The sequence below is a fragment of the Osmia lignaria genome, unplaced genomic scaffold (assembly GCF_051020975.1).
Source record: "Osmia lignaria lignaria isolate PbOS001 unplaced genomic scaffold, iyOsmLign1 scaffold0045, whole genome shotgun sequence".
Taxonomy (NCBI): Eukaryota; Metazoa; Arthropoda; class Insecta; order Hymenoptera; family Megachilidae; genus Osmia; species Osmia lignaria.
In genome coordinates this window covers 48,279-115,000 of record NW_027478186.1, presented here as the reverse complement: position 1 = coordinate 115,000, position 66,722 = coordinate 48,279, and the positions used below count along the sequence as shown (strand labels likewise).

The window sequence follows — 66,722 nt, the reverse complement described above, 5'->3', positions numbered from 1 at the left end:
ACTTTCATTATCTATTTTTTTTTTAGAAAATATTTTTATAAAATGAATAATTTTAGAATTTTTTTCTCTTATTTTTATTGGATATTTAAATTTTAATAATGTAAATAAAATTCCCAGATTAATTTATTTTTTTATCTCTAGAATCTCTAGATTATTAATTTTTATAAATTTTATTTATTCAATAAATTATTTAATTATTCAATTAAAAACTAATACTAATTTAATCTTAATATTTAGATTATTCTTAAAATTAGGAATTTTTCCTTTTAATGTATGAATAATTTATACATTTCCTTTTCTCTCTTGAAACGAAATTTTTTTTTTCTCCACATTTGCAAAAATTATTCCTATTAATTTAATTAGATTTTCTATTTACTTTAATTCTTATTTATTAATATTTTTAACTATAAATAGAATTATTGCTTCTATTTTCATTATAGAAGAAACAAATTTAAAAAAAATTCTAATTTTTTCCTCAATAAATCATTCCTCTTACTTAATTTTTATTTCATTTCTTAATTCTCAAACATTTATTTTTTATTTTATTATTTATTTATTAAATACATTTCTATTACTTTATTTACTTGAAAAAATAAATTTTAAAAATAAAATTTTCACTTTAAATTTAAATAGAATAAAAAATTTTAATTATCTTTTTATTATTATTATTTTTTCTTATAGTATATTACCTCCATTTAGTTCTTTTATAGCAAAATGATTTTTTTTTTATGAAAATATTTTAATTCAAAAATCTATTTTCTTTTTAATTATTTTAGCAATTTCTAGAGTTATTATAACATGAAGTTATTTAAATATTATTAACTATCAACTTACTTTATCGAAATTAACTAAAAAATCTTGATTAAAATTCCCAAAATTCTATTTCAAGAATAATTTTAATTTAATTTTAACCTTTTCTTTAATTTTTTTTTTTAATTTTTATCTATTAATTTTTTAGTATTAGAAAATTTATTTCATTATTAAATTTACAATTTAATCCTTTTATCAGGCATAATACTTATAAAGATTTTAAGTTAACAATAAACTATCAACCTTCAAAGTTGAAAATATAATATTTTTAAATCTTAATTAAATGGTTTTATTCTACTAATCATAAAGATATTGGAATTCTTTATATAATATTTGCTTTATGATCTGGAATAATTGGTTCAGCAATAAGAATTATTATTCGAATAGAATTAAGTATTCCTGGATCATGAATTTCTAATGACCAAATCTATAATTCTTTAGTTACAGCTCATGCTTTTTTAATAATTTTTTTTCTTGTAATACCATTTTTAATTGGGGGATTTGGAAATTGATTAATTCCTTTAATATTAGGAATTCCAGATATAGCTTTTCCCCGAATAAATAATATTAGATTTTGACTTTTACCCCCATCTTTAATAATTTTACTTTTAAGAAATTTTTTAAATCCAAGACCAGGAACAGGATGAACTGTATATCCTCCTTTATCTTCAAATTTATACCATTCTTCACCCTCAGTAGATTTAGCAATTTTTTCTTTACATATTTCAGGATTATCTTCTATTATAGGATCACTAAATTTTATTGTTACAATTATTATAATAAAAAATATTTCCTTAAAACATATACAATTACCTTTATTTCCTTGATCTGTTTTTATTACAACTATTCTTTTACTTTTTTCCTTACCAGTATTAGCTGGTGCTATTACTATATTATTATTTGACCGAAATTTTAATACATCTTTTTTTGATCCAACTGGAGGAGGAGACCCAATTCTTTATCAACATTTATTTTGATTCTTCGGTCACCCAGAAGTCTATATTCTAATCCTTCCAGGATTTGGGTTAATTTCCCAAATTATTTCTAATGAAAGAGGAAAAAAAGAAACTTTTGGAAATATTGGAATAATTTATGCTATATTAAGAATTGGACTTTTAGGTTTTATTGTATGAGCTCATCATATATTTACCGTCGGATTAGATGTAGATACTCGAGCTTATTTTACCTCAGCTACTATAATTATTGCAATTCCAACAGGAATTAAAGTTTTTAGATGACTAGCAACATATCACGGCTCTAAATTAAAAATAAATATATCTATTATATGAACTCTAGGATTTATTTTTCTTTTTACCATAGGAGGATTAACAGGAATTATATTATCTAATTCTTCTATTGATATTATCCTACATGATACATACTATGTTGTAGGACATTTTCATTATGTTTTATCTATAGGAGCTATTTTTTCTATTATAGCCGCTATTATTCACTGATTCCCTATAATCATTGGACTTTCAATAAACCAATCTTGATTAAAAATTCAATTTTTCTTAATATTTATTGGAGTAAATATAACTTTTTTTCCTCAACATTTTTTAGGAATAATAGGAATACCACGTCGATATTCAGATTATCCAGATTCTTATATATGTTGAAATTTATTTTCCTCTATAGGATCTTTAATTACTTTAAACAGAATTATTGTAATAATTTATATTATTTTTGAAAGATTATATTCAAAACGAATAATTTTATTTAAATTTAATCAAACAGCTTTAGAATGAATTATACATAATCCCCCTTTAAATCATTCTTATAGGGAAATTCCATTAATTTTAAAAATTTAATTTAATATGGCAGATTAGTGCAATGGATTTAAGATCCATATATAAAATTATTTAATTTTTATTAAAAATTTCTTCATGATATATATATTCATTTCAAGATTCAAATTCCCCTTATTCAGATAATCTTATATCATTTCATAATTTTACTATAATATTTATAATCATAATTATTTCAACTACACTTTTTATATTAATAGATATTTTTAATAATAAATTTATTAATCGATTTCTTTTAAAACATCATACTATTGAAATTATTTGAACTATTATTCCAGCTATTATTCTTTTATTTATTTGTTTTCCATCTTTAAAAATTTTATATTTTACAGATGAATTATGAAACCCAATTTTTTTTACAGTAAAAAGTATTGGACACCAATGATACTGAAGATATGAATATCCTGAATTTAATAATTTTGAATTTGATTCTTATATAAATAAAAACTTTGAATATAATTCTTTCCGATTATTGGATGTAGATAATCGTATAATTATTCCCTTTAAAATTTCAATTCGAATATTAACTACTTCTACAGATGTTATTCATTCTTGAACTATTCCTTCTATAGGAGTAAAAAGAGATGCAACCCCAGGTCGAATTAATCAAATAAATATTCTTGCTTTACGACCTGGACTTTTTTTTGGCCAATGTTCAGAAATTTGTGGTATAAATCATAGATTTATACCTATTGTTTTAGAATCTACATCTTATAACAATTTTATAAATTGAATTAAAAATTCTACTTAAAGAAATTAGTTAAATATAAATAATAACATTAATTTGTCAAATTAAAATTAATTTCCTTCAAAATTATTTCTTAAATTTTATCATTAAGTGTCTGAAACAAAATAAGAATTGATCTTTTAAATCAAATATAGTATTTATTATACTCTTAATGAAAATTTTATTCCACAAATAAGACCTAGATATTGAATATTAATTTCTATCTTTGAATTATTAATTTTTTTCATATTAATCTTTAAAATTTATTTTTTTCCAATTAATTTAAAAATTTATTTTCCTAAAAAATCCTTTAAAACCCATAAATTATTTAATTGAAAATGATAATAAATCTTTTTGAAATTTTTGACCCAACTACAAGAATACATTTTTCTTTAAATTGAATTAATTCTATATTAATTTTTATTATTCTACCTTTAAATTTTTGAATTATTCCATCCCGATTTGAAATATTATTTATTTCAATTTCTAAAATTATTTTTTCTGAATTTAAAAGCTTAACAAAAAAAAAGTATAAAATAAATATTTTAATTTTTTTTAGATTAATAACTTTTATTGCATTAAGAAATTTTATAGGATTATTCCCTTATATTTTTACTTCAACAAGTCATATATCATTTAATTTAATTATTGCTTTATCTTCTTGAATAAGATTTTTTATTTATAGATGATGAAATAAACCATTAAATATATTAATTCATTTAGTTCCTTTAAATACACCCCCTGCTTTAATAAATTTTATAGTAATAATTGAACTAATTAGAAATATTATTCGACCTTTTACTTTAGCAATTCGATTAACTGCAAATATAATTGCAGGACATCTACTATTAACTCTTTTAGGCACATTCATTTCTAAATTCTTAATTTTATTACCTATCACAATTTTAATTCAAAATTTATTAATAATTTTAGAAATTGCAGTTTCTATAATTCAAGCATATGTATTTTCTATTCTTTCTTTATTATATTTTTTAGAATCTAAAAATTAATGTCAATTTATTATAATCATCCTTTTCATTTAGTTACTAACAGACCTTGACCTATTATAAACGCTTTTAATTTAATAAATTTATTATTAAGATTAGTAATATGATTCTTTTACTTAAATTTTTTTTTAATTTTTATTAATTTTCTTATCTTAATCTCTTCTATATTTTTTTGATGACGAGATATTATTCGAGAAAGAACTTTTCAAGGATTTCATACATTTTTAGTTTTAAAACTAATAAAATTTAGAATAATCTTATTTATTATTTCAGAATTTTTTTTTTTTATTTCATTATTTTGAACTTATTTTCATTCTATAAGTTCCCCAGGAATAGAAATTGGTTTACTTTGACCCCCTAAAAATATTATCATATTCAATCCATTTAGAATCCCTTTATTAAATTCATTAATTTTAATTTCTTCAGGAATTTCCCTAACTTGAAGTCACAATAGATTATTAAATAAAAATTATATAGAAAGAAAAATTTCTCTAATAATTACTATTATTTTAGGAATATATTTTTCTTTTCTCCAATTTATTGAATATATAGAAGCTCCATTCTGTTTTAATGATAGAATTTTTGGATCTATTTTCTTTATAGCAACAGGATTTCACGGATTACATGTAATTATTGGAATTATTTTCTTATTTATTACACTAATCCGATTAATTAATCTACATTTTTCTGCAACTCATCATTTTAATTTTGAAGCAGCATCTTGATATTGACATTTTGTAGATGTAATTTGATTATTTTTATATATTTCAATTTATTGATGAATATTTTAAATATAATAATAATTAATATATATATAGTATAAACTTAATTACATTTAATTTCCAATTAAAAAATTTATAAAATTAATATATATAATTTTTAATATTATATTTTTATTTTATTTTATAATAATTATTACTTCTATACTTATATTAATTAATTTTTATTTAAGAATATATAAACCATTAAATCGAGAAAAAATTACCCCATTTGAATGTGGATTTAACTCCCAATCAAACTCCCGTCTCCCATTTTCTACACAATTTTTCCTAATTACTTTACTATTCTTAATTTTTGATATTGAAATTATCTTAATTTTACCATCTATCTTTTTAATAAAATTTAAATCTATTTTTTTAATATTAATTATTTTAATTTTTATTTTTTTAATAATTATTAGTCTACTTATTGAATGAAGTTATAGATTATTAAATTGAATTTTTTAATATATGGACTAAAAAAGTCTAATATTAAGCCGAAATTAATTGTAAAAATTACTTCATATATTTATATATATAATATATACATATTAATATTAATTGAAGCTAAAATAGAAGCAATTTATTGTTAATAAATTTATTGAATTAAAATTCCAATTAAAGAAATAAATTTAAATAGAACTTCTAATTCTAAATTTAATATTTTATATATTATTATTTCTAAATAATTTTTATATAGTTTAATAAAACTTTATATTTTCAGTATAATATTAATAAATATAAAATTTATTTATAAAAATTATATTTATAAAAATTTTATTTAAAAATATTAAAATTACCTTAATATCTTCAATATTATGCTCTTCTTAAGCTATTTAAATTTTAAATTAAAAAAATAAAAATTAATATTATTAATAAATTAGTTAATAATATATTCATAAAATTATATTCATTTAACTTATATTTAAATAAATAAAATTTCAATTTTATAAATTTAATCTTAAATTCAAATAAATTTTTTTCATGAATATTTTCATACAATATAACTATATTTAAAGGTAAATCATAATACAAATAAATTTTTTCGATATAAAATATTGTTCTTATAAAATTTCCTATTATTAAATTTTTATAAGAATTAAAATAAAAAAACTGCCCAATCAAAATTCCACATAAAATTAATTTTATAACCATAATTTTTAAATTTATTGTTAATACAATTAAATAATTTAAATTAAAAATTTTAAAATATAAATATCCAATAAAAAAAATAGTTATTAATAAAATAAATATACAAAAATTTACCAAAATACCTTCTTTCTTAATTAAATTTACATAATAATTTTTTTTAGAAAATAAAATAAATATAATTAATCGAATAGAATAAGATACAGTAAAAATTGTAGAAAAAATTAAAAATATTATTCTAATTATATTTATTTTTCTTAAAAAAATTAATTCCATAATTATATCTTTAGAAAAATATCCTGATATAAAAGGAAATCCTATTAAACATATTAAAGAAAAAATTAAAACTATAGTTTTAAAAGGATAAATATAAATTATACCACCATAACATCGGATATCTTGATTTCTATTAAAATTATGAATAAATCTACCCACACATAAAAATATTAAAGATTTAAATAAAGCATGAATTACTAAATGAAAAAAAGCTATTTCCCAAAATCCTAATCTTAAAATTCTTATTATTAATCTTAATTGACTTAAAGTCGATAAAGCAATAATTTTTTTAAAATCAAATTCATAATTTGCAATTAAACCCGCTATAAATATAGTTAACCTAGAAATTAATAAAATATATTTATTAAAACATCCTAAAAACAAAAATTTATTATATCGAATTAATAAATAAACCCCAGCTGTTACTAAAGTTGAAGAATGAACTAAAGATGAGACAGGAGTAGGAGCTATTATTGCAGCAGGTAATCATAAAGTAAATGGAATTTGAGCTCTTTTTGTAAAAGCTACTAATACTAATAAAATTAATATTAATAAATTAAATTTATAAATTATTAAATTTCACCTCCCATATATTATTCCCATAGTAATTATTAATAAAATTCCCACATCCCCTACACGATTTCTAAAAATTGTTAATATTCCAGCATTATAAGCTTTATCATTTTGATAATAAATAATTAAACAATAAGAAATTAATCCTAAACCATCTCATCCTAATAAAATTGTTAAAAATCTAGGTCTCAAAATTATAAAATATATTGATACTACAAATAAAATTACTAAAATAATAAATCGATTTATAAATTTATCCCCTTCTATATAATAAATTCTATAAATTAATACAACTATAGAAATAAGTGAAACTAATATTAAAAATATTATTCTATAAAAATCTAAATAAATAAAAAAAGAAAATTTTATTCTATTATATCTATAAATTATTCATTCTAAAATAATTAAATTCCTATTAAAAAAAATAATTATTATAAATAAAAAAAAAAATCCCGTAAATACAAATAATATATATACAAATATAATTAAAATAATTTAAAGTACTTAATTTACATCTTTGAACCCACATTTCAAAATTTTTTTTTAAACTATTTAAATTAAATAAAAATTCTTAAATTTAAAATAACTATATTTAAAGGAATTCAATGAAATAATAAAATTAAATAATTAATTAATTTTCCTCTTCTTAATCTTTTATAAAAAAAATTCTTTCCATGAACAATAAATCTAAAAAAATATAAAGAATACATAAATCTAACTAAACAATAAAAAAATAATTTAATTATTAATAATCTTATTCAATTAACTAATCTTATCAATAAAAAAATTTCCCCAACTAAATTTAAAGAAAAAGGAGCAGCTATATTTGAAGAACATATTAAAAATCATATCAATGATATAGAAGGCATAAAAATTAAAACACCCTTATTAATAATTATCAATCGTCTATGAGTCTCCAAATAACATAAATTTAATAAATAAAATAATCCAGAAGAACACAACCCATGAGCAATTATTATTAAATATGAACCTAAAAATCTTAATTTTCTTATAGTAAATATAGAAGCTATTAATAAATTTATATGAACAACAGAAGATATTGCTACTAAAATTTTTATATCAATTTGTCGAAAACAACTAAATCTTAAAATAATCCTTCCCAATAATCCAATTTCAATAAAATACTTATTCATTTCTAAAAAATTTTGAAAAAAAATCATTATTAATCGTAATAATCCATAAGACCCTAACTTTAATAAAATTGCAGCTAAAATTATTGATCCAAATACAGGAGCTTCTACATGAGCTTTTAATAATCAACCATGAATTATATATATTGGTATTTTTACTAAAAATCCTATAATTAAATATAAAAATAAAATTTTATTTAACTTAAATTTTATTCTTTCTAATAATAAAAATCTTAAAGACCCTATTAAATTAAATAAATAAAATAATACTAATAATAAAGGTAATGAAAAAAATAAAGTATAAAATATCAAATAATATCTTGCATAAATTCGTAAAAATCCTATTCCTCATTTCATAATAAAAAAAAAAATAATTAATAAACTTACTTCAAAAAAAAAATAAAATATTAATATATTTATTCTAAAAAAATTTATTACTAAAACAATTAATATTAATATTAATAAATTTAAACATAAAATCAAATTTTTTTCCTGATTAATTCTCATAAATACTAATCCAAAAATCCATAAAGATATCATAATAATTCCATAAGAATAAAAATTTAATCCAAAATTTAATCTTAAATTAATTCATTCCATAAAAAATCTATTCATTCTTAATATCAAAAAACTCAATAAAAATATTATATTTCTAATAAAATATAACTTTTTATAAATATTAAAATTAATAATTAAAAATCCAACTATAAAAATTATACTTTCTATTATTAACATTTTAAATTTATTATTATAAAACCTTGATTTCCAATAATTCTCAATATTGACACTACAATTGATAATCCTAAAACAGCTTCACAAACAGAAAAAATTAAATAATATATAAATATTCACCTTAAATATTCCAACTCATTTAATATTAAAATTATTAAATTCAATACTACGAAAAATTCCATTCTAATTAAAAATATTAAAAAATACTTATTAATTATTAATATTATTATAAAAATTAAAACTATTAAAATTAAAAAATATCTTTTTAAAATAAATTAGACTTTATAGTTTAAAAAAAACATTAATTTTGTAAATTAATATTGAAAATTTTTTCTAAAGTCTAATTTCAAAATAATTTTATAAATATCTTTAATTCCCAAAATTAAAATTTTTATTTAAACTATATTTTGTTAATGTTAATATCAAAAATTTTATTTATATTCATAAATCTATTTATTATCACAAATATTTTATTACTTTCTTCACTACATCCAATTACTATTTTATTCTCTTTTATTATTTTCACCTTATCCTCATCTACTTTAATATTTTTAAATATAAATAATTCAATATACTCTTTTATAATTTCAATTTCTTTAATCGGAGGAATAATAATTATATTTAATTATTTTGTAAGATTAATTAACAATGAAAATTCAAAAATAAAATTTTTTGAACTAATCACTTCTATTAATTTTTTTTTTATTTCTTTTATTATAATTATTCATTTTATTAATTGAATACCAATTTTTATATTTACAGAAAACATAATTTTAAATAATAATTTATTTAAAATTCAAAATATTTATTTTTATCCAATAAATTATTTAACTATTTTTATAATCTTATTCTTATTAATTTGCTTAACTCTTTCATTCAAAATATCTACAATTAAAATAATCCCTCTTCGTAAAATTAAAATTTAATGAAAAATAAATATTTAAAAATTTTTAAATCTAATAAATTTCTTAATATCATTTATTCTTCATTCAATATTCATCCTACCCCAGTAAACATTAATTATTTATGAAACTTTGGATCAATTTTAGGAATTCTTTTATTAATTCAAATTATTTCAGGTTTCATTTTATCTATGCATTATTGTCCAAATATTAATTATGCTTTTGATAGAATTATTCACATTATAAAAAATGTTAATTCTGGATGAATATTTCGTTATATTCATTTAAATGGGGCATCATTTTATTTTCTTTGTATATATATACATATTAGACGAAATATTTTTTATCAATGTTATTCATCTCAACATGTATGAAATATTGGAATTATTATTTTATTAACTTCAATAGGAACTGCTTTTATAGGATATGTTTTACCATGAGGACAAATATCTTTTTGAGGAGCAACAGTAATTACAAATCTTCTTTCTGCAATCCCTTATATTGGACAAACAATTGTAGAATGAATCTGAGGAGGATTTTCTATTAATAATGCTACATTAAATCGATTCTTTTCATTACATTTTATTTTACCATTATTAATTCTAATAATAGTTATTATACATCTTTATTTCCTTCATATAACTGGATCTAATAATCCAATAGGAACAAATAGAAATATTTATAAAATTCCTTTCCACTCATATTTCTCATCCAAAGATATTCTTGGATTTTTTATAATTTTTATATCATTTAGATTTATTATTCTACAAAATCCTAATATATTAAATGATCCTGATAATTGATCTATTGCAAACCCTATAAATACCCCACAACATATTAAACCTGAATGATATTTCCTATTTGCTTATTCAATTTTACGAGCTATTCCCAATAAATTAGGGGGAGTATTAGCTTTACTTTTTTCTATTTTAATTCTTTTTATTCTCCCATTTATAATAAATCATAAATTTAAAACTAATAAATTTTACCCATTAAATAATTTCTTATTTTGATTTTTTATTAATAATTTCATCATTTTAACTTGATTAGGAAGACAACCTATTGATTATCCTTACACTTTAATTAATCTAATTTTTACAAATATATACTTTATATTTTTTTTTTCAAATATATATTTTATAAAATTTTGAGATAAAATCATCTATAATTATTAATTAATGAGTCTGAATAGACATATATTTTGAAAATATATTAAAGAAAAATAACTTTCTATTAATTTAAATATATAAATTTATTAATATTTTTAAAATAAAATTAATATATATATAAATTAAAATAAAAGATAAAAATTTTTTTCAACATATATATATTAATTCATCATATCGAATTCGAGGTATAATTCTTCGAATTCAAATAAAAAAAAAATTATGATATAAAATTATTAATAAAGTAAAAATTGAATAATTAAAATTAAAAAAAATAATTGATATAATCAATCTTATAAATAAAATTATTATATATTCAGCTATAAAAATTAAAGAAAATCTCCCCCTATAATATTCAACATTAAATCCTGAAACTAATTCAGACTCCCCCTCAATTAAATCAAAAGGAGCCCGATTCAATTCAATTATTATTCTAATAATTAATATAAAATATAAAGGAAAAAAAAAAAAAATAAATTTTACATTAAATTGAAATTTAATAAATGTTTCTAAAGAAAATCTCTCAATAAATATTATAATAACAAAAAATATAAAAAATAATCTCACTTCAAAAGAAATAGATTGAGAAATAGATCGTAAACACCCTAATATTGCATAAATTGAATTAGATGATCATCCTATTATTATAGTTGGATAAACTCTTAAACTTAATATTAAAAATAAAAATACCAATCCAAATTTAAAATTTATTCAATTTCTAAAATAAGGCATTAATAATCAATAAAATACCGAAATTAATAATATAATTATTGGACCTAATATATATATATATAAATTAATTTTATCCAAATATATATATTCTTTAGAAAACAATTTAATTGCATCAGAAAAAGGTTGTAATAAACCTTTAATTCCTACTTTATTTGGACCTTTACGAATTTGAATATAACCTAAAATTTTTCGTTCCAATAATGTTAAAAATGCTACCCCAATTAATACTATCACTACAGTAATTAATAAATAAATAAAATTTAAATAAATTATTATCTATAATTATATATATATTATTTAAATTCTAAATTTAATGCACTACTCTGCCAAGATAATTTAACTTATTAATAATTAATTAAAAATTATTTTTAAAACTTAGTCCTTTCGTACAAAAATCTTAAATCTTTTTAAAGATAGAAACCAATCTGACTCACGTCGATCTGAACTCAAATCATGTAAAATTTTAATAGTCGAACAGACTAAATTTATAAACACCTGCATTTATAATTAATTTTAATTCAACATCGAGGTCGCAAACACCTTTTTCAATTTGATCTTTCCAAAAATATTACGCTGTTATCCCTAAGGTAATTTATTTTTATATTATTAATTATATTTCAATTTAAAATTCTATCAATCAATATTTTAAAATTTTAAAGTTAAATAAATTTAAAAATCCTCCCAACTAAATATATTAATACAATTTATAAAATTTATAATATATAAAATTCTATAGGGTCTTATCGTCCCTTAAATAAAATTAAGCATTTTGACTCAAAATTTAAATTTATTTTATATTATTGAGACAGTTTATATTTCATTAATTCATTCATCCCAGCCTTCAATTAAAAGACAATTGATTATGCTACCTTTGTACAGTCAAAATACTGCAGCTATTTAATTCCTCATTGAGCAGAACTGACTTTATATTAAATTCAAAAAGACATGTTTTTGTTAAACAGGTGAATATAATTATTTTGCCTAGTTACTTAAATATATATTTATATATATACTATTCATAAAATAATTTATACAAATTAAATTACTAATTTAATCATTATATTATAACTAATATTATTAAAATTATTTTTTTTTTAAAATCAATATATATAATTAATTTTACTATAATTAAAAATTTATTAATAAATTATTAAATACTCATTAAATTCTTTTAAATTTTAAAATTAATCTTTTTAATTTTAATTTAAATTATTATATAAATTTAATTTATAGATTATCCCATAAATTATTTATATTTTCTAAAATAAACTTTTTTATTTAAATTTACTTTAAAAAATATATAAATTAAATTTAATTCAAAAATAACTAGATATCATTAAAATTGAATAACATCTAATCTCTAAATATATATTTATAATTTTTATTCAACAAAAAAAATTTTATATATTTAACTCTTTTAATTTCGAGATATTTAATTTATTAAAAATTTTTAAATTAACCCTGATACAAAAGGTACAAAATTTTACTTTAATTTATAAAATTTTAAAATTTCATTTACATTACTTATATATATAAATATATTTATTATTTCTTAAAATATTACTTTAACATAAAATTTTTATAAAAACTTTTTATAATATACTAATTAAAACAATAAAAAAATTTTATTTAATTAATTAATTAAAATTTTAATAATTAAATTAATCTTTTCAGTGTAATTGAAAAATTTTATTTAAACTAAAATTTTATCTAAGAACATTTTCCAATATTCTTACTTTGTTACGACTTATTTCAAATTTTATTGAAATTGACGGGCAATTTGTACATTATATAAAAAAAAAATTCAAATTAATATAACAATTAATTTTACTTTTAAATCCTTTTTATTAAAAATATTAAAACTTCTAACTCAAAAATTATTTATTAATGTAACTCATATTATCTAATAAATACTTTATTTTGATTTGAATTTTTTTTAAATATAATAAAATTTTAATTATAATATTTATACAAAATTTTTAAACAACAATACAAAAATAATTTATAATATTTTATTAGTACTTCCTATCGTGGATCATCAAATTAATATACAAGTTCCCCTAAAATTTTATATAACTGCCATATCTTATAATTTTAATGCTTTACATTTAATAATTAATTATTTTTTAAAATTAATATAATAGGGTATCTAATCCTAGTCTTACTTTTTAATCTTTGTAATTTCCATTAAATAATTATTAATTATTATAAAATTATTATATTTCACCATTATAAATTTAATTTTATTAATTATTAATTATAAAATTACTATATTTAAAAAAATTAACTCTTAAATCTAGTTTAACCGCTATTGCTGGCACTAAATTAAAATTTAATAAAATTATTTTCCATTAAAAACTTTCATTTTAATTAAAAGTATTATATATTAATTAACTAATAATATTTATTATTTAAATAAATACCCTATATTAAACTTTATATATATTTAAATAATTTAATTAATTATAAATCTAAAATCAAAATTTTTTCTAATAAATTAAATTCACAAAATTAAATTTAAAATACTTTTTCTATTCATATATATATATATATATATATATATATTAAAATTAATTTATTATACAATTAATTTAATTATAAATTTTAATATATAAATTTATATATATATATATATATATATATATATATATATATATACATAAACTATTCCTAATTTAAATTAAAAATAAATAATAATAAAAATAATTTTAAATTTAAATATAAAAAATTTATATTAATTCTAAATTTATTTAATTTTATAAAATTAAAATTTATATTTTTATACAAAACTAAAACAATTTTAAAAATAAAACTTTAATATAAAAATTTAAAATACAATTTTTAATATAATTTTTATTATTTAATAATTCATATTCTCTATATAAATTATAGGACTATCATTTAGATAGTCCTAACGTTCCTTTAAATAATAAATATTAAAATTAAAAATCATAAATCTAAATATAAAATTTAAAATACAATTTTTAATATAATTTTTATTATTTAATAATTCATATTCTCTATATAAATTATAAATCATTTAGATAATCCTAACGGTTCATTTAAATAATAAATATTAAAATTAAAAATCATAAATCTAAATATAAAATTTAAAATACAATTTTTAATATAATTTTTATTATTTAATAATTCATATTCTCTATATAAATTATAGGACTATCATTTAGATAATTCTAACGTTCCCTTAAATAATAAATATTAAAATTAAAAATTATAAATCTAAATATAAAATTTAATACAATTTTTAATATAATTTTTATTATTTAATAATTCATATTCTCTATATAAATTATAGGACTATCATTTAAATAGCCCTAATGTTCCTTTAAATAATAAATATTAAAATTAAAAATTATAAATCTAAATATAAAATTTAATACAATTTTTAATATAATTTTTATTATTTAATAATTCATATTCTCTATATAAATTATAGGACTATCATTTAGATAAATCTAACATTCCTTTAAATAATAAATATTAAAATTAAAAATCATAAATCTAAATATAAAATTTAAAATACAATTTTTAATATAATTTTTATTATTTAATAATTCATATTCTCTATATAAATTATAGGACTATCATTTAGATAAATCTAACGTTCCCTTAAATAATAAATATTAAAATTAAAAATTATAAATCTAAATATAAAATTTAATACAATTTTTAATATAATTTTTATTATTTAATAATTCATATTCTCTATATAAATTATAGGACTATCATTTAAATAAATCTAACGTTCCCTTAAATAATAAATATTAAAATTAAAAATTATAAATCTAAATATAAAATTTAATACAATTTTTAATATAATTTTTATTATTTAATAATTCATATTCTCTATATAAATTATAGGACTATCATTTAGATAGTCCTAACGTTCCTTTAAATAATAAATATTAAAATTAAAAATTATAAATCTAAATATAAAATTTAATACAATTTTTAATATAATTTTTATTATTTAATAATTCATATTCTCTATATAAATTATAGGACTATCATTTAAATAAATCTAACATTCCTTTAAATAATAAATATTAAAATTAAAAATCATAAATCTAAATATAAAATTTAAAATACAATTTTTAATATAATTTTTATTATTTAATAATTCATATTCTCTATATAAATTATAAAACTATCATTTAGATAAATCTAACGTTCCTTTAAATAATAAATATTAAAATTAAAAATTATAAATCTAAATATAAAATTTAATACAATTTTTAATATAATTTTTATTATTTAATAATTCATATTCTCTATATAAATTATAGGACTATCATTTAAATAAATCTAACGTTCCCTTAAATAATAAATATTAAAATTAAAAATCATAAATCTAAATATAAAATTTAAAATACAATTTTTAATATAATTTTTATTATTTAATAATTCATATTCTCTATATAAATTATAAAACTATCATTTAGATAAATCTAACGTTCCCTTAAATAATAAATATTAAAATTAAAAATTATAAATCTAAATATAAAATTTAATACAATTTTTAATATAATTTTTATTATTTAATAATTCATATTCTCTATATAAATTATAGGACTATCATTTAAATAAATCTAACGTTCCCTTAAATAATAAATATTAAAATTAAAAATCATAAATCTAAATATAAAATTTAAAATACAATTTTTAATATAATTTTTATTATTTAATAATTCATATTCTCTATATAAATTATAGAACTATCATTTAAATAAATCTAACGTTCCCTTAAATAATAAATATTAAAATTAAAAATTATAAATCTAAATATAAAATTTAATACAATTTTTAATATAATTTTTATTATTTAATAATTCATATTCTATATATAAATTATAGGACTATCATTTAGATAGTCCTAACGTTCCTTTAAATAATAAATATTAAAATTAAAAATTATAAATCTAAATATAAAATTTAAAATACAATTTTTAATATAATTTTTATTATTTAATAATTCATATTCTCTATATAAATTATAGGACTATCATTTAAATAAATCTAACGTTCCCTTAAATAATAAATATTAAAATTAAAAATTATAAATCTAAATATAAAATTTAATACAATTTTTAATATAATTTTTATTATTTAATAATTCATATTCTCTATATAAATTATAAGACTATCATTTAGATAAATCTAACGTTCCCTTAAATAATAAATATTAAAATTAAAAATTATAAATCTAAATATAAAATTTAATACAATTTTTAATATAATTTTTATTATTTAATAATTCATATTCTCTATATAAATTATAGAACTATCATTTAGATAGTCCTAACGTTCCTTTAAATAATAAATATTAAAATTAAAAATTATAAATCTAAATATAAAATTTAATACAATTTTTAATATAATTTTTATTATTTAATAATTCATATTCTCTATATAAATTATAGGACTATCATTTAGATAGTCCTAACGTTCCTTTAAATAATAAATATTAAAATTAAAAATTATAAATCTAAATATAAAATTTAATACAATTTTTAATATAATTTTTATTATTTAATAATTCATATTCTCTATATAAATTATAGGACTATCATTTAGATAAATCTAACGTTCCTTTAAATAATAAATATTAAAATTAAAAATCATAAATCTAAATATAAAATTTAAAATACAATTTTTAATATAATTTTTATTATTTAATAATTCATATTCTCTATATATAAATTATAGGACTATCATTTAGATAGTCCTAACGTTCCTTTAAATAATAAATATTAAAATTAAAAATTATAAATCTAAATATAAAATTTAATACAATTTTTAATATAATTTTTATTATTTAATAATTCATATTCTCTATATAAATTATAGAACTATCATTTAGATAGTCCTAACGTTCCTTTAAATAATAAATATTAAAATTAAAAATTATAAATCTAAATATAAAATTTAATACAATTTTTAATATAATTTTTATTATTTAATAATTCATATTCTCTATATAAATTATAGGACTATCATTTAGATAAATCTAACGTTCCCTTAAATAATAAATATTAAAATTAAAAATTATAAATCTAAATATAAAATTTAATACAATTTTTAATATAATTTTTATTATTTAATAATTCATATTCTCTATATAAATTATAGGACTATCATTTAGATAGTCCTAACGTTCCTTTAAATAATAAATATTAAAATTAAAAATTATAAATCTAAATATAAAATTTAATACAATTTTTAATATAATTTTTATTATTTAATAATTCATATTCTCTATATAAATTATAGGACTATCATTTAGATAGTCCTAACGTTCCTTTAAATAATAAATATTAAAATTAAAAATTATAAATCTAAATATAAAATTTAATACAATTTTTAATATAATTTTTATTATTTAATAATTCATATTCTCTATATAAATTATAGGACTATCATTTAGATAAATCTAACGTTCCCTTAAATAATAAATATTAAAATTAAAAATTATAAATCTAAATATAAAATTTAATACAATTTTTAATATAATTTTTATTATTTAATAATTCATATTCTCTATATAAATTATAGACTATCATTTAAATAAATCTAACGTTCCCTTAAATAATAAATATTAAAATTAAAAATTATAAATCTAAATATAAAATTTAATACAATTTTTAATATAATTTTTATTATTTAATAATTCATATTCTCTATATAAATTATAGGACTATCATTTAGATAATCCTAACGTTCCTTTAAATAATAAATATTAAAATTAAAAATTATAAATCTAAATATAAAATTTAAAATACAATTTTTAATATAATTTTTATTATTTAATAATTCATATTCTCTATATAAATTATAGGACTATCATTTAAATAAATCTAACGTTCCCTTAAATAATAAATATTAAAATTAAAAATTATAAATCTAAATATAAAATTTAATACAATTTTTAATATAATTTTTATTATTTAATAATTCATATTCTCTATATAAATTATAAGACTATCATTTAAATAAATCTAACGTTCCCTTAAATAATAAATATTAAAATTAAAAATTATAAATCTAAATATAAAATTTAATACAATTTTTAATATAATTTTTATTATTTAATAATTCATATTCTCTATATAAATTATAGGACTATCATTTAGATAGTCCTAACGTTCCTTTAAATAATAAATATTAAAATTAAAAATTATAAATCTAAATATAAAATTTAATACAATTTTTAATATAATTTTTATTATTTAATAATTCATATTCTCTATATAAATTATAGGACTATCATTTAGATAGTCCTAACGTTCCTTTAAATAATAAATATTAAAATTAAAAATTATAAATCTAAATATAAAATTTAATACAATTTTTAATATAATTTTTATTATTTAATAATTCATATTCTCTATATAAATTATAGGACTATCATTTAGATAAATCTAACGTTCCCTTAAATAATAAATATTAAAATTAAAAATTATAAATCTAAATATAAAATTTAATACAATTTTTAATATAATTTTTATTATTTAATAATTCATATTCTCTATATAAATTATAAGACTATCATTTAAATAAATCTAACGTTCCCTTAAATAATAAATATTAAAATTAAAAATTATAAATCTAAATATAAAATTTAATACAATTTTTAATATAATTTTTATTATTTAATAATTCATATTCTCTATATAAATTATAGGACTATCATTTAGATAATCCTAACGTTCCTTTAAATAATAAATATTAAAATTAAAAATTATAAATCTAAATATAAAATTTAAAATACAATTTTTAATATAATTTTTATTATTTAATAATTCATTGGAATATCCATATAAATTTTAAAATATCAAATTTTTTACATATTTATATGGATCGCAAAAAATATGATCCAATATTTGAATGAAAATTAATCTATTTTATTTTTTACAAGGATTTTGGGATATCCATATAAATTTTAAAATATCAAATTTTTTGTACATTTATATGGATCGTAAAAAGTATGATTCAATATTTGAATGAAAATTGATCTATTTTATTTTTTACAAGGATTTTGAGATATTCCTATAAATTTTAAAATATCTCAAATTTTTTACGCATTTATATGGATCGTAAAAAGTATAATCCAATATTTGAATGAAAATTGATCTATTTTATTTTTTACAAGGATTTTGGGATATCCATATAAATTTTAAAATATTTCAAATTTTTTGCACATTTATATGGATCGTAAAAAGTACAATCCAATATTTGAATGAAAATTGATCTATTTTGTTTTTTACAAGAATTTTGGGATATTCCTATAAATTTTAAAATATCTCAAATTTTTTACGCATTTATATGGATCGTAAAAAGTATGATCCGATATTTGAATGAAAATTGATCTATTTTATTTTTTACAAGGATTTTGGGATATCCATATAAATTTTAAAATATTTCATTTTACGCATTTATATGAATCGTAAAAAGTATGATCCAATATTTGAATGAAAATTGATCTATTTTGTTTTTTACAAGAATTTTGGGATATTCCTATAAATTTTAAAATATCTCAAATTTTTTGCACATTTATATGGATCGTAAAAAGTATGATCCGATATTTGAATGAAAATTGATCTATTTTGTTTTTTACAAGAATTTTGGGGTATTCCTATAAATTTTAAAATATTTCAAATTTTTTGCGCATTTATATGGATCGTAAAAAGTATGATCCAATATTTGAATGAAAATTGATCTATTTTGTTTTTTACAAGGATTTTGGGATATCCATATAAATTTTAAAATATCTCAAATTTTTTGCACATTTATATGGATCGTGAAAAATATGATCCGATATTTGAATGAAAATTGATCTATTTTATTTTTTACAAGAATTTTGGGGTATTCCTATAAATTTTAAAATATTTCAAATTTTTTGTACATTTATATGGATCGTAAAAAGTATGATCCAATATTTGAATGAAAATTGATCTATTTTGTTTTTTACAAGGATTTTGGGATATCCATATAAATTTTAAAATATCTCAAATTTTTTGCACATTTATATGGATCGTGAAAAATATGATCCGATATTTGAATGAAAATTGATCTATTTTATTTTTTACAAGAATTTTGGGGTATTCCTATAAATTTTAAAATATTTCAAATTTTTTGCGCATTTATATGGATCGTAAAAAGTATGATCCAATATTTGAATGAAAATTGATCTATTTTGTTTTTTACAAGGATTTTGGGATATCCATATAAATTTTAAAATATCTCAAATTTTTTGCACATTTATATGGATCGTGAAAAATATGATCCGATATTTGAATGAAAATTGATCTATTTTATTTTTTACAAGAATTTTGGGGTATTCCTATAAATTTTAAAATATTTCAAATTTTTTGTACATTTATATGGATCGTAAAAAGTATGATCCAATATTTGAATGAAAATTGATCTATTTTGTTTTTTACAAGGATTTTGGGATATCCATATAAATTTTAAAATATCTCAAATTTTTTGCACATTTATATGGATCGTGAAAAATATGATCCGATATTTGAATGAAAATTGATCTATTTTATTTTTTACAAGAATTTTGGGGTATTCCTATAAATTTTAAAATATTTCAAATTTTTTGCGCATTTATATGGATCGTAAAAAGTATGATCCAATATTTGAATGAAAATTGATCTATTTTGTTTTTTACAAGGATTTTGGGATATCCATATAAATTTTAAAATATCTCAAATTTTTTGCACATTTATATGGATCGTGAAAAATATGATCCGATATTTGAATGAAAATTGATCTATTTTATTTTTTACAAGAATTTTAGGGTATTCCTATAAATTTTAAAATATTTCAAATTTTTTGCGCATTTATATGAATCGTAAAAAGTATGATCCAATATTTGAATGAAAATTGATCTATTTTGTTTTTTACAAGGATTTTGGGATATCCATATAAATTTTAAAATATCTCAAATTTTTTGCACATTTATATGGATCGTGAAAAATATGATCCGATATTTGAATGAAAATTGATCTATTTTATTTTTTACAAGAATTTTGGGGTATTCCTATAAATTTTAAAATATTTCAAATTTTTTGCGCATTTATATGGATCGTAAAAAGTATGATCCAATATTTGAATGAAAATTGATCTATTTTGTTTTTTACAAGGATTTTGGGATATCCATATAAATTTTAAAATATCTCAAATTTTTTGCACATTTATATGGATCGTGAAAAATATAATCCGATATTTGAATGAAAATTGATCTATTTTATTTTTTACAAGAATTTTGGGGTATTCCTATAAATTTTAAAATATTTCAAATTTTTTGCGCATTTATATGGATCGTAAAAAGTATGATCCAATATTTGAATGAAAATTGATCTATTTTGTTTTTTACAAGGATTTTGGGATATCCATATAAATTTTAAAATATCTCAAATTTTTTGCACATTTATATGGATCGTGAAAAATATGATCCGATATTTGAATGAAAATTGATCTATTTTATTTTTTACAAGAATTTTGGGGTATTCCTATAAATTTTAAAATATTTCAAATTTTTTGCGCATTTATATGGATCGTAAAAAGTATGATCCGATATTTGAATGAAAATTGATCTATTTTGTTTTTTACAAGAATTTTGGGATATCCATATAAATTTTAAAATATCTCAAATTTTTTGCACATTTATATGGATCATGAAAAGTATGATCCGATATTTGAATGAAAATTGATCTATTTTGTTTTTTACAAGGATTTTGGGATATCCATATAAATTTTAAAATATCTCAAATTTTTTGCGCATTTATATGGATCGTAAAAAGTATGATCCAATATTTGAATGAAAATTGATCTATTTTATTTTTTACAAGGATTTTGGGATATTCCTATAAATTTTAAAATATCTCAAATTTTTTACGCATTTATATGAATCGTAAAAAGTATGATCCAATATTTGAATGAAAATTGATCTATTTTGTTTTTTACAAGAATTTTGGGGTATTCCTATAAATTTTAAAATATCTCAAATTTTTTGCGCATTTATATGGATCGTAAAAAGTATGATCCGATATTTGAATGAAAATTGATCTATTTTGTTTTTTACAAGGATTTTGGGATATCCATATAAATTTTAAAATATCTCAAATTTTTGTACATTTATATGGATCGTGAAAAGTACGATCCGATATTTGAATGAAAATTGATCTATTTTGTTTTTTACAAGAATTTTGGGGTATTCCTATAAATTTTAAAATATTTCAAATTTTTTGTACATTTATATGGATCGTAAAAAGTATGATCCGATATTTGAATGAAAATTGATCTATTTTGTTTTTTACAAGAATTTTGGGATATCCATATAAATTTTAAAATATCTCAAATTTTTTGTACATTTATATGGATCGTGAAAAGTATGATCCGATATTTGAATGAAAATTGATCTATTTTGTTTTTTACAAGAATTTTGGGGTATTCCTATAAATTTTAAAATATTTCAAATTTTTTGTACATTTATATGGATCGTGAAAAGTATGATCCGATATTTGAATGAAAATTGATCTATTTTGTTTTTTACAAGAATTTTGGGATATCCATATAAATTTTAAAATATCTCAAATTTTTTGCGCATTTATATGGATCATGAAAAGTATGATCCGATATTTGAATGAAAATTGATCTATTTTGTTTTTTACAAAGATTTTGGGATATCCATATAAATTTTAAAATATCTCAAATTTTTTGTACATTTATATGGATCGTGAAAAGTATGATCCGATATTTGAATGAAAATTGATCTATTTTGTTTTTTACAAGAATTTTGAGGTATTCCTATAAATTTTAAATTTCAAATTTTTTGCGCATTTATATGGATCGTGAAAAGTATGATCCGATATTTGAATGAAAATTGATCTATTTTGTTTTTTACAAGAATTTTGGGGTATTCCTATAAATTTTAAAATATCTCAAATTTTTTGCGCATTTATATGGATCGTAAAAAGTATGATCCGATATTTGAATGAAAATTGATCTATTTTGTTTTTTACAAGAATTTTGAGGTATTCCTATAAATTTTAAATTTCAAATTTTTTGCGCATTTATATGGATCGTGAAAAGTATGATCCGATATTTGAATGAAAATTGATCTATTTTGTTTTTTACAAGAATTTTGGGGTATTCCTATAAATTTTAAAATATTTCAAATTTTTTGCGCATTTATATGAATCGTGAAAAGTATGATCCGATATTTGAATGAAAATTGATCTATTTTGTTTTTTACAAGGATTTTGAGATATCCCTATAAATTTTAAAATATCTCAAATTTTTTGCACATTTATATGGATCGTGAAAAGTATGATCCAATATTTGAATGAAAATTGATCTATTTTGTTTTTTACAAGAATTTTGGGGTATTCCTATAAATTTTAAAATATTTCAAATTTTTTGCGCATTTATATGGATCGTGAAAAGTATGATCCGATATTTGAATGAAAATTGATCTATTTTGTTTTTTACAAGGATTTTGGGATATCCATATAAATTTTAAAATATCTCAAATTTTTTGCGCATTTATATGGATCGTGAAAAGTATGATCCGATATTTGAATGAAAATTGATCTATTTTGTTTTTTACAAGGATTTTGGGATATCCATATAAATTTTAAAATATCTCAAATTTTTTACGCATTTATATGGATCGTGAAAAGTATGATCCGATATTTGAATGAAAATTGATCTATTTTGTTTTTTACAAGGATTTTGGGATATTCCTATAAATTTTAAAATATTTCAAATTTTTTGCGCATTTATATGGATCGTGAAAAGTATGATCCGATATTTGAATGAAAATTGATCTATTTTGTTTTTTACAAGGATTTTGGGATATCCATATAAATTTTAAAATATCTCAAATTTTTTGTACATTTATATGGATCGTAAAAAGTACAATCCGATATTTGAATGAAAATTGATGAATGAAAATTGATCTATTTTGTTTTTTACAAGAATTCTAATCTATTTTAAAATTCAATATATTTATTATATATTAAATATTTATATAAAAATAATATTATTATTTATCCCAGTATAATATTAATTAATTAATATAAATTCCTTCCCATAGACTAATATATTTATTATATATTAAATATTTATATAAAAATAATATTATTATTTATCCCAGTATAATATTAATTAATTAATATAAATTCCTTCCCATAGACTAATATATTTATTATATATTAAATATTTATATAAAAATAATATTATTATTTATCCCAGTATAATATTAATTAATTAATATAAATTCCTTCCCATAGACTAATATATTTATTATATATTAAATATTTATATAAAAATAATATTATTATTTATCCCAGTATAATATTAATTAATTAATATAAATTCCTTCCCATAGACTAATATATTTATTATATATTAAATATTTATATAAAAATAATATTATTATTTATCCCAGTATAATATTAATTAATTAATATAAATTCCTTCCCATAGACTAATATATTTATTATATATTAAATATTTATATAAAAATAATATTATTATTTATCCCAGTATAATATTAATTAATTAATATAAATTCCTTCCCATAGACTAATATATTTATTATATATTAAATATTTATATAAAAATAATATTATTATTTATCCCAGTATAATATTAATTAATTAATATAAATTCTTTCTTATAGACTAATATATTTATTATATATTAAATATTTATATAAAAATAATATTATTATTTATCCCAGTATAATATTAATTAATTAATATAAATTCCTTCCCATAGACTAATATATTTATTATATATTAAATATTTATATAAAAATAATATTATTATTTATCCCAGTATAATATTAATTAATTAATATAAATTTCTTCCTATAAATTAATATATTTATTATATATTAAATATTTATATAAAAATAATATTATTATTTATCCCAGTATAATATTAATTAATTAATATAAATTTTTTTCTATAGATTAATATATTTATTATATATTAAATATTTATATAAAAATAATATTATTATTTATCCCAGTATAATATTAATTAATTAATATAAATTTCTTCCTATAAATTAATATATTTATTATATATTAAATATTTATATAAAAATAATATTATTATTTATCCCAGTATAATATTAATTAATTAATATAAATTTTTTTCTATAGATTAATATATTTATTATATATTAAATATTTATATAAAAATAATATTATTATTTATTTCAGTATAATATTAATTAATTAATATAAATTTATATTTATATATTAATATATTTATTATATATATATATATATATATATATATATATATATATATATATATATATATATATATATATATATATATATATATATATTAATAAATAATTTATATATATAAATAATTTATATATATATATATATATATATATATATATATATATATATATATATATATATATATATATATATATATATATATATATATATATATATATATATATATATATATATATATATATATATATATATATATATATATATATATATATATATATATATATATATATATATATATATATATATATATATATATAAATTATTTATATATATAAATTATTTATTAATATATACATATATATATATATATATATATATATATATATATATATATATATATATATATATATATATATATATATATATATATATATATATATATATATATATATATATATATATATATATATATATATATATATATATATATATATATATATATATATATATATATATATATATATATATATATATATATATATATATATATAAATTATTTATATATATAAATTATTTATTAATATATATATATATATATATATATATATATATATATATATATATATATATATATATATATATATATATATATATATATATATATATATATATATATATATATATATATATATATATATATATATATATATATATATATATATATATATATATATATATATATATATATATATATATATATATATATTAATATAAATATTATTTATTAATTTATAAATTATTTATTAATTTATATTTAAATTATTAATTATATTTTTTCTTTAAAAAAATTTATAAATATATATATTTAAATTTAATTATTCTATAAAAATATATAATTATATATAAATACTTGCTTTTCTATTTATATTCTAATTAACTATTAGGCTACATTTAATATTAATAAATTTATATTAAATTAAATTTTTAAATTAATAAAATAAATTTATTTACATATTATATTAAATAAAACATTTATTAATTAATAACTAAAATTAAATAAATATTCATTATTTAAAATAAAGTTAAATAAATAATTATATAAAATTAATAAATGTATATATATATCATAAATTAAATATTAATTCATAAATAAATATATATTTATAATAAATTTATAAATTACTATTTATTAATATAATTTTTTATATTATTAAATCCTTGTATATAAATTTATAAATAATTATATATAATATAAATATATATTATATTTATATATAAATATATATTAATAATCAATTTATAAATTAATATTTTTATATATAATTTTATATTTTATAAAATCATTATATATAAATATAATATAAATAATTTATATATTATTAAATATTTATTAATATTATTTATTAATTTATAAATTATTTATTAATTTATATTTAAATTATTAATTATATTTTTTCTTTAAAAAAATTTATAAATATATATATTTAAATTTAATTATTTTATAAAAATATATAATTATATATAAATACTTGCTTCTCTATTTATATTCTAATTAACTATTAGGCTACATTTAATATTAATAAATTTATATTAAATTAAATTTTTAAATTAATAAAATAAATTTATTTACATATTATATTAAATAAAACATTTATTAATTAATAACTAAAATTAAATAAATATTCATTATTTAAAATAAAGTTAAATAAATAATTATATAAAATTAATAAATGTATATATATATCATAAATTAAATATTAATTCATAAATAAATATATATTTATAATAAATTTATAAATTACTATTTATTAATATAATTTTTTATATTATTAAATCCTTGTATATAAATTTATAAATAATTATATATAATATAAATATATATTATATTTATATATAAATATATATTAATAATCAATTTATAAATTAATATTTTTATATATAATTTTATATTTTATAAAATTATTATATATAAATATAATATAAATAATTTATATATTATTAAATATTTATTAATATTATTTATTAATTTATAAATTATTTATTAATTTATATTTAAATTATTAATTATATTTTTTCTTTAAAAAAATTTATAAATATATATATTTAAATTTAATTATTTTATAAAAATATATAATTATATATAAATACTTGCTTCTCTATTTATATTCTAATTAACTATTAGGCTACATTTAATATTAATAAATTTATATTAAATTAAATTTTTAAATTAATAAAATAAATTTATTTACATATTATATTAAATAAAACATTTATTAATTAATAACTAAAATTAAATAAATATTCATTATTTAAAATAAAGTTAAATAAATAATTATATAAAATTAATAAATGTATATATATATTATAAATTAAATATTAATTCATAAATAAATATATATTTATAATAAATTTATAAATTACTATTTATTAATATAATTTTTTATATTATTAAATCCTTGTATATAAATTTATAAATAATTATATATAATATAAATATATATTATATTTATATATAAATATATATTAATAATCAATTTATAAATTAATATTTTTATATATAATTTTATATTTTATAAAATCATTATATATAAATATAATTTAAATAATTTATATATTATTAAATATTTATTAATATTATTTATTAATTTATAAATTATTTATTAATTTATATTTAAATTATTAATTATATTTTTTCTTTAAAAAAATTTATAAATATATATATTTAAATTTAATTATTTTATAAAAATATATAATTATATATAAATACTTGCTTCTCTATTTATATTCTAATTAACTATTAGGCTACATTTAATATTAATAAATTTATATTAAATTAAATTTTTAAATTAATAAAATAAATTTATTTACATATTATATTAAATAAAACATTTATTAATTAATAACTAAAATTAAATAAATATTCATTATTTAAAATAAAGTTAAATAAATAATTATATAAAATTAATAAATGTATATATATATTATAAATTAAATATTAATTCATAAATAAATATATATTTATAATAAATTTATAAATTACTATTTATTAATATAATTTTTTATATTATTAAATCCTTGTATATAAATTTATAAATAATTATATATAATATAAATATATATTATATTTATATATAAATATATATTAATAATCAATTTATAAATTAATATTTTTATATATAATTTTATATTTTATAAAATCATTATATATAAATATAATATAAATAATTTATATATTATTAAATATTTATTAATATTATTTATTAATTTATAAATTATTTATTAATTTATATTTAAATTATTAATTATATTTTTTCTTTAAAAAAATTTATAAATATATATATTTAAATTTAATTATTTTATAAAAATATATAATTATATATAAATACTTGCTTCTCTATTTATATTCTAATTAACTATTAGGCTACATTTAATATTAATAAATATATATTAAATTAAATTTTTAAATTAATAAAATAAATTTATTTATATATTATATTAAATAAAACATTTATTAATTAATAACTAAAATTAAATAAATATTCATTATTTAAAATAAAGTTAAATAAATAATTATATAAAATTAATAAATGTATATATATATCATAAATTAAATATTAATTTATAAATAAATATATATTTATAATAAATTTATAAATTACTATTTATTAATATAATTTTTTATATTATTAAATCCTTGTATATAAATTTATAAATAATTATATATAATATAAATATATATTATATTTATATATAAATATATATTAATAATCAATTTATAAATTAATATTTTTATATATAATTTTATATTTTATAAAATCATTATATATAAATATAATATAAATAATTTATATATTATTAAATATTTATTAATATTATTTATTAATTTATAAATTATTTATTAATTTATATTTAAATTATTAATTATATTTTTTCTTTAAAAAAATTTATAAATATATATATTTAAATTTAATTATTTTATAAAAATATATAATTATATATAAATACTTGCTTCTCTATTTATATTCTAATTAACTATTAGGCTACATTTAATATTAATAAATTTATATTAAATTAAATTTTTAAATTAATAAAATAAATTTATTTACATATTATATTAAATAAAACATTTATTAATTAATAACTAAAATTAAATAAATATTCATTATTTAAAATAAAGTTAAATAAATAATTATATAAAATTAATAAATGTATATATATATCATAAATTAAATATTAATTCATAAATAAATATATATTTATAATAAATTTATAAATTACTATTTATTAATATAATTTTTTATATTATTAAATCCTTATATATAAATTTATAAATAATTATATATAATATAAATATATATTATATTTATATATAAATATATATTAATAATCAATTTATAAATTAATATTTTTATATATAATTTTATATTTTATAAAATCATTATATATAAATATAATATAAATAATTTATATATTATTAAATATTTATTAATATTATTTATTAATTTATAAATTATTTATTAATTTATATTTAAATTATTAATTATATTTTTTCTTTAAAAAAATTTATAATATATATATATTTAAATTTAATTATTTTATAAAAATATATAATTATATATAAATACTTGCTTCTCTATTTATATTCTAATTAACTATTAGGCTACATTTAATATTAATAAATTTATATTAAATTAAATTTTTAAATTAATAAAATAAATTTATTTACATATTATATTAAATAAAACATTTATTAATTAATAACTAAAATTAAATAAATATTCATTATTTAAAATAAAGTTAAATAAATAATTATATAAAATTAATAAATGTATATATATATCATAAATTAAATATTAATTCATAAATAAATATATATTTATAATAAATTTATAAATTACTATTTATTAATATAATTTTTTATATTATTAAATCCTTGTATATAAATTTATAAATAATTATATATAATATAAATATATATTATATTTATATATAAATATATATTAATAATCAATTTATAAATTAATATTTTTATATATAATTTTATATTTTATAAAATCATTATATATAAATATAATATAAATAATTTATATATTATTAAATATTTATTAATATTATTTATTAATTTATAAATTATTTATTAATTTATATTTAAATTATTAATTATATTTTTTTCTTTAAAAAAATTTATAAATATATATATATTTAAATTTAATTATTTTATAAAAATATATAATTATATATAAATACTTGCTTTTCTATTTATATTCTAATTAACTATTAGGTTACATTTAATATTAATAAATTTATATTAAATTAAATTTTTAAATTAATAAAATAAATTTATTTACATATTATATTAAATAAAACATTTATTAATTAATAACTAAAATTAAATAAATATTCATTATTTAAAATAAAGTTAAATAAATAATTATATAAAATTAATAAATGTATATATATATTATAAATTAAATATTAATTCATAAATAAATATATATTTATAATAAATTTATAAATTACTATTTATTAATATAATTTTTTATATTATTAAATCCTTGTATATAAATTTATAAATAATTATATATAATATAAATATATATTATATTTATATATAAATATATATTAATAATCAATTTATAAATTAATATTTTTATATATAATTTTATATTTTATAAAATTATTATATATAAATATAATATAAATAATTTATATATTATTAAATATTTATTAATATTATTTATTAATTTATAAATTATTTATTATATTTTTTATAATATATATATATATATATATATATATATATATATATATGAATATCCCAAAATCCTTGTAAAAAACAAAATAGATCAATTTTCATTCAAATATTGGATCATACTTTTTACGATCCATATAAATGAGTAAAATGAAATATTTTAAAATTTATATGAATTATCCCAAAATCCTTGTAAAAAACAAAATAGATCAATTTTCATTCAAATATTGGATTATATTTTTTACGATCCATATAAATGTACAAAAAATTTGAGATATTTTAAAATTTATATGGATATCCCAAAATCCTTGTAAAAAACAAAATAGATCAATTTTCATTCAAATATTGGATTGTACTTTTTACGATCCATATAAATATGCAAAAAATTTGAGATATTTTAAAATTTATATGGATATCCCAAAATCCTTGTAAAAAACAAAATAGATCAATTTTCATTCAAATATTGAATCGTACTTTTTACGATCCATATAAATGTGCAAAAAATTTGAAATTTAAAATTTATATGAATATCCCAAAATCCTTGTAAAAAATAAAATAGATCAATTTTCATTCAAATATTGAATCGTACTTTTTACGATCCATATAAATATACAAAAATTTGAGATATTTTAAAATTTATAGGAATACCTCAAAATCCTTGTTAAAAATAAAATAGATCAATTTTCATTCAAATATTGGATTATACTTTTTACGATCCATATAAATGTGCAAAAAATTTGAGATATTTTAAAATTTATAGGAATATCCCAAAATCCTTGTAAAAAACAAAATAGATCAATTTTCATTCAAATATTGAATCGTACTTTTTACGATCCATATAAATGTGCAAAAAATTTGATATTTTAAAATTTATAGGAATATCCCAAAATCCTTGTAAAAAACAAAATAGATCAATTTTCATTCAAATATTGGATTATATTTTTTACGATCCATATAAATATACAAAAAATTTGAGATATTTTAAAATTTATAGGGATATCCCAAAATCCTTGTAAAAAACAAAATAGATCAATTTTCATTCAAATATTGGATTATACTTTTTACGATCCATATAAATGTGCAAAAAATTTGAGATATTTTAAAATTTATAGGAATATCCCAAAATCCTTGTAAAAAACAAAATAGATCAATTTTCATTCAAATATTGGATTATACTTTTTACGATCCATATAAATGTGCAAAAAATTTGAAATTTAAAATTTATATGAATTATCCCAAAATCCTTGTAAAAAACAAAATAGATCAATTTTCATTCAAATATTGGATCATACTTTTTACGATCCATATAAATGTGCAAAAAATTTGAGATATTTTAAAATTTATAGGAATATCCCAAAATCCTTGTAAAAAACAAAATAGATCAATTTTCATTCAAATATTGGATTATACTTTTTACGATCCATATAAATGCGCAAAAAATTTGAGATATTTTAAAATTTATAGGAATATCCCAAAATCCTTGTAAAAAACAAAATAGATCAATTTTCATTCAAATATTAGATCGTACTTTTTACGATCCATATAAATGCGCAAAAAATTTGAGATATTTTAAAATTTATATGGATATCCCAAAATCCTTGTAAAAAATAAAATAGATCAATTTTCATTCAAATATTGGATTATATTTTTTACGATCCATATAAATGTACAAAAAATTTGAGATATTTTAAAATTTATATGGATATCCCAAAATTCTTATAAAAAACAAAATAGATCAATTTTCATTCAAATATCGAATTATACTTTTTACGATCCATATAAATGTACAAAAAATTTGAGATATTTTAAAATTTATATGGATATCCCAAAATCCTTGTAAAAAATAAAATAGATCAATTTTCATTCAAATATTGGATTGTACTTTTTACGATCCATATAAATGTGCAAAAATTTGAGATATTTTAAAATTTATATGGATATCCCAAAATCCTTGTAAAAAACAAAATAGATCAATTTTCATTCAAATATTGGATCGTACTTTTTACGATCCATATAAATGTACAAAAATTTGAGATATTTTAAAATTTATATGGATATCCCAAAATCCTTGTAAAAAATAAAATAGATCAATTTTCATTCAAATATTGGATCATACTTTTTACGATCCATATAAATATGCAAAAATTTGAGATATTTTAAAATTTATAGGAATACCTCAAAATCCTTGTAAAAAACAAAATAGATCAATTTTCATTCAAATATTGGATCATACTTTTTACGATCCATATAAATGTACAAAAAATTTGAGATATTTTAAAATTTATATGGATATCCCAAAATCCTTGTAAAAAACAAAATAGATCAATTTTCATTCAAATATTGAATTGTACTTTTTACGATCCATATAAATGCATAAAAAATTTGAGATATTTTAAAATTTATATGGATATCCCAAAATCCTTGTAAAAAACAAAATAGATCAATTTTCATTCAAATATTGGATCATACTTTTTACGATCCATATAAATGCGTAAAAAATTTGATATTTTAAAATTTATAGGAATATCCCAAAATTCTTGTAAAAAACAAAATAGATCAATTTTCATTCAAATATTGGATCGTACTTTTTACGATCCATATAAATGTACAAAAATTTGAGATATTTTAAAATTTATATGGATATCCCAAAATCCTTGTAAAAAATAAAATAGATCAATTTTCATTCAAATATTGGATCGTACTTTTTACGATCCATATAAATGTGCAAAAATTTGAGATATTTTAAAATTTATAGGAATATCCCAAAATCCTTGTAAAAAACAAAATAGATCAATTTTCATTCAAATATTGGATCATACTTTTTACGATCCATATAAATGTGCAAAAATTTGAGATATTTTAAAATTTATAGGAATATCCCAAAATCCTTGTAAAAAACAAAATAGATCAATTTTCATTCAAATATTGGATCATACTTTTTACGATCCATATAAATGTACAAAAAATTTGAGATATTTTAAAATTTATATAGATATCCCAAAATCCTTGTAAAAAACAAAATAGATCAATTTTCATTCAAATATTGGATCATACTTTTTACGATCCATATAAATGTACAAAAAATTTGAGATATTTTAAAATTTATATGGATATCCCAAAATCCTTGTAAAAAACAAAATAGATCAATTTTCATTCAAATATTGAATTGTACTTTTTACGATCCATATAAATGCATAAAAAATTTGAGATATTTTAAAATTTATATGGATATCCCAAAATCCTTGTAAAAAATAAAATAGATCAATTTTCATTCAAATATTGGATCATACTTTTTACGATCCATATAAATGCGTAAAAAATTTGATATTTTAAAATTTATAGGAATATCCCAAAATTCTTGTAAAAAACAAAATAGATCAATTTTCATTCAAATATTGGATCATACTTTTTACGATCCATATAAATGCGTAAAAAATTTGAGATATTTTAAAATTTATAGGAATATCCAAAAATTCTTGTAAAAAACAAAATAGATCAATTTTCATTCAAATATTGGATCATACTTTTTACGATCCATATAAATGTACAAAAAATTTGAGATATTTTAAAATTTATAGGAATATCCAAAAATTCTTGTAAAAAACAAAATAGATCAATTTTCATTCAAATATTGAATTGTACTTTTTACGATCCATATAAATGCGTAAAAAATTTAAAATATTTTAAAATTTATATGGATATCCCAAAATCCTTGTAAAAAATAAAATAGATCAATTTTCATTCAAATATTGGATTGTACTTTTTACGATCCATATAAATGCGTAAAAAATTTGAGATATTTTAAAATTTATATGGATATCCCAAAATCCTTGTAAAAAACAAAATAGATCAATTTTCATTCAAATATTGGATCATACTTTTTACGACCCATATAAATGTGCAAAAAATTTGAGATATTTTAAAATTTATAGGGATATCCCAAAATTCTTGTAAAAAACAAAATAGATCAATTTTCATTCAAATATTGGATCATACTTTTTACGATCCATATAAATATGCAAAAAATTTGATATTTTAAAATTTATATAGATATCCCAAAATCCTTGTAAAAAACAAAATAGATCAATTTTCATTCAAATATTGGATTGTACTTTTTACGATCCATATAAATGCGTAAAATGAAATATTTTAAAATTTATAGGAATATCCCAAAATCCTTGTAAAAACAAAATAAATCAATTTTCATTCAAATATCGGATCATACTTTTTACGATCCATATAAATGTGCAAAAAATTTGAGATATTTTAAAATTTATATGGATATCCCAAAATCCTTGTAAAAAATAAAATAGATCAATTTTCATTCAAATATTGGATCATACTTTTTACGATCCATATAAATGCACAAAAAATTTGAGATATTCTAAAATTTATATGAATATCCCAAAATTCTTGTAAAAAACAAAATAGATCAATTTTCATTCAAATATTGAATTGTACTTTTTACGATCCATATAAATACACAAAAAATTTGAGATATTTTAAAATTTATAGGAATATCCCAAAATCCTTGTAAAAAACAAAATAGATCAATTTTCATTCAAATATTGGATCATACTTTTTACGATCCATATAAATGTGCAAAAAATTATTAAAAAAATTCAATTTAATTTTAATATAAAAATTAAATATAAAAATTAAATATTGATCTGTGGAAAAGATCAATTTAATTTTAATATAAAAATTAAATATAAAAATTAAATATTGGTCTGTGGGAAGGAAATCAATTTAATTTTAATATAAAAATTAAATATAAAAATTAAATATTGATCTGTGGGAAAGATCAATTTAATTTTAATATAAAAATTAAATATAAAAATTAAATATTGATCTGTGAGAAAGATCAATTTAATTTTAATATAAAAATTAAATATAAAAATTAAATATTGGTCTGTAGGAAAGATCAATTTAATTTTAATATAAAAATTAAATATAAAAATTAAATATTGATCTGTAGGAAGGAAATCAATTTAATTTTAATATAAAAATTAAATATAAAAATTAAATATTGGTCTGTGGGAAAGATCAATTTAATTTTAATATAAAAATTAAATATTGATCTGTGGGAAGGAAATCAATTTAATTTTAATATAAAAATTAAATATAAAAATTAAATATTGGTCTGTGGGAAGGAAATCAATTTAATTTTAATATAAAAATTAAATATAAAAATTAAATATTGGTCTGTGGGAAGGAAATCAATTTAATTTTAATATAAAAATTAAATATAAAAATTAAATATTGATCTGTGGGAAAGATCAATTTAATTTTAATATAAAAATTAAATATAAAAATTAAATATTGGTCTGTGGGAAGGAAATCAATTTAATTTTAATATAAAAATTAAATATAAAAATTAAATATTGGTCTGTGGGAAGGAAATCAATTTAATTTTAATATAAAAATTAAATATAAAAATTAAATATTGGTCTGTGGAAAGGAAATCAATTTAATTTTAATATAAAAATTAAATATAAAAATTAAATATTGATCTATGGGAAGGAAATCAATTTAATTTTAATATAAAAATTAAATATAAAAATTAAATATTGATCTGTGGGAAAGATCAATTTAATTTTAATATAAAAATTAAATATAAAAATTAAATATTGGTCTGTGGGAAAGATCAATTTAATTTTAATATAAAAATTAAATATAAAAATTAAATATTGATCTGTGGGAAGGAAATCAATTTAATTTTAATATAAAAATTAAATATAAAAATTAAATATTGGTCTGTGGGAAAGATCAATTTAATTTTAATATAAAAATTAAATATTGGTCTGTGGGAAGGAAATCAATTTAATTTTAATATAAAAATTAAATATAAAAATTAAATATTGGTCTGTGGGAAGGAAATCAATTTAATTTTAATATAAAAATTAAATATAAAAATTAAATATTGGTCTGTGGGAAAGAAATCAATTTAATTTTAATATAAAAATTAAATATAAAAATTAAATATTGGTCTGTGGGAAGGAAATCAATTTAATTTTAATATAAAAATTAAATATAAAAATTAAATATTGATCTGTGGGAAGGAAATCAATTTAATTTTAATATAAAAATTAAATATAAAAATTAAATATTGGTCTGTGGGAAGAAAATCAATTTAATTTTAATATAAAAATTAAATATAAAAATTAAATATTGGTCTGTGGGAAGGAAATCAATTTAATTTTAATATAAAAATTAAATATAAAAATTAAATATTGATCTGTGGGAAAGATCAATTTAATTTTAATATAAAAATTAAATATAAAAATTAAATATTGGTCTGTGGGAAGGAAATCAATTTAATTTTAATATAAAAATTAAATATAAAAATTAAATATTGGTCTGTGGGAAGGAAATCAATTTAATTTTAATATAAAAATTAAATATAAAAATTAAATATTGGTCTGTGGGAAGAAAATCAATTTAATTTTAATATAAAAATTAAATATAAAAATTAAATATTGGTCTGTGGGAAGGAAATCAATTTAATTTTAATATAAAAATTAAATATAAAAATTAAATATTGATCTGTGGGAAAGATCAATTTAATTTTAATATAAAAATTAAATATAAAAATTAAATATTGGTCTGTGGGAAGGAAATCAATTTAATTTTAATATAAAAATTAAATATAAAAATTAAATATTGGTCTGTGGGAAGGAAATCAATTTAATTTTAATATAAAAATTAAATATAAAAATTAAATATTGGTCTGTGGAAAGGAAATCAATTTAATTTTAATATAAAAATTAAATATAAAAATTAAATATTGATCTATGGGAAGGAAATCAATTTAATTTTAATATAAAAATTAAATATAAAAATTAAATATTGATCTGTGGGAAAGATCAATTTAATTTTAATATAAAAATTAAATATAAAAATTAAATATTGGTCTGTGGGAAAGATCAATTTAATTTTAATATAAAAATTAAATATAAAAATTAAATATTGATCTGTGGGAAGGAAATCAATTTAATTTTAATATAAAAATTAAATATAAAAATTAAATATTGGTCTGTGGGAAGGAAATCAATTTAATTTTAATATAAAAATTAAATATAAAAATTAAATATTGGTCTGTGGGAAGGAAATCAATTTAATTTTAATATAAAAATTAAATATAAAAATTAAATATTGGTCTGTGGGAAGGAAATCAATTTAATTTTAATATAAAAATTAAATATAAAAATTAAATATTGATCTGTAAGAAAGATCAATTTAATTTTAATATAAAAATTAAATATAAAAATTAAATATTGGTCTGTAGAAAAGATCAATTTAATTTTAATATAAAAATTAAATATTGATCTGTGGGAAAGATCAATTTAATTTTAATATAAAAATTAAATATAAAAATTAAATATTGGTCTGTGGGAAGGAAATCAATTTAATTTTAATATAAAAATTAAATATAAAAATTAAATATTGGTCTGTGGGAAGGAAATCAATTTAATTTTAATATAAAAATTAAATATAAAAATTAAATATTGATCTGTGGGAAAGATCAATTTAATTTTAATATAAAAATTAAATATAAAAATTAAATATTGGTCTGTAGGAAAGATCAATTTAATTTTAATATAAAAATTAAATATAAAAATTAAATATTGATCTGTGAGAAGGAAATCAATTTAATTTTAATATAAAAATTAAATATAAAAATTAAATATTGATCTGTGGGAAGGAAATCAATTTAATTTTAATATAAAAATTAAATATAAAAATTAAATATTGGTCTGTAGAAAAAATCAATTTAATTTTAATATAAAAATTAAATATTGGTCTGTGGGAAGGAAATCAATTTAATTTTAATATAAAAATTAAATATAAAAATTAAATATTGGTCTGTGAGAAAGATCAATTTAATTTTAATATAAAAATTAAATATAAAAATTAAATATTGGTCTGTGAGAAAGAAATCAATTTAATTTTAATATAAAAATTAAATATAAAAATTAAATATTGGTCTGTGGGAAAGAAATCAATTTAATTTTAATATAAAAATTAAATATAAAAATTAAATATTGATCTGTGGGAAAAATCAATTTAATTTTAATATAAAAATTAAATATAAAAATTAAATATTGGTCTGTGGGAAGGAAATCAATTTAATTTTAATATAAAAATTAAATATAAAAATTAAATATTGGTCTGTGGGAAAGAAATCAATTTAATTTTAATATAAAAATTAAATATAAAAATTAAATATTGGTCTGTGGGAAGGAAATCAATTTAATTTTAATATAAAAATTAAATATAAAAATTAAATATTGGTCTGTGGAAAGGAAATCAATTTAATTTTAATATAAAAATTAAATATAAAAATTAAATATTGGTCTGTGGGAAGAAAATCAATTTAATTTTAATATAAAAATTAAATATAAAAATTAAATATTGATCTGTAAGAAAGATCAATTTAATTTTAATATAAAAATTAAATATAAAAATTAAATATTGGTCTGTAAAAAAGATCAATTTAATTTTAATATAAAAATTAAATATTGGTCTGTGGGAAAGATCAATTTAATTTTAATATAAAAATTAAATATAAAAATTAAATATTGGTCTGTGAGAAGGAAATCAATTTAATTTTAATATAAAAATTAAATATAAAAATTAAATATTGGTCTGTGGGAAGGAAATCAATTTAATTTTAATATAAAAATTAAATATAAAAATTAAATATTGATCTGTGGGAAAGATCAATTTAATTTTAATATAAAAATTAAATATAAAAATTAAATATTGATCTGTGGGAAAGATCAATTTAATTTTAATATAAAAATTAAATATAAAAATTAAATATTGATCTGTAGGAAGGAAATCAATTTAATTTTAATATAAAAATTAAATATAAAAATTAAATATTGATCTGTGGGAAGGAAATCAATTTAATTTTAATATAAAAATTAAATATAAAAATTAAATATTGGTCTGTGGGAAGGAAATCAATTTAATTTTAATATAAAAATTAAATATAAAAATTAAATATTGGTCTGTAGAAAGGAAATCAATTTAATTTTAATATAAAAATTAAATATAAAAATTAAATATTGATCTGTGAGAAGGAAATCAATTTAATTTTAATATAAAAATTAAATATAAAAATTAAATATTGATCTGTGGGAAAGATCAATTTAATTTTAATATAAAAATTAAATATAAAAATTAAATATTGGTCTGTGGGAAGGAAATCAATTTAATTTTAATATAAAAATTAAATATAAAAATTAAATATTGATCTGTGGGAAAGATCAATTTAATTTTAATATAAAAATTAAATATAAAAATTAAATATTGGTCTGTGGGAAGGAAATCAATTTAATTTTAATATAAAAATTAAATATAAAAATTAAATATTGGTCTGTGGGAAGGAAATCAATTTAATTTTAATATAAAAATTAAATATAAAAATTAAATATTGGTCTGTGGAAAGGAAATCAATTTAATTTTAATATAAAAATTAAATATAAAAATTAAATATTGGTCTGTGGGAAGGAAATCAATTTAATTTTAATATAAAAATTAAATATAAAAATTAAATATTGGTCTGTGGGAAGGAAATCAATTTAATTTTAATATAAAAATTAAATATAAAAATTAAATATTGATCTGTGGGAAAGATCAATTTAATTTTAATATAAAAATTAAATATAAAAATTAAATATTGGTCTGTGGGAAAGATCAATTTAATTTTAATATAAAAATTAAATATAAAAATTAAATATTGATCTGTGAGAAAGATCAATTTAATTTTAATATAAAAATTAAATATAAAAATTAAATATTGATCTGTGGGAAAGATCAATTTAATTTTAATATAAAAATTAAATATAAAAATTAAATATTGGTCTGTGGGAAGGAAATCAATTTAATTTTAATATAAAAATTAAATATAAAAATTAAATATTAATCTGTAAGAAAGATCAATTTAATTTTAATATAAAAATTAAATATAAAAATTAAATATTGGTCTGTAAGAAAGATCAATTTAATTTTAATATAAAAATTAAATATTGATCTGTGGGAAGGAAATCAATTTAATTTTAATATAAAAATTAAATATAAAAATTAAATATTGGTCTGTGGGAAGGAAATCAATTTAATTTTAATATAAAAATTAAATATAAAAATTAAATATTGGTCTGTGGAAAAGAAATCAATTTAATTTTAATATAAAAATTAAATATAAAAATTAAATATTGATCTGTGAGAAAAATCAATTTAATTTTAATATAAAAATTAAATATAAAAATTAAATATTGGTCTGTGGGAAGGAAATCAATTTAATTTTAATATAAAAATTAAATATAAAAATTAAATATTGGTCTGTGGGAAGGAAATCAATTTAATTTTAATATAAAAATTAAATATAAAAATTAAATATTGATCTGTGAGAAAGATCAATTTAATTTTAATATAAAAATTAAATATAAAAATTAAATATTGGTCTGTAGGAAAGATCAATTTAATTTTAATATAAAAATTAAATATAAAAATTAAATATTGGTCTGTGGGAAGGAAATCAATTTAATTTTAATATAAAAATTAAATATAAAAATTAAATATTGATCTGTGAGAAAGAAATCAATTTAATTTTAATATAAAAATTAAATATAAAAATTAAATATTGATCTGTGGGAAGGAAATCAATTTAATTTTAATATAAAAATTAAATATAAAAATTAAATATTGGTCTGTGGGAAAGATCAATTTAATTTTAATATAAAAATTAAATATTGATCTGTGAGAAGGAAATCAATTTAATTTTAATATAAAAATTAAATATAAAAATTAAATATTGATCTGTGAGAAAGATCAATTTAATTTTAATATAAAAATTAAATATAAAAATTAAATATTGGTCTGTGGGAAGGAAATCAATTTAATTTTAATATAAAAATTAAATATAAAAATTAAATATTGATCTGTGGGAAGGAAATCAATTTAATTTTAATATAAAAATTAAATATAAAAATTAAATATTGATCTGTGGGAAGGAAATCAATTTAATTTTAATATAAAAATTAAATATAAAAATTAAATATTGGTCTGTGGAAAAGATCAATTTAATTTTAATATAAAAATTAAATATTGATCTGTGAGAAGGAAATCAATTTAATTTTAATATAAAAATTAAATATAAAAATTAAATATTGATCTGTGAGAAAGATCAATTTAATTTTAATATAAAAATTAAATATAAAAATTAAATATTGATCTGTGAGAAAGATCAATTTAATTTTAATATAAAAATTAAATATAAAAATTAAATATTGATCTGTGGGAAAGATCAATTTAATTTTAATATAAAAATTAAATATAAAAATTAAATATTGATCTGTGGGAAGGAAATCAATTTAATTTTAATATAAAAATTAAATATAAAAATTAAATATTGGTCTGTGGGAAGGAAATCAATTTAATTTTAATATAAAAATTAAATATAAAAATTAAATATTGGTCTGTGGGAAGGAAATCAATTTAATTTTAATATAAAAATTAAATATAAAAATTAAATATTGGTCTGTAGGAAGGAAATCAATTTAATTTTAATATAAAAATTAAATATAAAAATTAAATATTGATCTGTGGGAAAGATCAATTTAATTTTAATATATAAATTAAATATAAAAATTAAATATTGGTCTGTGGGAAGGAAATCAATTTAATTTTAATATAAAAATTAAATATAAAAATTAAATATTGGTCTGTAGAAAAAATCAATTTAATTTTAATATAAAAATTAAATATAAAAATTAAATATTGATCTGTAGGAAGGAAATCAATTTAATTTTAATATAAAAATTAAATATAAAAATTAAATATTAATCTGTGGGAAAGATCAATTTAATTTTAATATAAAAATTAAATATAAAAATTAAATATTGGTCTGTGGGAAGGAAATCAATTTAATTTTAATATAAAAATTAAATATAAAAATTAAATATTGATCTGTAGGAAGAAAATCAATTTAATTTTAATATAAAAATTAAATATAAAAATTAAATATTGGTCTGTGGGAAGAAAATCAATTTAATTTTAATATAAAAATTAAATATAAAAATTAAATATTGATCTGTAGGAAGGAAATCAATTTAATTTTAATATAAAAATTAAATATAAAAATTAAATATTGGTCTGTAGGAAGGAAATCAATTTAATTTTAATATAAAAATTAAATATAAAAATTAAATATTGGTCTATGGAAAGGAATTTATATTAATTAATTAATATTATACTGGGATAAATAATAATATTATTTTTATATAAATATTTAATATATAATAAATATATTAGTCTATAAGAAAGAATTTATATTAATTAATTAATATTATACTGAGATAAATAATAATATTATTTTTATATAAATATTTAATATATAATAAATATATTAGTCTATGGAAAAGAATTTATATTAATTAATTAATATTATACTAGAATAAATAATAATATTATTTTTATATAAATATTTAATATATAATAAATATATTAGTCTATAAGAAAGAATTTATATTAATTAATTAATATTATACTGGGATAAATAATAATATTATTTTTATATAAATATTTAATATATAATAAATATATTAGTCTATGGGAAGGAATTTATATTAATTAATTAATATTATACTAGGATAAATAATAATATTATTTTTATATAAATATTTAATATATAATAAATATATTAGTCTATAAGAAAGAATTTATATTAATTAATTAATATTATACTGGGATAAATAATAATATTATTTTTATATAAATATTTAATATATAATAAATATATTAGTCTATGGGAAGGAATTTATATTAATTAATTAATATTATACTGGGATAAATAATAATATTATTTTTATATAAATATTTAATATATAATAAATATATTAGTCTATGGGAAGGAATTTATATTAATTAATTAATATTATACTGGGATAAATAATAATATTATTTTTATATAAATATTTAATATATAATAAATATATTAGTCTATGGGAAGGAATTTATATTAATTAATTAATATTATACTGGGATAAATAATAATATTATTTTTATATAAATATTTAATATATAATAAATATATTAGTCTATGGGAAGGAATTTATATTAATTAATTAATATTATACTGGGATAAATAATAATATTATTTTTATATAAATATTTAATATATAATAAATATATTAGTCTATGGGAAGGAATTTATATTAATTAATTAATATTATACTGGGATAAATAATAATATTATTTTTATATAAATATTTAATATATAATAAATATATTAGTCTATGGGAAGGAATTTATATTAATTAATTAATATTATACTGGGATAAATAATAATATTATTTTTATATAAATATTTAATATATAATAAATATATTAGTCTATGGGAAGGAATTTATATTAATTAATTAATATTATACTGGGATAAATAATAATATTATTTTTATATAAATATTTAATATATAATAAATATATTAGTCTATGGGAAGGAATTTATATTAATTAATTAATATTATACTGGGATAAATAATAATATTATTTTTATATAAATATTTAATATATAATAAATATATTAGTCTATGGGAAGGAATTTATATTAATTAATTAATATTATACTGGGATAAATAATAATATTATTTTTATATAAATATTTAATATATAATAAATATATTAGTCTATGGGAAGGAATTTATATTAATTAATTAATATTATACTGGGATAAATAATAATATTATTTTTATATAAATATTTAATATATAATAAATATATTAGTCTATGGGAAGGAATTTATATTAATTAATTAATATTATACTGGGATAAACAATAATATTATTTTTATATAAATATTTAATATATAATAAATATATTAGTCTATGGGAAGGAATTTATATTAATTAATTAATATTATACTGGGATAAATAATAATATTATTTTTATATAAATATTTAATATATAATAAATATATTAGTCTATGGGAAGGAATTTATATTAATTAATTAATATTATACTGGGATAAATAATAATATTATTTTTATATAAATATTTAATATATAATAAATATATTAGTCTATGGGAAGGAATTTATATTAATTAATTAATATTATACTGGGATAAATAATAATATTATTTTTATATAAAAATTAAATATAAAAATTAAATATTGATCTGTGAGAAGGAATTTATATTAATTAATTAATATTATACTGGGATAAATAATAATATTATTTTTATATAAATATTTAATATATAATAAATATATTAATCTGTGGGAAAGAATTTATATTAATTAATTAATATTATACTGAGATAAATAATAATATTATTTTTATATAAATATTTAATATATATATATATATATATATATATATATATATAATTTTAAATTTCTATAATATAAAACATTAAATTATAAATTTTAAATTTCTATAGTTTATTTAAAACATTAAATTGCAAATTTAAAAATATTTTTTAAAATTAGAAATTTATAATTTAAATATAATATAATATATATATATATATATATATATTATAATCATTTACTTATAATTTAATTTTATTTTTAAATAATTTTAATATATTTTTGATTATTAAATTAAAAATTTAATTTTTATATAAAATTTTAAAACATTAAAATTTATATATTTATGATAAATATCTAATCTTACTTTCTTATTTTAATATTTAATTTTTATTTAAATATATAATTTTTTAATAAAAATATTTTATATAACTTTTTTAATTATTAAATTAAAAACTTTTAATTTTAATATATATATATATATATATATATATATATTAAAGAACGTTAAAATTATATATTTAAAAAAATATATAACCCTTTATTCCATATACCTTAATATTTAATTAATATTAATATAATTTTCTTAATTATTAAATTAAAAATTTAATTTTAATATATATATATATATATATAATATATATATATATATATATATATATATATATATATATTAAAGAACGTTAGGATTATATATTTAAAAAATATATAATCCTTTATTTTTCTATTCCTTAATATTTAATTTTTATTTAATATATAATTTTTTAATAAAATAATATTATTTAATATAACTTTCTTAATTATTAAATTAAAAATTTAATATTTATTTATTTATATATATATATATATATATATATAAATATTAAAGAACATTAGGATTATATACTTAAAAAATATATAATCCTCTATTCTCCTTATACTATACCTTAATATTTAATTAATATTAATATAACTTTATTAATTATTAAATTAAAAATTTAATATATAATATATATATATATATATATATATATATATATATATATATATATATATATATATATAAATATTAAAGAACGTTAGGATTATATACTTAAAAAATAAAATATATAATCCTCTATTCCTCTATTCTCCTTATCTATACCTTAATATTTAATTAATATTAATATAACTTTATTAATTATTAAATTAAAAATTTAATTTATTTATATATATATATATATATATATATATATATACATATATATATATATATATATATATATATATATATATATATATATATATAAATATTAAAGAACGTTAGGATTATATACTTAAAAAATAAAATATATAATCCTTTATTCTCCTTATACTATACCTAAATATTTAATTAATATTAATATAACCTTCTTAATTATTAAATTAAAAATTTAATTTTAATATATATATATATATATATATATATATATATATATATATATATATATATATATATATATATATATATATATTAAAGAACGTTAGGATTATATACTTAAAAAATAAAATATATAATCCTCTATTCTCCTTATTACTATACCTTAATATTTAATTAATATTAATATAACCTTCTTAATTATTAAATTAAAAATTTAATTTTAATATATATATATATATATATATATATATATATATATATATAATATTAAAGAACGTTAGGATTATATACTTAAAAAATAAAATATATAATCCTCTATTCTCCTTATACTATACCTTAATATTTAATTAATATTAATATAACTTTCTTAATTATTAAATTAAAAATTTAATTTTAATATATATATATATATATATATATAAAAACATTAAGATTATATATTTAAAAATATATAATCCTTTATTTTTATAATCTTAATATTTAATTTAATTTTTATTTAATATATAATTTTTTAATAAAATAATATTTAATATAATTTTAATTATTAAATTAAAAATTTAATATATAATATATATATATATATATATATATATAAACATTAAAGAACGTTAGGATTATATACTTAAAAAATATATAATCCTCTACTCTTTATTCTATACCTTAATATTTAATAATATAATATTATTTAATATAACTTTTTTAATTATTAAATTAAAAATTTAATTTATTTATATTTATAATATATATATATATATATATATTAAAGAACGTTAGGATTATATATTTTAAAAATATATAACCCTTTTCTACTATACCTTAATATTTAATTTTTATTTAATATATAATTTTCTAATAAAAATAATATATTTAATACAACTTTTTTAATTATTAAATTAAAAATTTAATTTTAATAAACAAAAATCAAAATATAAATATTAAATTAAATAATTTAATAATTATTTAAACTTTAATTTATATTTAAATAATTATAAAAAAATTTTAATTTCTTAATTATTAAATAATTTTAATTTAATTTTAACAAAATATAAATAAATAATTAAATAATTAAAATTAATTAATTCTATTAATTCTAATAATAAATTTAATTTTAAAATTATATATATATATATATATATATATATATATATATAATTTATTTTAATCTTATTTAATAGTTACAATAAAACATTAAATTTTCAATTTAAATACATTTTTACAAATTTAAATATATGTTAAAAAAATACAAATATAAAATTATATTCAAACTTATAAAAAATTGAAAAAAATATAAAGTTCCTTATATTAAAATATTTTATATTATTTGCTATTGTATTCTAGTAGACAATTTTAATATTAGATCTTTAATAATTTATCATTATCTTTTTGAAAATTAATTTTTATAAAAAAATTAATTTAATTTATTTTATCCCATTATACTTTATTTTAAATTATATTTATATATCATATATTATATATATTATTTCACAATTTTAAATTATAAATATTATATATATTATTCACAATTTTAAATTCTATTTAATATTTATTTACTTAACTTATAAATATTAAAAAATTATTCTATATTTAATTTTAATACAAAATTCCTTAATTTTTTAATTTTATTAATTTCTTAATTTATAATTTTATTATATATATATATATATATATATATATATATATATATATATAAATTAAAATTTTTTAATTTGGATATTAGTTAATTTTATAACATTTAAATTGCAATTAAAAATAAATTTTAAATTATATCTTTATAAATAAACTAAATTTAAGTTATTAGACTCATGATCTAAATATAGATTAATTTCTTTTATAAATATTTAATAAAATTATATATTATAATTTTATATATCTACTAATTTTTTTAGTTCCTTAAAATTCAAATTTTTAAATGCTTTTACACTAAGATATATTTAATATATATATATATATATATATATATATTATTAAACTTAAACATAAATAAAACAATATGCCTGATAAAAGGATTATTTTGATAGAATATATATGTATAATATTTATACTATTGTTAAATAATTTAAATTAAATTTAATTATAAATTATTTATAAAAATTTCCCAATTAAATATTTTTATTAAATTTTCCCTTATTTTACTTTCATTATCTATTTTTTTTTTAGAAAATATTTTTATAAAATGAATAATTTTAGAATTTTTTTCTCTTATTTTTATTGGATATTTAAATTTTAATAATGTAAATAAAATTCCCAGATTAATTTATTTTTTTATCTCTAGAATCTCTAGATTATTAATTTTTATAAATTTTATTTATTCAATAAATTATTTAATTATTCAATTAAAAACTAATACTAATTTAATCTTAATATTTAGATTATTCTTAAAATTAGGAATTTTTCCTTTTAATGTATGAATAATTTATACATTTCCTTTTCTCTCTTGAAACGAAATTTTTTTTTTCTCCACATTTGCAAAAATTATTCCTATTAATTTAATTAGATTTTCTATTTACTTTAATTCTTATTTATTAATATTTTTAACTATAAATAGAATTATTGCTTCTATTTTCATTATAGAAGAAACAAATTTAAAAAAAATTCTAATTTTTTCCTCAATAAATCATTCCTCTTACTTAATTTTTATTTCATTTCTTAATTCTCAAACATTTATTTTTTATTTTATTATTTATTTATTAAATACATTTCTATTACTTTATTTACTTGAAAAAATAAATTTTAAAAATAAAATTTTCACTTTAAATTTAAATAGAATAAAAAATTTTAATTATCTTTTTATTATTATTATTTTTTCTTATAGTATATTACCTCCATTTAGTTCTTTTATAGCAAAATGATTTTTTTTTTATGAAAATATTTTAATTCAAAAATCTATTTTCTTTTTAATTATTTTAGCAATTTCTAGAGTTATTATAACATGAAGTTATTTAAATATTATTAACTATCAACTTACTTTATCGAAATTAACTAAAAAATCTTGATTAAAATTCCCAAAATTCTATTTCAAGAATAATTTTAATTTAATTTTAACCTTTTCTTTAATTTTTTTTTTTAATTTTTATCTATTAATTTTTTAGTATTAGAAAATTTATTTCATTATTAAATTTACAATTTAATCCTTTTATCAGGCATAATACTTATAAAGATTTTAAGTTAACAATAAACTATCAACCTTCAAAGTTGAAAATATAATATTTTTAAATCTTAATTAAATGGTTTTATTCTACTAATCATAAAGATATTGGAATTCTTTATATAATATTTGCTTTATGATCTGGAATAATTGGTTCAGCAATAAGAATTATTATTCGAATAGAATTAAGTATTCCTGGATCATGAATTTCTAATGACCAAATCTATAATTCTTTAGTTACAGCTCATGCTTTTTTAATAATTTTTTTTCTTGTAATACCATTTTTAATTGGGGGATTTGGAAATTGATTAATTCCTTTAATATTAGGAATTCCAGATATAGCTTTTCCCCGAATAAATAATATTAGATTTTGACTTTTACCCCCATCTTTAATAATTTTACTTTTAAGAAATTTTTTAAATCCAAGACCAGGAACAGGATGAACTGTATATCCTCCTTTATCTTCAAATTTATACCATTCTTCACCCTCAGTAGATTTAGCAATTTTTTCTTTACATATTTCAGGATTATCTTCTATTATAGGATCACTAAATTTTATTGTTACAATTATTATAATAAAAAATATTTCCTTAAAACATATACAATTACCTTTATTTCCTTGATCTGTTTTTATTACAACTATTCTTTTACTTTTTTCCTTACCAGTATTAGCTGGTGCTATTACTATATTATTATTTGACCGAAATTTTAATACATCTTTTTTTGATCCAACTGGAGGAGGAGACCCAATTCTTTATCAACATTTATTTTGATTCTTCGGTCACCCAGAAGTCTATATTCTAATCCTTCCAGGATTTGGGTTAATTTCCCAAATTATTTCTAATGAAAGAGGAAAAAAAGAAACTTTTGGAAATATTGGAATAATTTATGCTATATTAAGAATTGGACTTTTAGGTTTTATTGTATGAGCTCATCATATATTTACCGTCGGATTAGATGTAGATACTCGAGCTTATTTTACCTCAGCTACTATAATTATTGCAATTCCAACAGGAATTAAAGTTTTTAGATGACTAGCAACATATCACGGCTCTAAATTAAAAATAAATATATCTATTATATGAACTCTAGGATTTATTTTTCTTTTTACCATAGGAGGATTAACAGGAATTATATTATCTAATTCTTCTATTGATATTATCCTACATGATACATACTATGTTGTAGGACATTTTCATTATGTTTTATCTATAGGAGCTATTTTTTCTATTATAGCCGCTATTATTCACTGATTCCCTATAATCATTGGACTTTCAATAAACCAATCTTGATTAAAAATTCAATTTTTCTTAATATTTATTGGAGTAAATATAACTTTTTTTCCTCAACATTTTTTAGGAATAATAGGAATACCACGTCGATATTCAGATTATCCAGATTCTTATATATGTTGAAATTTATTTTCCTCTATAGGATCTTTAATTACTTTAAACAGAATTATTGTAATAATTTATATTATTTTTGAAAGATTATATTCAAAACGAATAATTTTATTTAAATTTAATCAAACAGCTTTAGAATGAATTATACATAATCCCCCTTTAAATCATTCTTATAAGGAAATTCCATTAATTTTAAAAATTTAATTTAATATGGCAGATTAGTGCAATGGATTTAAGATCCATATATAAAATTATTTAATTTTTATTAAAAATTTCTTCATGATATATATATTCATTTCAAGATTCAAATTCCCCTTATTCAGATAATCTTATATCATTTCATAATTTTACTATAATATTTATAATCATAATTATTTCAACTACACTTTTTATATTAATAGATATTTTTAATAATAAATTTATTAATCGATTTCTTTTAAAACATCATACTATTGAAATTATTTGAACTATTATTCCAGCTATTATTCTTTTATTTATTTGTTTTCCATCTTTAAAAATTTTATATTTTACAGATGAATTATGAAACCCAATTTTTTTTACAGTAAAAAGTATTGGACACCAATGATACTGAAGATATGAATATCCTGAATTTAATAATTTTGAATTTGATTCTTATATAAATAAAAACTTTGAATATAATTCTTTCCGATTATTGGATGTAGATAATCGTATAATTATTCCCTTTAAAATTTCAATTCGAATATTAACTACTTCTACAGATGTTATTCATTCTTGAACTATTCCTTCTATAGGAGTAAAAAGAGATGCAACCCCAGGTCGAATTAATCAAATAAATATTCTTGCTTTACGACCTGGACTTTTTTTTGGCCAATGTTCAGAAATTTGTGGTATAAATCATAGATTTATACCTATTGTTTTAGAATCTACATCTTATAACAATTTTATAAATTGAATTAAAAATTCTACTTAAAGAAATTAGTTAAATATAAATAATAACATTAATTTGTCAAATTAAAATTAATTTCCTTCAAAATTATTTCTTAAATTTTATCATTAAGTGTCTGAAACAAAATAAGAATTGATCTTTTAAATCAAATATAGTATTTATTATACTCTTAATGAAAATTTTATTCCACAAATAAGACCTAGATATTGAATATTAATTTCTATCTTTGAATTATTAATTTTTTTCATATTAATCTTTAAAATTTATTTTTTTCCAATTAATTTAAAAATTTATTTTCCTAAAAAATCCTTTAAAACCCATAAATTATTTAATTGAAAATGATAATAAATCTTTTTGAAATTTTTGACCCAACTACAAGAATACATTTTTCTTTAAATTGAATTAATTCTATATTAATTTTTATTATTCTACCTTTAAATTTTTGAATTATTCCATCCCGATTTGAAATATTATTTATTTCAATTTCTAAAATTATTTTTTCTGAATTTAAAAGCTTAACAAAAAAAAAGTATAAAATAAATATTTTAATTTTTTTTAGATTAATAACTTTTATTGCATTAAGAAATTTTATAGGATTATTCCCTTATATTTTTACTTCAACAAGTCATATATCATTTAATTTAATTATTGCTTTATCTTCTTGAATAAGATTTTTTATTTATAGATGATGAAATAAACCATTAAATATATTAATTCATTTAGTTCCTTTAAATACACCCCCTGCTTTAATAAATTTTATAGTAATAATTGAACTAATTAGAAATATTATTCGACCTTTTACTTTAGCAATTCGATTAACTGCAAATATAATTGCAGGACATCTACTATTAACTCTTTTAGGCACATTCATTTCTAAATTCTTAATTTTATTACCTATCACAATTTTAATTCAAAATTTATTAATAATTTTAGAAATTGCAGTTTCTATAATTCAAGCATATGTATTTTCTATTCTTTCTTTATTATATTTTTTAGAATCTAAAAATTAATGTCAATTTATTATAATCATCCTTTTCATTTAGTTACTAACAGACCTTGACCTATTATAAACGCTTTTAATTTAATAAATTTATTATTAAGATTAGTAATATGATTCTTTTACTTAAATTTTTTTTTAATTTTTATTAATTTTCTTATCTTAATCTCTTCTATATTTTTTTGATGACGAGATATTATTCGAGAAAGAACTTTTCAAGGATTTCATACATTTTTAGTTTTAAAACTAATAAAATTTAGAATAATCTTATTTATTATTTCAGAATTTTTTTTTTTTATTTCATTATTTTGAACTTATTTTCATTCTATAAGTTCCCCAGGAATAGAAATTGGTTTACTTTGACCCCCTAAAAATATTATCATATTCAATCCATTTAGAATCCCTTTATTAAATTCATTAATTTTAATTTCTTCAGGAATTTCCCTAACTTGAAGTCACAATAGATTATTAAATAAAAATTATATAGAAAGAAAAATTTCTCTAATAATTACTATTATTTTAGGAATATATTTTTCTTTTCTCCAATTTATTGAATATATAGAAGCTCCATTCTGTTTTAATGATAGAATTTTTGGATCTATTTTCTTTATAGCAACAGGATTTCACGGATTACATGTAATTATTGGAATTATTTTCTTATTTATTACACTAATCCGATTAATTAATCTACATTTTTCTGCAACTCATCATTTTAATTTTGAAGCAGCATCTTGATATTGACATTTTGTAGATGTAATTTGATTATTTTTATATATTTCAATTTATTGATGAATATTTTAAATATAATAATAATTAATATATATATAGTATAAACTTAATTACATTTAATTTCCAATTAAAAAATTTATAAAATTAATATATATAATTTTTAATATTATATTTTTATTTTATTTTATAATAATTATTACTTCTATACTTATATTAATTAATTTTTATTTAAGAATATATAAACCATTAAATCGAGAAAAAATTACCCCATTTGAATGTGGATTTAACTCCCAATCAAACTCCCGTCTCCCATTTTCTACACAATTTTTCCTAATTACTTTACTATTCTTAATTTTTGATATTGAAATTATCTTAATTTTACCATCTATCTTTTTAATAAAATTTAAATCTATTTTTTTAATATTAATTATTTTAATTTTTATTTTTTTAATAATTATTAGTCTACTTATTGAATGAAGTTATAGATTATTAAATTGAATTTTTTAATATATGGACTAAAAAAGTCTAATATTAAGCCGAAATTAATTGTAAAAATTACTTCATATATTTATATATATAATATATACATATTAATATTAATTGAAGCTAAAATAGAAGCAATTTATTGTTAATAAATTTATTGAATTAAAATTCCAATTAAAGAAATAAATTTAAATAGAACTTCTAATTCTAAATTTAATATTTTATATATTATTATTTCTAAATAATTTTTATATAGTTTAATAAAACTTTATATTTTCAGTATAATATTAATAAATATAAAATTTATTTATAAAAATTATATTTATAAAAATTTTATTTAAAAATATTAAAATTACCTTAATATCTTCAATATTATGCTCTTCTTAAGCTATTTAAATTTTAAATTAAAAAAATAAAAATTAATATTATTAATAAATTAGTTAATAATATATTCATAAAATTATATTCATTTAACTTATATTTAAATAAATAAAATTTCAATTTTATAAATTTAATCTTAAATTCAAATAAATTTTTTTCATGAATATTTTCATACAATATAACTATATTTAAAGGTAAATCATAATACAAATAAATTTTTTCGATATAAAATATTGTTCTTATAAAATTTCCTATTATTAAATTTTTATAAGAATTAAAATAAAAAAACTGCCCAATCAAAATTCCACATAAAATTAATTTTATAACCATAATTTTTAAATTTATTGTTAATACAATTAAATAATTTAAATTAAAAATTTTAAAATATAAATATCCAATAAAAAAAATAGTTATTAATAAAATAAATATACAAAAATTTACCAAAATACCTTCTTTCTTAATTAAATTTACATAATAATTTTTTTTAGAAAATAAAATAAATATAATTAATCGAATAGAATAAGATACAGTAAAAATTGTAGAAAAAATTAAAAATATTATTCTAATTATATTTATTTTTCTTAAAAAAATTAATTCCATAATTATATCTTTAGAAAAATATCCTGATATAAAAGGAAATCCTATTAAACATATTAAAGAAAAAATTAAAACTATAGTTTTAAAAGGATAAATATAAATTATACCACCATAACATCGGATATCTTGATTTCTATTAAAATTATGAATAAATCTACCCACACATAAAAATATTAAAGATTTAAATAAAGCATGAATTACTAAATGAAAAAAAGCTATTTCCCAAAATCCTAATCTTAAAATTCTTATTATTAATCTTAATTGACTTAAAGTCGATAAAGCAATAATTTTTTTAAAATCAAATTCATAATTTGCAATTAAACCCGCTATAAATATAGTTAACCTAGAAATTAATAAAATATATTTATTAAAACATCCTAAAAACAAAAATTTATTATATCGAATTAATAAATAAACCCCAGCTGTTACTAAAGTTGAAGAATGAACTAAAGATGAGACAGGAGTAGGAGCTATTATTGCAGCAGGTAATCATAAAGTAAATGGAATTTGAGCTCTTTTTGTAAAAGCTACTAATACTAATAAAATTAATATTAATAAATTAAATTTATAAATTATTAAATTTCACCTCCCATATATTATTCCCATAGTAATTATTAATAAAATTCCCACATCCCCTACACGATTTCTAAAAATTGTTAATATTCCAGCATTATAAGCTTTATCATTTTGATAATAAATAATTAAACAATAAGAAATTAATCCTAAACCATCTCATCCTAATAAAATTGTTAAAAATCTAGGTCTCAAAATTATAAAATATATTGATACTACAAATAAAATTACTAAAATAATAAATCGATTTATAAATTTATCCCCTTCTATATAATAAATTCTATAAATTAATACAACTATAGAAATAAGTGAAACTAATATTAAAAATATTATTCTATAAAAATCTAAATAAATAAAAAAAGAAAATTTTATTCTATTATATCTATAAATTATTCATTCTAAAATAATTAAATTCCTATTAAAAAAAATAATTATTATAAATAAAAAAAAAAATCCCGTAAATACAAATAATATATATACAAATATAATTAAAATAATTTAAAGTACTTAATTTACATCTTTGAACCCACATTTCAAAATTTTTTTTTAAACTATTTAAATTAAATAAAAATTCTTAAATTTAAAATAACTATATTTAAAGGAATTCAATGAAATAATAAAATTAAATAATTAATTAATTTTCCTCTTCTTAATCTTTTATAAAAAAAATTCTTTCCATGAACAATAAATCTAAAAAAATATAAAGAATACATAAATCTAACTAAACAATAAAAAAATAATTTAATTATTAATAATCTTATTCAATTAACTAATCTTATCAATAAAAAAATTTCCCCAACTAAATTTAAAGAAAAAGGAGCAGCTATATTTGAAGAACATATTAAAAATCATATCAATGATATAGAAGGCATAAAAATTAAAACACCCTTATTAATAATTATCAATCGTCTATGAGTCTCCAAATAACATAAATTTAATAAATAAAATAATCCAGAAGAACACAACCCATGAGCAATTATTATTAAATATGAACCTAAAAATCTTAATTTTCTTATAGTAAATATAGAAGCTATTAATAAATTTATATGAACAACAGAAGATATTGCTACTAAAATTTTTATATCAATTTGTCGAAAACAACTAAATCTTAAAATAATCCTTCCCAATAATCCAATTTCAATAAAATACTTATTCATTTCTAAAAAATTTTGAAAAAAAATCATTATTAATCGTAATAATCCATAAGACCCTAACTTTAATAAAATTGCAGCTAAAATTATTGATCCAAATACAGGAGCTTCTACATGAGCTTTTAATAATCAACCATGAATTATATATATTGGTATTTTTACTAAAAATCCTATAATTAAATATAAAAATAAAATTTTATTTAACTTAAATTTTATTCTTTCTAATAATAAAAATCTTAAAGACCCTATTAAATTAAATAAATAAAATAATACTAATAATAAAGGTAATGAAAAAAATAAAGTATAAAATATCAAATAATATCTTGCATAAATTCGTAAAAATCCTATTCCTCATTTCATAATAAAAAAAAAAATAATTAATAAACTTACTTCAAAAAAAAAATAAAATATTAATATATTTATTCTAAAAAAATTTATTACTAAAACAATTAATATTAATATTAATAAATTTAAACATAAAATCAAATTTTTTTCCTGATTAATTCTCATAAATACTAATCCAAAAATCCATAAAGATATCATAATAATTCCATAAGAATAAAAATTTAATCCAAAATTTAATCTTAAATTAATTCATTCCATAAAAAATCTATTCATTCTTAATATCAAAAAACTCAATAAAAATATTATATTTCTAATAAAATATAACTTTTTATAAATATTAAAATTAATAATTAAAAATCCAACTATAAAAATTATACTTTCTATTATTAACATTTTAAATTTATTATTATAAAACCTTGATTTCCAATAATTCTCAATATTGACACTACAATTGATAATCCTAAAACAGCTTCACAAACAGAAAAAATTAAATAATATATAAATATTCACCTTAAATATTCCAACTCATTTAATATTAAAATTATTAAATTCAATACTACGAAAAATTCCATTCTAATTAAAAATATTAAAAAATACTTATTAATTATTAATATTATTATAAAAATTAAAACTATTAAAATTAAAAAATATCTTTTTAAAATAAATTAGACTTTATAGTTTAAAAAAAACATTAATTTTGTAAATTAATATTGAAAATTTTTTCTAAAGTCTAATTTCAAAATAATTTTATAAATATCTTTAATTCCCAAAATTAAAATTTTTATTTAAACTATATTTTGTTAATGTTAATATCAAAAATTTTATTTATATTCATAAATCTATTTATTATCACAAATATTTTATTACTTTCTTCACTACATCCAATTACTATTTTATTCTCTTTTATTATTTTCACCTTATCCTCATCTACTTTAATATTTTTAAATATAAATAATTCAATATACTCTTTTATAATTTCAATTTCTTTAATCGGAGGAATAATAATTATATTTAATTATTTTGTAAGATTAATTAACAATGAAAATTCAAAAATAAAATTTTTTGAACTAATCACTTCTATTAATTTTTTTTTTATTTCTTTTATTATAATTATTCATTTTATTAATTGAATACCAATTTTTATATTTACAGAAAACATAATTTTAAATAATAATTTATTTAAAATTCAAAATATTTATTTTTATCCAATAAATTATTTAACTATTTTTATAATCTTATTCTTATTAATTTGCTTAACTCTTTCATTCAAAATATCTACAATTAAAATAATCCCTCTTCGTAAAATTAAAATTTAATGAAAAATAAATATTTAAAAATTTTTAAATCTAATAAATTTCTTAATATCATTTATTCTTCATTCAATATTCATCCTACCCCAGTAAACATTAATTATTTATGAAACTTTGGATCAATTTTAGGAATTCTTTTATTAATTCAAATTATTTCAGGTTTCATTTTATCTATGCATTATTGTCCAAATATTAATTATGCTTTTGATAGAATTATTCACATTATAAAAAATGTTAATTCTGGATGAATATTTCGTTATATTCATTTAAATGGGGCATCATTTTATTTTCTTTGTATATATATACATATTAGACGAAATATTTTTTATCAATGTTATTCATCTCAACATGTATGAAATATTGGAATTATTATTTTATTAACTTCAATAGGAACTGCTTTTATAGGATATGTTTTACCATGAGGACAAATATCTTTTTGAGGAGCAACAGTAATTACAAATCTTCTTTCTGCAATCCCTTATATTGGACAAACAATTGTAGAATGAATCTGAGGAGGATTTTCTATTAATAATGCTACATTAAATCGATTCTTTTCATTACATTTTATTTTACCATTATTAATTCTAATAATAGTTATTATACATCTTTATTTCCTTCATATAACTGGATCTAATAATCCAATAGGAACAAATAGAAATATTTATAAAATTCCTTTCCACTCATATTTCTCATCCAAAGATATTCTTGGATTTTTTATAATTTTTATATCATTTAGATTTATTATTCTACAAAATCCTAATATATTAAATGATCCTGATAATTGATCTATTGCAAACCCTATAAATACCCCACAACATATTAAACCTGAATGATATTTCCTATTTGCTTATTCAATTTTACGAGCTATTCCCAATAAATTAGGGGGAGTATTAGCTTTACTTTTTTCTATTTTAATTCTTTTTATTCTCCCATTTATAATAAATCATAAATTTAAAACTAATAAATTTTACCCATTAAATAATTTCTTATTTTGATTTTTTATTAATAATTTCATCATTTTAACTTGATTAGGAAGACAACCTATTGATTATCCTTACACTTTAATTAATCTAATTTTTACAAATATATACTTTATATTTTTTTTTTCAAATATATATTTTATAAAATTTTGAGATAAAATCATCTATAATTATTAATTAATGAGTCTGAATAGACATATATTTTGAAAATATATTAAAGAAAAATAACTTTCTATTAATTTAAATATATAAATTTATTAATATTTTTAAAATAAAATTAATATATATATAAATTAAAATAAAAGATAAAAATTTTTTTCAACATATATATATTAATTCATCATATCGAATTCGAGGTATAATTCTTCGAATTCAAATAAAAAAAAAATTATGATATAAAATTATTAATAAAGTAAAAATTGAATAATTAAAATTAAAAAAAATAATTGATATAATCAATCTTATAAATAAAATTATTATATATTCAGCTATAAAAATTAAAGAAAATCTCCCCCTATAATATTCAACATTAAATCCTGAAACTAATTCAGACTCCCCCTCAATTAAATCAAAAGGAGCCCGATTCAATTCAATTATTATTCTAATAATTAATATAAAATATAAAGGAAAAAAAAAAAAAATAAATTTTACATTAAATTGAAATTTAATAAATGTTTCTAAAGAAAATCTCTCAATAAATATTATAATAACAAAAAATATAAAAAATAATCTCACTTCAAAAGAAATAGATTGAGAAATAGATCGTAAACACCCTAATATTGCATAAATTGAATTAGATGATCATCCTATTATTATAGTTGGATAAACTCTTAAACTTAATATTAAAAATAAAAATACCAATCCAAATTTAAAATTTATTCAATTTCTAAAATAAGGCATTAATAATCAATAAAATACCGAAATTAATAATATAATTATTGGACCTAATATATATATATATAAATTAATTTTATCCAAATATATATATTCTTTAGAAAACAATTTAATTGCATCAGAAAAAGGTTGTAATAAACCTTTAATTCCTACTTTATTTGGACCTTTACGAATTTGAATATAACCTAAAATTTTTCGTTCCAATAATGTTAAAAATGCTACCCCAATTAATACTATCACTACAGTAATTAATAAATAAATAAAATTTAAATAAATTATTATCTATAATTATATATATATTATTTAAATTCTAAATTTAATGCACTACTCTGCCAAGATAATTTAACTTATTAATAATTAATTAAAAATTATTTTTAAAACTTAGTCCTTTCGTACAAAAATCTTAAATCTTTTTAAAGATAGAAACCAATCTGACTCACGTCGATCTGAACTCAAATCATGTAAAATTTTAATAGTCGAACAGACTAAATTTATAAACACCTGCATTTATAATTAATTTTAATTCAACATCGAGGTCGCAAACACCTTTTTCAATTTGATCTTTCCAAAAATATTACGCTGTTATCCCTAAGGTAATTTATTTTTATATTATTAATTATATTTCAATTTAAAATTCTATCAATCAATATTTTAAAATTTTAAAGTTAAATAAATTTAAAAATCCTCCCAACTAAATATATTAATACAATTTATAAAATTTATAATATATAAAATTCTATAGGGTCTTATCGTCCCTTAAATAAAATTAAGCATTTTGACTCAAAATTTAAATTTATTTTATATTATTGAGACAGTTTATATTTCATTAATTCATTCATCCCAGCCTTCAATTAAAAGACAATTGATTATGCTACCTTTGTACAGTCAAAATACTGCAGCTATTTAATTCCTCATTGAGCAGAACTGACTTTATATTAAATTCAAAAAGACATGTTTTTGTTAAACAGGTGAATATAATTATTTTGCCTAGTTACTTAAATATATATTTATATATATATACTATTCATAAAATAATTTATACAAATTAAATTACTAATTTAATCATTATATTATAACTAATATTATTAAAATTATTTTTTTTTTAAAATCAATATATATAATTAATTTTACTATAATTAAAAATTTATTAATAAATTATTAAATACTCATTAAATTCTTTTAAATTTTAAAATTAATCTTTTTAATTTTAATTTAAATTATTATATAAATTTAATTTATAGATTATCCCATAAATTATTTATATTTTCTAAAATAAACTTTTTTATTTAAATTTACTTTAAAAAATATATAAATTAAATTTAATTCAAAAATAACTAGATATCATTAAAATTGAATAACATCTAATCTCTAAATATATATTTATAATTTTTATTCAACAAAAAAAATTTTATATATTTAACTCTTTTAATTTCGAGATATTTAATTTATTAAAAATTTTTAAATTAACCCTGATACAAAAGGTACAAAATTTTACTTTAATTTATAAAATTTTAAAATTTCATTTACATTACTTATATATATAAATATATTTATTATTTCTTAAAATATTACTTTAACATAAAATTTTTATAAAAACTTTTTATAATATACTAATTAAAACAATAAAAAAATTTTATTTAATTAATTAATTAAAATTTTAATAATTAAATTAATCTTTTCAGTGTAATTGAAAAATTTTATTTAAACTAAAATTTTATCTAAGAACATTTTCCAATATTCTTACTTTGTTACGACTTATTTCAAATTTTATTGAAATTGACGGGCAATTTGTACATTATATAAAAAAAAAATTCAAATTAATATAACAATTAATTTTACTTTTAAATCCTTTTTATTAAAAATATTAAAACTTCTAACTCAAAAATTATTTATTAATGTAACTCATATTATCTAATAAATACTTTATTTTGATTTGAATTTTTTTTAAATATAATAAAATTTTAATTATAATATTTATACAAAATTTTTAAACAACAATACAAAAATAATTTATAATATTTTATTAGTACTTCCTATCGTGGATCATCAAATTAATATACAAGTTCCCCTAAAATTTTATATAACTGCCATATCTTATAATTTTAATGCTTTACATTTAATAATTAATTATTTTTTAAAATTAATATAATAGGGTATCTAATCCTAGTCTTACTTTTTAATCTTTGTAATTTCCATTAAATAATTATTAATTATTATAAAATTATTATATTTCACCATTATAAATTTAATTTTATTAATTATTAATTATAAAATTACTATATTTAAAAAAATTAACTCTTAAATCTAGTTTAACCGCTATTGCTGGCACTAAATTAAAATTTAATAAAATTATTTTCCATTAAAAACTTTCATTTTAATTAAAAGTATTATATATTAATTAACTAATAATATTTATTATTTAAATAAATACCCTATATTAAACTTTATATATATTTAAATAATTTAATTAATTATAAATCTAAAATCAAAATTTTTTCTAATAAATTAAATTCACAAAATTAAATTTAAAATACTTTTTCTATTCATATATATATATATATATATATATATATTAAAATTAATTTATTATACAATTAATTTAATTATAAATTTTAATATATAAATATATATATATATATATATATATATATATATATATATATACATAAACTATTCCTAATTTAAATTAAAAATAAATAATAATAAAAATAATTTTAAATTTAAATATAAAAAATTTATATTAATTCTAAATTTATTTAATTTTATAAAATTAAAATTTATATTTTTATACAAAACTAAAACAATTTTAAAAATAAAACTTTAATATAAAAATTTAAAATACAATTTTTAATATAATTTTTATTATTTAATAATTCATATTCTCTATATAAATTATAGGACTATCATTTAGATAGTCCTAACGTTCCTTTAAATAATAAATATTAAAATTAAAAATCATAAATCTAAATATAAAATTTAAAATACAATTTTTAATATAATTTTTATTATTTAATAATTCATATTCTCTATATAAATTATAAATCATTTAGATAATCCTAACGGTTCATTTAAATAATAAATATTAAAATTAAAAATCATAAATCTAAATATAAAATTTAAAATACAATTTTTAATATAATTTTTATTATTTAATAATTCATATTCTCTATATAAATTATAGGACTATCATTTAGATAATTCTAACGTTCCCTTAAATAATAAATATTAAAATTAAAAATTATAAATCTAAATATAAAATTTAATACAATTTTTAATATAATTTTTATTATTTAATAATTCATATTCTCTATATAAATTATAGGACTATCATTTAAATAGCCCTAATGTTCCTTTAAATAATAAATATTAAAATTAAAAATTATAAATCTAAATATAAAATTTAATACAATTTTTAATATAATTTTTATTATTTAATAATTCATATTCTCTATATAAATTATAGGACTATCATTTAGATAAATCTAACATTCCTTTAAATAATAAATATTAAAATTAAAAATCATAAATCTAAATATAAAATTTAAAATACAATTTTTAATATAATTTTTATTATTTAATAATTCATATTCTCTATATAAATTATAGGACTATCATTTAGATAAATCTAACGTTCCCTTAAATAATAAATATTAAAATTAAAAATTATAAATCTAAATATAAAATTTAATACAATTTTTAATATAATTTTTATTATTTAATAATTCATATTCTCTATATAAATTATAGGACTATCATTTAAATAAATCTAACGTTCCCTTAAATAATAAATATTAAAATTAAAAATTATAAATCTAAATATAAAATTTAATACAATTTTTAATATAATTTTTATTATTTAATAATTCATATTCTCTATATAAATTATAGGACTATCATTTAGATAGTCCTAACGTTCCTTTAAATAATAAATATTAAAATTAAAAATTATAAATCTAAATATAAAATTTAATACAATTTTTAATATAATTTTTATTATTTAATAATTCATATTCTCTATATAAATTATAGGACCATCATTTAAATAAATCTAACATTCCTTTAAATAATAAATATTAAAATTAAAAATCATAAATCTAAATATAAAATTTAAAATACAATTTTTAATATAATTTTTATTATTTAATAATTCATATTCTCTATATAAATTATAAAACTATCATTTAGATAAATCTAACGTTCCTTTAAATAATAAATATTAAAATTAAAAATTATAAATCTAAATATAAAATTTAATACAATTTTTAATATAATTTTTATTATTTAATAATTCATATTCTCTATATAAATTATAGGACTATCATTTAAATAAATCTAACGTTCCCTTAAATAATAAATATTAAAATTAAAAATCATAAATCTAAATATAAAATTTAAAATACAATTTTTAATATAATTTTTATTATTTAATAATTCATATTCTCTATATAAATTATAAAACTATCATTTAGATAAATCTAACGTTCCCTTAAATAATAAATATTAAAATTAAAAATTATAAATCTAAATATAAAATTTAATACAATTTTTAATATAATTTTTATTATTTAATAATTCATATTCTCTATATAAATTATAGGACTATCATTTAAATAAATCTAACGTTCCCTTAAATAATAAATATTAAAATTAAAAATCATAAATCTAAATATAAAATTTAAAATACAATTTTTAATATAATTTTTATTATTTAATAATTCATATTCTCTATATAAATTATAGAACTATCATTTAAATAAATCTAACGTTCCCTTAAATAATAAATATTAAAATTAAAAATTATAAATCTAAATATAAAATTTAATACAATTTTTAATATAATTTTTATTATTTAATAATTCATATTCTATATATAAATTATAGGACTATCATTTAGATAGTCCTAACGTTCCTTTAAATAATAAATATTAAAATTAAAAATTATAAATCTAAATATAAAATTTAAAATACAATTTTTAATATAATTTTTATTATTTAATAATTCATATTCTCTATATAAATTATAGGACTATCATTTAAATAAATCTAACGTTCCCTTAAATAATAAATATTAAAATTAAAAATTATAAATCTAAATATAAAATTTAATACAATTTTTAATATAATTTTTATTATTTAATAATTCATATTCTCTATATAAATTATAAGACTATCATTTAGATAAATCTAACGTTCCCTTAAATAATAAATATTAAAATTAAAAATTATAAATCTAAATATAAAATTTAATACAATTTTTAATATAATTTT

General features: G+C 14.6%; 2 pseudogenes; both read left to right on the top strand.

Moving 5' to 3' along the window:
• Positions 1-5,976: 5,976 nt before the first annotated feature.
• On the top strand, positions 5,977-12,468 carry LOC143307133 (cytochrome b pseudogene; annotated as a pseudogene).
• Positions 12,469-55,645: 43,177 nt separating this feature from the next.
• On the top strand, positions 55,646-62,137 carry LOC143307136 (cytochrome b pseudogene; annotated as a pseudogene).
• Positions 62,138-66,722: the final 4,585 nt, after the last annotated feature.